General features: G+C 46.7%; 1 protein-coding gene across 1 annotated transcript; it reads left to right on the top strand.

Annotated features, from left to right (window-relative positions):
- The first annotated feature begins 28543 nt into the window (after positions 1-28543).
- On the top strand, positions 28544-64233 carry LOC129382852 (spastin-like). Its single transcript, XM_055067068.1, has 8 exons — positions 28544-28766; positions 37285-37371; positions 43214-43297; positions 44562-44746; positions 50753-50899; positions 55991-56070; positions 61740-61807; positions 64154-64233. Exons 1-8 carry the CDS (start codon positions 28544-28546, stop codon positions 64231-64233), a joined length of 954 nt encoding a protein of 317 aa, XP_054923043.1.
- Positions 64234-72089: the final 7856 nt, after the last annotated feature.

Genomic DNA, 72089 nt, shown 5'->3' with positions numbered 1-72089 from the left:
GATTCCTCTATGGCCAGGCACCCAGCATATTACTACGTGTCTGTGTGATAGATAAATATTGCATAAGAGCGAGTAAAGTTCTATGAAAACAGGATTTGTATGCTTTTGTAGAGAATTCAGCGCTTTTACAAGGCTTAACGAGGCTGTAAATACTATTGCTCTGTCGAGTTTTAATTTATTTATATGTTTTACTGCAGAAAGTACGGCATATGTTTCTGCAGTGAAGATACTCGTTAAGGGGTTCAGCACGTCAGATTCAGAAAGCGAGTGACCAACAGCAGCGTAGGATACGCCAGCATGGGATTTGGACGCGTCTGTGTAATATTCGTAGCAGGAGTACTTCAATTGAAGCTCCCGGAAATGCATGATAATTTCAAGCTCAGGAGCGTGCTTTGTGACCTTTAGAAACGATACGTCACATTCTATCACCTGCCACTGCCAGGGCGGTATTAGCTTAACAGCAGGCATTAGGCGATGTTCGAGAAATGGGACGTCCATTTCTTCGCCAAGTTCTCTTACACGTATTGAGAAAGGTAATCTCAAAGAGGGTCTATTATGAAAAAGTGTTTCACACGACAATTCGTTAACGGTTGTGAAACACGGATGTTCCTTATTAGAGCGCACTTTCAGGAAGTAGTTAAAGCTGATGTATGTTCTCCGAAAATGGAGTGACCACTCATCGGACTCGACATACAGACTTTCAACAGGGCTTGTTCTAAATGCGCCAGTGGCCAGGCGGATTCCCAGATGGTGAACGGGGTCTAACATCTTTAGTGCACTCGGGGCGGCAGAGTGATATACTACGGCACCATAATCTATTCGTGATCGAACTAGGCTCCTGTAAAGATTCAACAGGCATTTCCTGTCGCTACCCCATGTTGTGTGGGATAGGATTTTAAGTAAGTTCATTGTTTTTAGACATTTTGTTTTTAGATATTTTAGGTGTGGAATGAAGGTAAGTTTGGAGTCAAGTATAACACCTAGAAATTTGTGCTCTTTGTTAAAAGGAATTTGTTGTCCGCCCAGCTCTAGCAAAGGATCTGGGACTAGTCCTCTCTTTCTTGTGAAGAGAACGCAGGAACTTTTCTGGGGGTTGATTTTAAATCCATTTTGGTCTGCCCACATGGACACCTTGTTTAAGGCCTGCTGTACCTGTCTCTCGCAGACTGTGAGGTTGCAGGATTTGAAGCCTATTTGTATATCGTCTACATAGACGGAGTAAAAAATAGCTGGTGGTAATGATGCCCGAAGCGTGTTCATCTTTACGACAAAGAGCGTGCAGCTGAGTACGCCACCCTGGGGTACCCCAGTTTCCTGTATGAATGTACGCGACAGTGCAGGACCTATTTTCACCCGAAATGTACGGTTCTCTAGGTAGCTCTCTATGATAGTTAACATATTGCCACGGATGCCCAGCACCGAAAGGTCGCGCAGGATTCCGTACCGCCAGGTTGTGTCGTATGCTTTTTCCATATCCAGAAATACAGATAAGAAAGATTGTTTGTGTACGAAGGCATCGCGAATGCTCGCTTCGATGCGCACGAGATGGTCGGTTGTAGATCGCCCTTCCCTAAAACCGCATTGAAATGGGTCAAGCATTTTACTAGACTCTAGGAGATGTATCAGACGGCGATTGATCATTTTTTTCGAAAAGCTTACAGAGGCAGCTTGTAAGCGCTATGGGACGGTAGCTAGTGAGCAATGAAGTGTCTTTACCATGCTTCAATATAGGGATCACAATAGCCTCCTTCCACTTCGATGGGAGATAACCAGCAGCCCAGATAGCATTGAAAAGTAGCGTGATTTGTGCGTCGGATTGCAGGTGTTTAAGCATATCATACATGATTCTATCGGGGCCCGGTGCAGAGCTCCGACATACTGACAAGGAGGCTTTAAGTTCGGCAATCGTAAAAGAGCGATTATAAGGATCGTTTGGCGTGCATTTCCGATTCAGAGGCTTGAGTTCTTCTATTTCTTTATATTTAAGGAAGTTCTCTGAATAGTGACTGGAGCGAGACACGTGGTCGAAGTGTTCACCGAGAGCATCAGCCTGGTCTTGCAATGTATCGCTTTGTGTGTTTACCAAAGGGAGGGAGTATGTTTGTCGCCCTCTTATGCTATTTACCCTGTTCCAGACTTTGGCCTCATCTGTATACGTGTTTATACCCGTTAAAAACTTCTGCCAACTGTCTCTTCTGGCCTGTCGGCGGGTTCGCCTGCCTTGTGATTTTACTTTCTTAAAATTGATGAGATTCTCCGCAGTGGGGGAGGCGCGTAGCAACCCCCACGCTTTGTTTTGTTTTTTACGTGCGATCCTACAATCGTCGGTCCACCACGGGACGCGCCGTTTGCACGAGAGGCCATTTACTTGTGATATGCATTTAGATGCGGCATGTATTATGAAGGCTGTGAAAAACTCCACTGCAGCATCAATTTCTAACGAACACATGTCAGCCCATGAGATACTAGTAAGAGATCGAAATTTCTCCCAATCAGCCGTCTCAATCTTCCACCTAGGAGCGTGTGGTGGATATTCGTTTTCTTTAGGTGATCTTAGCAGTATAGGGAAGTGGTCGCTGCCGTAAGGATTGTTGGCAACTTCCCATTCGAGTTCAAGCAGTAGAGACGGGGAGACTATACTAAGATCTATTGACGAAAAGGATCGGTTTGCTAGAGAGTAATATGTGGGTTCCTTCTTATTCAAAAGGCACGCACCACAAGAAAAAAGGAACTGTTCAACAAGACGACCTCGCGCATCTATACGAGAGTCGCCCCACAGGGAGCTGTGCGCATTGAAGTCGCCAAGAACAACATAGGGTTCTGGCAGTTCATCTATAAAGGACTGAAATTCATGTTTAGTTAATTTGTAATGTGGGGGTATATAAAGCGAGCAAATAGTGATGAGTTTGTTTAGCAGAACAACTCGCACCGCCACTGCTTCAAGGGGCGTTCGAAGCTGTAAAGGTTGACATGCTATACTTTTATGAGTGAGAATCGCAACACCACCCGATGATGCGACGGCATCATCGCGATCTTTGCGAAACGTAACATACGTACGGAGAAAGTTTGCGTGTCTGGATTTTAAATGTGTTTCCTGTAAACACAGCACTTTTGGATTATGTTTGTGGATGAGTTCTTGCAAATCATCAAGGTTTGTAAGGAGACCTCTAATGTTCCATTGAATGATTTGTGTATCCATATTTAAAATAAATTGGTGCTGTGTTTACGGAAACGGACGGGATGCCTTAGATTACAGAACCCTTTCGAGGCCCTGCAATAGGGGTTTTGTTCTTTTTGGAGCGTTCGAGGGAGCCTCGCCGCTCCTTAGGCGCTTGGTGCGCCTTGAGGATGGGTGTAGTGTCCATTGCCTCTTGTGAGGCGCCGGACACGTGCTCTTGCGAGCGGGAAGCTTTCAGAGGGAGTCCCGCCTTGGAGGGCAAGACCCCTGCGCCCACCAGCCCGGAGGTCGATGGGGCTCCCAGAGGGATTTGGCTACGCCGGCCGTTGCCAGCGCAGGAAGGGACCTGGGAAGTTGAGGCAGCCTCGGCTGCGCCCACCTTCGGGGTCGATGGTTCCTTCTCCTCGGTTGACGGAGCAGCGCTAGCTGCAACCGTCGCGGGGGCAGATGGCGTGACTGCCGACTCACTGCTTGTGGGTCGGACAGCCGCCGGAGGCCGTTGTGACGCTGCCCCCTGGCGCGCCACTTCGGCAAAGCTTTTCTTTGGCAGGTATGCTACCCGCCTTCGTGCCTCTTTGAACGTTATATTCTCTTTTACTTTTATGGTTACAATTTCTTTTTCCTTCTTCCAGGAGGGGCACGATCGTGAGTACGCGGCGTGATCCCCATCACAGTTTACACAGTGTAGAGAGTTCTTACATTCTTCAGTTGCGTGTTCAAGGGCACTGCATTTCGCACATGTTTGGCGGCCTCGGCAGCTCTGAGAGCTGTGGCCAAAACGTTGGCATTTGAAACATCTCAAGGGATTTGGCACATACGGTCTTACACGGAGCTTGATGTACCCGGCCTCGATTGATTCGGGCAGGACACTTGAATTGAAGGTGAGAATTAGGTGCTTGGTCGCAATTTCTTTACCCTCGCGCCTTATCTTGATTCTTTTGACATTTATGACATTTTGTTCACTGAAGCCCTCCAAGAGTTCAGCCTCAGTGAGCTCCAGCAAATCATCGTCCGAGACAACGCCGCGGGTGGTATTCATCGTGCGGTGCGGGGTTACTACTACTTGGGTCTCCCCAAATGATACTAGTTTTGGCAGTTTCTCAAATTGTTTCAGATCGCGGAGCTCCAAGAGGAGGTCACCGCTAGCCATCCTTGACGCCTTATAACCTGGGCCACAAACTTCGGTAAGGGTCTTAGATACAAGGAAGGGGGAGATTGTTCGGACTTGTTTAGCTGGTTTTTCTGTGTGGATCACATGAAAACGAGGAAAATTGTGGACTTGGCGTCCGAAAAACTGAAATACTTCTTCGGTGCGCCCTCGTTTCTGAGGGCGATCAGGTAGTTTAGGAAACGCGTTTTCCATAGGTACAGTTGGGTTTTCGGCCGCGATGCCGACCACCCACCATGGAGCCCAACAGGGGGACGTGACAGAAGTTCCTGCTGGAGAAACCCTGCCAACGCCAGCCGTACATCGCTGCTATAACCAAATACAGCATAACCAAGGCTGGCTAGCTACACAAGGTTAACCCTTGCCGCCGGGAAACTAGGAAGTGAGGAGAAATGATGAGAAGACAGGAAAGATGAAAAAGGCGAGAGGGAAAGACGAAGATTGGAGAGGAGGACAGGAAAAGGCGACTGCCGATTTCCCCCGGGTGGGTCAGTCCGGGGGTGCCGTCTACGTGAAGCAGAGGCCAAAGAAGTGTGTTGCCTCCGCCGGGGGGCCTTAAAGGTCCAAACACCCGGCATCGGCTCAACCCCCAGGATCCCCCTTTCCCCGGACACGGCTAAGCCGCGCACGGCTACACGCGGGAAGGTCCAACCCTCGTGTGCTCGGGTCCGTGGTGTCGCAACACACGCAAACAAAAACTATCATAATCAATGGCTCATACCTTCGTAAGCATTCATGCTTCCGTAAGCAAGCAAAAAATGCAATGCCTCATAGCCCCTTAAGGCGGGGTCTAGAAGCACTCAGCAAAGTGAAGCGAACAGTGCTTAAATCCTTTCTTATCACGTATACAACATACAAAACAGCACGTCAAAAAACGTCATCATCAATGGCTCATACCCCAGTAAGCAAGGAAAACATGCAATGATTCATAGTCCCGTAAGGTTCATGGGTATTCAATGTGCGTAAATCAGCGGCGATGACACTACCTCTGTTGTCGTTGTCGGTGACTTCGATGTGTATGTGTCGGTACCGAAAAGGGAGCAGTTTACGCGTTCCGTGTTGCACACATATCCCTTGCTTTGCCACTCCAATTGGGCCCAACCGACCACCCAGCTGCGTACGTGCATTGATTTTACACTATAAAAGAATGTGATCTTGGATAGTAGCGCGAATTGACACGGACAGACACTAGAAGCAGACAGAACGAGCGCTGGTCTTGTCTGCTTCTAGTCTCTGTCCGTGTTACTTCGCGCTACAATCCAAGATCGTGTTACCGTACCAACTCGCCCAACTTTCTATCCTTTTGCAAAGCACGTGATCGCAGTTGCGAGTGAAATAATGACGACCCATCAAGACAATAAATGAGTTCGTACCTTTGTTCAAGGAAGGAAGGAAATCAACTTTATTCGAGGTCCTGCAGGCCACGAGAGCTTTGGGCGCTCATGGAGTGGGCGTCTCCCACGACGGAACCGGGAGCTTGAGTTTCCTGGCGGCGTCGTGGACCTGCTGGACGGCCCAAAGTTGGGGAGCGAGTTCTTCGCTCCGGAACCTTTGTTCAAAATTATGTGTCACCTACGTGTCATGTGCTAAACAGCCTCGCTCGTCAACCACCATCACAGAGTAAAATAGATGATGATTTTTCTTTCTTTCTTTCTTTTGTTCCTTCTTTCTTTCCTTCGTTCTTTTTTTTTCTCGTATTTCTTCATTCATCGTCAGCCATTACATTTTTGCTTGCTTACGGGGGTATGAGCCATTCATGATTATGTCATTTGTTTCGGGAATGAGCCATTGCTGCTAGTATTTTTTGTGCCATTCACCTACTTTTTTTATCACTCTCTTACTTTGTATCACTAGACTAGACACCGCTTTTTTTCCGATATGAACCATTGCTACGAGCCAGTTCAGGCCTTCGCTCTAACAAACCAATATTTCATGTGCCAATGTAGCCGTGCAGTTTGGGACTTCTTCCAACACGGGTACTAGGTCGGAACTCATTCACTTGACTGTATACGTATATCAGCACTAATTCTAAAAAAAACACGGTATTTCTTTCTTTATGTGTTAAAAGTAGGCAGTTAAAATATATTCCGCAAAGCGCTGATCCCAATACTTCTGTACGTTTTGTTCTAACACACACGTGCGCGCTACGCCATTTGATACAATGTACTAAAAAATTATCCATTGATTTCCGCCAGGCAGCTGTTGTTATTGTTAATGGCACCAGGAAACCGAGCTTGATGCCACCAATGCTCATGTATGTAATCGGGAGCGCGCACAATGTACTCGCACACCTTGTGTGGTATAATACCATAATGCTGATGTGCTTCTTGTACAACGTAAGAGAGTCCGTCGTAAAGGCAGAAGTGTACTGTTGGACGCATGTGCTTAAGTTTATGAACTTGAATTGCGCCAAGAAAACCCATCCAAGCATTCGCACCTGCTTTTCAGAAGCTTAGTGCACCATGAATATCCAGGCTGGTATTTTTTAACGGTGCCAGACTTTAATAGAGCAATGTAAATCTTGCAGACATTATTGTTATCATTCGAGGGTTCAAATTTGTAACTTCTAGCTAGGGAGTAAGTTCAGCAGTTGTCTGCGTAATAAACGAAGCTGCGATAATAAAATTTTCAATAATTGATATCAGGCGGCTAACAGAAATGAGTAATTTCAAGCCAGTCACCGAGATTATCTAGCTGAGTGAATAAATATTAAACATGCTTCTGTTCTGCCCAAATGTTTTGCAGATAAGCTCTTTTAAAGCATAACTAATGCTGAAAAAAACGTTTTTAAGGGCGACCTGACCAAGCCCAGCCTTTTGTAATATTACCGTCGATGACATCACTGCGCGAGCATATTCCTTGCAGTTAGTCCGCTTTCGACACGTATTTACTTTTTTTTTTTCGAAAGTAAACAATGCAAAGTTTTAATGTCAATGCAGCAGCGAACGTGTGCCGCCGAAAGCTTGCTTGGTCGCGGAAGGGATGCACGACGCAATGATGGTGCAGATTTAGCGTGTCAATGCGGTGAAGAGAATGGCCTGCCGCCTATTCAAGGAAGATAACGAACGCGAACCGCTAGCACCTCTTCGCGGGACAATGTCGATGGTGATGGTGCCATCGAAACAAAATAGAGGGTGGCAATACTGACTGCACAGGCGCTTTCACAGCAAAAGTGTGAACCTTTGCTCCACCCGCCGTGGTTGCTCAGTGGCTATGGGGTTGGGCTGCTGAGCACGAGGTCGCGGGATCGAATCCCGGCCACGGCGGCCGCATTTCGATGGGGGCGAAATGCGAAAACACCCGTGTACTTAGATTTAGGTGCACGTTAAAGAACCCCAGGTGGACAAAATTTCCGGAGTGCTCCACTACGGCGTGCCTCATAATCAGAAAGTGGTTTTGGCACGTAAAACCCCATAATTTAATTTAACCTCTGCTCCGATATGCATTTGTCGCGTCGGTGAGCAAAAATGTGGGCCGATCCCGGAGGTTGTGGTGTACCAGGCCGGTATGCGGCGGAGGTGAAGCAGGCTTCAAGTGCCGCACCCCTAATAATAATAATAATAATAATAATAATATGAAGAAGAAGAAGGAGGAAGATAAAATAAGTAAAGATGCATTGTTTCAAGGCGATGGGTATGCTGGAATAGTTTGTGAACAGCACATAGACTCACGAGCAGAAGGCATTGCCGTGCACGCAGAAGAGGAAATGTATGTACAACTTTACAACCTGGACCCGTAAAAGGGCCGGGGCACCGAATGTGGGGTTGTCTGCGCCGTAAGAACGAAACACGGAATTATATCCACTGCAAATAAATAAATAAATATATATATATATATATATATATATATATATATATATATATATATATATATATATATATATATATACGTCCAGGCCCACCCAAGTGTCATATCCAGAAGTTCATGACCACGCATTTTGCAATGGTTGACCACAATGAGACTACCCTTGTGATCAGCATTGCAGACTTCAATGTGGGCATTTCAAAACTAGAAAATAAATTGTTCACTGAGTTTCTGCGAGAAGAATTTGGTTAGTAGTGCAACACCAATCCAAGTAACTCAATTAAGTAACAACGGTCATGTATAGATTCTACTTTGGCCAAGATTTTGTCTGAGGTTGTAACCGCACGAACCCGCATATATCACAGTAATCACAAGGCTATCATTGCTACCATTACCAGATGACGAAAATAAATACATGCCCCCTTGTCTAATCCTCTGTGATGTACTACAGCTTAGCTGGTCATTCATCTTCACAGAGTGGAATGGCTCCTAATATTTCTTTTTCTTTTTGCGTCGGTTTCGCTTTCAGAAAGTGATAATGCTATAAAAGCAGTGTCGTTCGTTCTTGTCTCTGTGGATACAAATAAGGTTCAAGTAAACTCTATATCCGCGCCGTTTTTGCTTCGTGTCTGTAGTGTTGGGCTGCTAAGCACGAGATCGCGGCATTGAAACCCGGCCGCGGCGGTCGCATTTTGATGGGGGTGGAATGCGAAAACACCCGTGTATTAGATTTAGGTGCAAGTTAAAGAGCCCCAGGTGGTCGAAATTATTCCGGAGCCCCCACTACGGCGTGCCTCATAACCAGATTGCAATTTGACACGTAAAAACCCCATAATTTTGAAGTATATAATAGCCATTTGCATCTGAGATTAGGTGTAAGCAAGAAAATGCTCGCTCGCTCACACACACATACACACAAACAGACATTCACCACACATACACACACTCTCTCTCTCTATCACGCATACAGACGCACAGATAATAGGCACGTTTGCATCCATGCAAATTTACACGTGCCCACGCATGTACACATGCAGAAAAATGCGCACGAACACACACCAAAATGCACGCATACACAAACACGCGTATGCTCGCAGATGCATAAACGCACTCGTGCGCATGCAGATTTGAATAGGAAGACCCAAGCGCGTGCGAACACACAAACTCAAGTACACGGGCATGTACACTCAAGACGTGCACACGCATATACACTCTCTTCCCTCCCTGCTGCCTCTCAAAAAGCTAGTGCGTGCAGAGTGAATCACACTTGCTCTGCAATTACAGTTCCAACGCCAGCTCTAATTAATCGCCTTACAGTTTAAATTGTGTGCTTCTTGAAGTCAACAGGGCATTTTTGTTATCTACATTGGCTACACGAGTGTGTTATGTGCAGGAAGTCGTCATATTTTTACTTGGTGTAGAAAAGTTTACCTCCGCCTACCTACACGAAGCCATGTTTTGTAGATGTAGCATGAAAACTACACCTTCTGCACTGTAGTTTCAATGAATGCGGGCAGCGAACGTCAAACAATATTAGTCATATAGCGATGATAGTAAATATTAACTGAAGACGGTAGCGAAGTGCTTGCATGACCATGTGTCACAGAGGGAGGTGAGCTAATCTTCCATGAAGGTAAAATTGTCTTACTCATGGATGGTGCAGGCTGTTTCAGGCTCCACTCTGTCTTCGTGGACTGCGCATGCGCCGTGTATTTAGCTGCAGTTTGTCGACATTTGTTGAGAAAAAAAAATCGCACTCTGGAGTGTAGTTTCAGGGTAGCGTGATGTAGTTAATGCTACGGTCGTACGCGTCGTCGTTAGTCAGCGATTCCAGCCTGTGTGACGGCGATTCCCGCTCCTGAAAGGGGAAATGGCAAGAGGCTACGAGTAAGGCTATGTTCAGACTACGTTCCTAAGGCGCCAATTTTTCATAACATGCGTAAACGGAAGCGCAACAAGCGTATGCGTCTAGTTCAGACTGCGAACGTGAAGGTCCGAACGTGCGCAATTCCCGCATAAATCGTGGGTGAGAGTGCTCACAGGTTCTCATAGGTTCATAGGTTCCAAGCGCTACGTATATGATGAAGGTTCGCGGACGATTAAAGAAGTATAGCAACCACTTCGTAATGAAAAAATAAATCGACGCCCCCGAATAGCAGTTGTAGCACGCACTTCTATCTCAGTAATCATTCCTAACATACGAAGCTTCATTGCAAAACGCGAACACGTGTCTAACCTTGTACTAACGTCTAAAAGCAACGTGCTGGTACTCACGGAAACCTGGCTTAGTGATCTTATTCCAGACTCGGAGGTGCTGGCTGATTTACCGAACTTTAACGTGTTTCGGAAAGATCGCATGACAACACGAGCTGTCGGTCAACAATTATCGTGTTCTGTTGTTAACATCACATCCGACTTAGAAATCCTTTTCATTCATTGTCATGCCGCTCCACAATCAGTTCTTTTGGGCGTTTGCTATAGCCTCCTCGCAGTAGCCCAGATTTTGCCTCTCAACTTAGCAATGGACTCTGCAATCTAACTTTTCAGTACCCCAAAGCTGACCTCCTCCTCTTCGGAGACTTCAACTTTCCTGATGTCGATTGGCACAATATAGCTCCGTCTTTCGTAAATCAGACGGAAGCAAGAAATTTCCTTGATGTTTGTTTTAATTTTAACCTCGCTCAACTTGTATCTGAACCAACGCGCGTCACACCGGACACAGCTAACATATTAGACCTAATACTAACGAGTCGACCAGACAGTTTATCGTCAATTACCTATCTGAAGGAAATTAGCGACCATAAGGTTATTCATGCTTCCTTTCACTTTGCGCCAATTCCACGCCAGAAACTTCAAAAGAAAATATTTAACAAAGGCAACAACGAGGCTATACGCGATAATCTCTATTTCTTTATTTCATTCGAGGCATCCTTTAACAAACGCGATATCGATACCAACTGGCAAAGCTTCAAAGAAAAAATAAATGATCTAGCTGACAGGTTCATTCCAAAGATAACGTTTCGAGCGCAACTTCAGAAGCCATGTTTCACCAATTATTTGAAGAGGCTTGATAATAATAATAATAATAATAAAAACGTTTGTACCGTGCAGCAAGCGGCAGGACAAACACATGTGCCTGGGATAAATACTACGCAGCGGAACGCGCATACTTATCAGCTATTCGGGAGGCAAAACAGAGTCTTTATTTCACGAAGATCTACTAAAAAATGCTGGCCACTAATCCAAGAAAGTTCTGGCAGGGGATCAATTCTCGGCAAATAAGCAGTATTGCGTTAGTCAACGAGAACGGTGAAACGGTCGATGATGTTGAATGTGCTAATGTTTTTATTACAGCTTTTGTGTCAGTCTTCTCGTGTGAACCTAGCTTGTCATTTTCCTGTATAGTTAACAACTCAACTAGTGTCATGCCATCAGTAACCTTCTTTGCCGATGGTATTTTGTCTCTAATTGACAATCTTAAACTAACATTCTCAGCCGGAGTAGATAACATAAACTCAAAAGTGTTAGAAAATACTAAAGACATCAGTGCTGCTTATTTGTGCTTGCTGTTCTCGCAGTCACTCTCAACTGGCATCATACCATATGACTAGAAGGTGGGGAGAGTTGTTCCCATCTACAAATCAGATGACAAGAACTCTCCACTTAACTATCGCCCCATCTCACTAACACGCCTACCTTGCAAAATCATAGAGCATGCCATTTATACAGAAATTGCATGCCCCGATTCTTTTCTCGTTTTCTCTGCCCCCCTTCTCTCCGGAATAGTATTCTATTTCAATTCATGCTGTTCCTGTGCACAAGTTTGTTTGCCACGCTGAAGTGGAAAAGTTGTTTTCAGCAGCCTCAAAATGTCGTTCGACACTAAGTTTATTTTAAAAATATAATCGCGTCCATTTCAACGTCAGTTTAAATCAATATTTATGTTTGAGTAATTTTGAAATCCTTCAGATCCAAAAAAATTGCACATAATGCATAGCATCTTCTTATTTTCAGTGGACACCTAATGCTGGCGGTCACAGATGTTGCTCTCATTTCTTTTGACACAGCACTGTGTCCAACATGGAAAGAGGACCCAGCCATGTGACACCGGAAGTACAACGTCCGCGTACGTTTACTCCAAGCACTGATTCGAGCATGTCGGCATAGGCACAGTTTCATTCATTGCATGTGGACAGCAGCGAAGTTACCAATTTTATTGAAGGCGTTCCCATTGTCCAAGCTACAGACGTCACAGAAGTCGGCGACAAACTAGCTCTGTCAACCTCACTGTCCGACAATGATTTCGTTGAAGGTAATCATCAAGGACATCCTCCAAGCAGGGCCGGCTGAAGTCTGTGTCGCTGCACGCCCCACCCCACCTACAGGCCACAAATAAAGCACTCTCCCAGAAGAGGAAGCAAGCGAACGTTGATGAGCTAATGGTCACGGCCTTATAGAAAATAGGGAGCGGCTAAATGAACTAAAATCGTAATCGAATACCGACCAAGACGAACTTTTTTGCTCAGCATGAAGCCGCTTTCAGCGAGACTGGATGACCGCAAGAAAGAAATTAAAAAGCTCCGAGTTCATAAGTTGTTAATGGAAGCTGGTTTCCCATCTTGTGTGCCGGGAAGTGACAATAAAGGTATTTGAAAAAGACACAGGAAGTGCTGCAAACAAAGTATATTATTGCCATGTCTTTGTTTCATGGAAATTGTGATATGTTTTATGCTAGCTCAGCTGCGCTCTTCTGCAAAATACACACTGCTTCTTTCTTCTGCGGTTCTTTTGTTCTGAGCGAAATAAATAATTGTTTCTTGAACACATGAAAATAAATTACCATGCGTTCACAGTGAAAGTACCCCGCAGGGGCGTCTGCGTCAGCAGGCGTTTGGTGTGTTGCGACACCACGTACCCGAGCACACGAGGGTTGGACCCTCCCGCGTGTAGCCGTGCGCGGCTTAGCCGTGTCCGGGGAAAGCGGGATCCTGGGGGTTGAGCCGATGCCGGGTGTTTGGACCTTTAAGGCTCCCCGGCGGAGGCAACGCACCTCTTTGGCCTCTGCTTCACGTAGACGGCACCCCCGGAGTGACCCACCCGGGGGAAATCGGCAGTCGCCTTTTCCTGTCCTCCTCTCCAATCTTCGTCTTTCTCTCTCGCCTTTTTCATCTTTCCTGTCTTCTCATCACTTCTCCTCACTTCCTAGTTTCCCGGCGGCAAGGGTTAACCTTGTGTAGCTAGCCAGCCTTGGTTATGCTGTATTTGGTTATAGCAGCGATGTACGGCTGGCGTTGGCAGGGTTTCTCCAGCAAGAACTTCTGTCACGTCCCCCTGTTGGGCTCCATGGTGGGTGGTCGGCATCACGGCCGAAAACCCAACTGTACCTATGGAAAACGCGTTTCCTAAACTACCTGATCGCCCTCAGAAACGAGGGCGCACCGAAGAAGTATTTCAGTTTTTCGGACGCCAAGTCCACAATTTTCCTCGTTTTCACGTGATCCACACAGAAAAACCAGCTAAACAAGTCCGAACAATCTCCCCCTTCCTTGTATCTAAGACCCTCACGGAAGTTTTTGGCCCAGGTTATAAGGCGTCGAGGAATGCCAGCGGTGACCTCCTCTTGGAGCTCTGCGATCAGAAACAATTTGAGATACTGCCCAAACTAATATCATTTGGAGAGACCCAAGTAGTAGTAACCCCGCACCGCACGATGAATACCACCCGAGGCGTTGTCTCGGACGATGATTTGCTGGAGCTCACTAAGGTTGAACTCTTGGAGGGCTTCAGTGAACAAAATGTCATAAATGTCAAAAGAATCAAGATTAGGCGAGATGGAAAAGAAATCCAAACAAAACACCTGATACTCACTTTCAGCTCAAGTGTCCTCCCCGAGTCCATCGAGGCCGGTTACATCAAACTTCGTGTTAGGCCATACGTGCCCCATCCTCTCAGATGCTTTAAGTGCCAAAGGTTCGGCCACAGTTCACAGAACTGTCGAGGCCGGCTGACATGTGCCAAGTGTAGTGACACTGAACATTCCTCCGAAACATGCCAGAAGACTCCACATTGTGTCAACTGTGATGGCGAGCACGCCGCATACTCGCGCGCCTGCCCGTCCTGGAAAAGAGAAAAAGAGATTGTGACAATCAAAGTCAAAGAAAAGATATCTTTCAAGGAGCCACGCAGGCGGGTGTCGTACCTGCCCAAGAAAACCTTTGCCGATGTGGCGCGTCAGGGGGCAGCGTCACAACGCCCTCCGGCGGCTGTCCGACCCACAGGCAGTGAGTCGGCAGTTACGCCATCTGCCCCCGCGGCGGTTGCAGCTAGCGCTGCTCCGTCGACCCAGAATGAGGGACTGTCGACCCCGAAGGTGTCCGCCGCCGAGGCTGTCCCAACCTCCCCGGCCCCTTCCAGCGCTGGCAACAGCCGGTGCAGCCAAATCCCGCAGGGCGCCCCATTGACCTCTGGGCTGGTGGGCGCAGGGGTCTTGCCCTCCAAGGCAGGACTCTCTCTTGTAACTTCTCGCTCGCAAGAGCACGTGTCCGGAGCCTCACTAGAGGCAATAGGCACAACACCTATCCTCAAGGCGCACCAAGCGCCTAAGGAGCGGCGACGCTCCCTCGAACGCTTCAAAAAGGGCAGAACTCCGTTACAGGGCCTCAAAAGAGCTCTGTAACCTAAGACATCACCACCGTTTCCGTACACACAGCACTTATTTACTTCCAATATGGACACACAAATAATCCAATGGAACGTCAGAGGTCTTCTTTGGAATCTCGATGATCTACAAGAACTCATCTACCAACACAATCCAAAAGTGCTGTGTTTACAGGAAACACACTTAAAACCAAAACACACAAATTTTCTTCGACAACACGTTACTTTTCGCAAAGACCGCGATGATGCTCTCGCATCATCGGGGGGCGTTGCTATTGTAATTCAAAAAAGCATTGCGTGTCAACGTTTGCAGCTACGAACGGCCCTCGAAGCAGTGGTGGTTCGAGTTGTCCTGCTAAACAAACTCATGACTATTTGTTCACTTTACATACCCCCACATTACAAGCTAAACAAACCTGAATTTCAGTCATTCATAGATGAACTGCCAGAACCTCATGTTGTTCTTGGCGATTTCAATGCGCACAGCTCCCTGTGGGGCGACTCTCGTACAGACGCGCGAGGTCGTCTCGTTGAACAGTTCCTTTTTTCTTCAGGTGCGTGCCTTCTAAATAAGAAAGAACCCACATATTACTCTCTTGCAAGCAGAACCTTTTCGTCAATAGATCTTAGTATAGTTTCCGCGTCTATACTGCCCGAACTCGAATGGGAAGTTACGAGCAATCCTTACGGGAGCGATCACTTCCCCGTACTGCTAAGAACATCCAAAGAAAATGAATCTCCTCCACAAGCTCCTAGGTGGAAGATAGATACAGCCGACTGGGAGAAATTTCGAAATCTATCTAGCATCTCATGGGCTGATATGTCTTCTCTAGAAATTGATGCCGCTGTTGAGTATTTTACAGCGTTCATAATAGATGCCGCATCTAAATGCATATCTGAAGGAAGTGGTTTGGCATGCAGACGGCGTGTCCCGTGGTGGAACGACGAATGTAGGATTGCTCGTAAGAAACAGAACAAAGCGTGGGGGTTGCTACGCGCTTCCCCCACTGCAGAGAATCTTATTAACTTTAAGAAAGTAAAATCTCAAGGCAGGAGAACCCGCAGGCAGGCCAGAAGAGAAAGCTGGCAGAAGTATTTATCGAGTATTAACTCGTTTAGAGATGAGGCCAAAGCCTGGAACAGGGTGAATAGGTTTAGAGGGCGCCAAACATATTCACTCCCTCTGGTAAACACACAGGGCGATACACTGAAAGACCAGGCAGACTCACTTGGGGAGTATGTTGAGAGCGTGTCAAGTCCAACAAATTATTCGCAATCCTTTCTAAAATACAAACAAATAGAAGAATGTAAGCCACTCATAGGAAAATGTCGAAAGAATGAACCATACAACTGTCCATTTAGTATTGCCGAGTTCAGAGCTGCCTTGAGATCATGCAAGAGCTCCGCACCGGGTTCTGACAGAATTATGTATGAAATGATCAAAAACCTACACAATGACACCGAAGTTACACTACTCACAATTTTCAACACTATTTGGGCTGCGGGACACTTTCCAACTGCATAGAAAGAAGCAATTGTGGTCCCTGTTTTGAAGCAGGGGAAAGACCCATCCATGGCGGCAAGCTATCGCCCAATAGCCCTTACAAGCTGCCTGTGTAAGGTTTTTGAAAAAATGATTAATCGCAGACTCATACACTTCCTTGAACTCAATAATATACTTGATCCCTATCAGTGTGGCTTCAGAGAAGGGTGGTCGACAACAGATCACCTCGTACGCATTGAAGGATATATTCGGGACGCATTTGTACATAAGCAGTTTTTCATGTCAATATTCCTTGACATGTAGAAGGCATATGACACAACATGGCGCTACGGCATCTTGCGAGACCTGTCGGAAATGGGCATCTGTGGCAATATGCTCAAAATAATTGAAAGCTATTTGTTGAATCGAATCTTCCGACTGAAAATCGGCAACGTATTGTCGCGACCTTTCACACAAGAAACAGGTGTACCACAGGGAGGCGTGCTGAGTTGTACGCTCTTCATCGTGAAGATGAACTCGCTTCGTGCTTCGCTACCACCTGCCATTCTTTATTCTGTCTACGTTGACGACATTCAAATCGGCTTCAAATCCTGTAACCTCACAGTATGCGAGAGACAGGTGCAACAGGGCTTGAACAAGATTTCCAAGTGGGCAGACAAAAACGGATTTCAAATGAACCCCCACAAAAGCACTTGCGTTCTTTTTACAAGAAAGAGAGGCCTGTTTCCGGATCCTTCCTTAGAACTGTGTGGATACCAAATACCTGTCAACAAAGAGCACAAATTTCTGGGTATTATACTTGATTACAGACTCACTTTCATTGCACACATTAAATATCTGAAAGAAAAATGTCTAAAAACAATGAACCTAATGAAACTTCTATCTGAGACTACGTGGGGTAGTGACAGAAAGTGTCTAATGAATATCTACAAGAGCCTAATTCGGTCACGATTGGATTATGGTGCCGTAGTATTCAACTCTGCCGCCCCGAGCGCGCTAAGGATGCTGGATCCTGTCCACCATTTGGGCATCCGCTTAGCTACTGGCGCTTTCAGAACAAGCCCGATTCAAAGCTTATATGCCGAATCGAATGAATGGTCTCTCCGCCTACAGATATCATACATTAGCTTTACATATTTCCTTAAAGTACGCTCCAATCCTGAACATCCATGTTTTCATACCGTTACCGACATGACGTGCGCTACACTTTTCAGCAATCGCCCCTCTATAAGACAGCCTTTCTCGCTGCGTGTGAAGGAGCTCAGCAATGAAATGCATGTACCACTCCTCGAGCATCGCTTAATGCACACAATCAAGCTCTTACCTCCTTGGGAGTGGCAGGTGATAAAATGTGACATATCCTTTATAAAAGTTACAAAGCACGCTCCTGAGGACGAAATCAGAATGCATTGCCTAGAACTTCAGTACAAACACTCCTGCGCAGATTTCTACACAGACGCTTCAAAGTCAAATGCCGGGGTATCCTATGCAGCCGTCGGCCCATCCTTCTCGGAATCCGACGTACTACATCCGGAAACAAGCATCTTTACTGCCGAGGCCTACGCATTACTCTCTGCCGTGAAGCACATAAGAAGATCAAAACTTTCAAAAGCAGCGATCTATACAGACTCTCTAAGCGTCGTGAAGGCCTTAATGTCACTCTACAAACATGAAAATCCCGTATTCAACGATCTGTATTCGGTATTGTGTAAAGCGTACTCATCTAACCAGAACATCATAATATGCTGGGTCCCTGGCCATAGGGGAATCGAAGGTAACGTTCTCGCGGACGAGATGGCCACGTCAATCACATCGCAAGCTGTTAACCCTACCGCTGAGGTGCCTGTCACAGACGTGAGGCCTTTCTTACGAAATAAACTGCGACATCACTGGCAGTGCACGTGGGACGCGCAAACAAATAACAAACTGCACGTTATAAAGCCCCAGTTAGGTTTTTGGCCCTCCCCAACAAAATCTCGGCGAACAGATGTCCTATTCTGTCGCCTCAGAATAGGACACACATTTGGCACCCATAGTTACCTGCTTACTGAAAGTGAACCTCCAACCTGTGGCAGATGCGGTGAGAGGCTTACCGTCCTCCACGTGCTCCTGGAGTGTCGGGAAGCCGAAACGGAGAGAAAGAAACATTTTCCGCTTGCTTACCATTATAACATCCCTCTACACCCGGATATGTTTCTCGGCGAGGAACCGCTTTTTGACACCAAGGCAATCCTCAACTATTTAAATGATGTCCTACTACACGTTATATGCCCATTAAATTCGTAGAGCATCATCGCTCCAGAGGATGCCACTGCGATAACAGTTTTGCATAGCACATGCCTCCAGGCCCTTGTTCTTCAAGGGCTCTAAGGAGGCAGCAGTGCTCTAGCATATCTTATAACCATATATATATTTGACACATCGTATCATTCTTTTTAAATGCACCTTAAATGTTCATAGTACACGTCATAAGACATCGCCATAATCTTATTGTACAGATTTTGCGCACTTTAGCGCGAACATTTTTAAGGCCCCTCTACAGCCACGTCACACCAACTTCATCGAACTCATGATTTCATTGCAAACTCATTAACACGGACATAGCGCTCTTTGGCCATAACTGGCCCTTGCGCCATTAAAAACCACATATCATCATCATCACAGTGAAAGTAGACAGCACTTCTTCCTTAAAGTAAACTGCCATGGCAGGGCGCCAGGTCCATGGAAGTAGGTGGCAAAGCTGTCGCGCACGTCTGCTGCCCTCCTAGAGTAGGTATTAGAACCATGCGGTACGCTTGGGGGAGTTGTGGGGTGGATTTCCTCCAGTCACCTGAAATAAGCTCTCCTGAGCTTCCACTGGTGCCTGTAAACTGCAGAGGACAGTAGCCAGCAGCCTGTCTTCCCTCCTGTATTAGGAAATTGTGCAGGCAACAGCAGACAGCTACTACCAGGACGGCATTGTCTGGTAGAAGGCTCATCCGGTTCCTCAACTCCCTCCAGCGCGCACACATAACGCCGAAAGCATTCTCTATGCACCTACGAGCTCTTGAGAGCCTGTAGTTATAGATCCGCTTTGCACTGCTGGCCGCTTGCATCCCAGGGTACGCCTTCATCAAATTTGTCTTCACAGAGAAGGCGTCATCAGCCACGAACACATAAGGGAGCACTAGGCCTCCGTTTGGAAGTGCACAAGGGGCGGGCAAACTTCCCCAGCTCTGACGCCGCGAATACACCACCATCAGTTTCACGTCCGTAGCATCCTATTTAAAGAGAAGTGAACTTGTAACCTGCATCACAGGACGCCATCAAATTCACTAAAGCCTTGCTTATAATTGAAGTACAAGGTACCGTAGTTGGGCGGCGCATCTAAGTGAATATGTTTGCCGTCAATTGCACCCGCGCAGTTTGGAAAGTTCCACTTCCAGCAAAATTCTTCGGCAATGGCTTTTATGCTTTGCTCATTTACTGGTTTCAAAAATCTAGGCTGAAGGGCGATCCATACCGCCAGGCACACCTTCGGAACAAGTGTCAAAACTCTCGATTTTCCGACCTTGAAGATGTATGACAGAGACTGGTAGCTGTTTCCAGTGGCCAGGAACCTAAAAAGAGAAAGAGAAAGCATGTATGAAGGTGGGAAAAGTGGTAAAAGAAGGCAAACTTCAATATAGGTAACAACACACGCAAACGATTTAGCGAAACAGTGCTCTGTAGCGAAACGCATATGCAGTGCACAAACTCGTGAGCGGCTTGGTACTATGCCATAATGGAGGCTAGTGTGCCGACTACAGTGTGTCGACCGAGATGGATTTATGTGCGCCACAATATGATTCCTACACGCATCTCCTTTTGCTAGAGGAGTACTGCCTTTAAAGTAAAAAAGAAGGCTTTGCCTGAACTCCCACACCGCGGTGAGTTCTGTTTCCACAGGAATAGTTATCGTGATGGTACTCTACAATATTTTCGTACAAATGCCGCTGCTGATGAACGCCGACACCTATTATTTTCAGAAGTATGATAAGATGTCGGCAGAAAATATTGAGGAGCTCCATGCTCTCATTGAAGGGACGCTCACGAAGCCCTTCGTTGTATGGGAACCCATGCCGTCACGCGCAAGACTTGCAATGACTCTCAGGTAGTTCACCACTTTCCACTGATGAATCGCTGATCCGAGTAAGCCAAGCTGACATTACTTCGGCGCTGCCCCCCAGGTACATGGCAACAGGGATGCAAATTCAAGATGTCGCCCTGGCAATCTGTGTGGCCATCTCCACAGCTGATATTAGCAAGTGGCAAGTAAATAAACATCGTCCTATGCGCGGGCTTTGCCACGCTAGACGTCCATTGGTCACGTGGCGAGGCGGGCCGTCATTGGTTCGGAAACGGTGCTGCCGCCGCGATGCAATTCCAACTTGCCCAAACCTCGCCTCTCTAGCCGCTACTGTCGCCGCTGTTCCTCGAAACAGGTTTTTGTCTCGCAATGGCTGGAAGCGCGAGCATTTTCGCTTTCATGTGAAACAGGCTTTAGGCTCATCTTGCAGCAGTCTTCAATGGGAACGAACATTGTCGGATTTTGTGATGTCGTCTACGGGCACGGATGTAGCCTTGGCTCCTATTCTGGCAGGCAACGCTAACCGAAGTCTATACCTCTCCTACTAGCCGTAGTAAGTCCGGTGACGTGGATGTGAGCGCAGCGTCGACCAGCAGCGGCAGCGTTGCTTTCATAGTGTGTAGTACAGCGCGAAGCGAGACAGTGCACACGTACAGGAACAAAACGGGGAGAAGCGCCTACTGCCAACTGAAATATTATTGCCTCCTAGAAGGTGTTATATAGAAAAATGGTTTGATTGTTGTGTTCATATGGGAGGTTGTGGCCAAATACTGCACCAGGGTGGCCGATCCTGCTCTGGTGAGGGAGTGCGTTACCGGTTCTGGTCACCGGGATCAGGCCGCACTTCAGGCCTGTTTGTGCAATTTCATCAACATGCGGGTTTTTCTTTCTTTCATTTTTTTTAAATCCTGTGGAAAATTGCGCGGCACCGGGACTCGAACCACCGTCTTCTTGCACGCGAGGCGGATGCTCTACCTCTACACCATCACTGGAATCTGAACCTGGCAACGTTTAACGCTAGAACGTTATCTAGTGAGGGGAGTCTAGCAGTGCTATTGGAGGAATTAGAGGGCAGTAAATGGGATATAGTAGGGCTCAGTGAAGTTAGGACGACAAATGTAGCATATACAGTGCTAAAAAGCTGGCACGCCCTGTGGCACCGGCGCTTAGCGGAGAGACGAGAACTAGGAGTCGGATTCCTGATTAATAAGAATATAGCTGGTAACGTACAGGAGTTCTATAGCATTAACGAGAAGGTGGCAGGTGTTTTTGTGAACCTTAATAAGAGGTACAAATTGAAGGTCGTACAGGTGTTCGCCCCTACATCCAGTCATGATAACCAGGAAGTCGAAAGCTTCTATCAAGACGTGGAATCGGCGATGGGGAAGGTCAAAACAAAATACACTGTACTGATGGGCGACTTAAATGCCAAGGTAGGCAAGAAGCAGGCTGGTCAAAAGGCAGTGGGGGAATATGGCATAGGCACTAGGAATAGCAGGGGAGAGTTATTAGTAGACTTTGCTGAACAGAATAAGATGCGGATAATGAATACCTTCTTCCGCAAGCGGGATAGCCGAAAGTGGACGTGGAGGAGCCCGAATGACGAGACTAGAAATGAAATAGACCTTATACTCAGCGCTAACCCTGGCATCATACAAGATGTGGACGTGCTCGACAAGGTGCGCTGCAGTGAAGCAATGAGCGACAATATCATGGGCATCATTACGGAGTCTGCAATAGAAGTCGGTGGCAACTCCGTTAGACAGGATACCAGTAAGCTATCGTAGGAGACGAAAGATCTGATCAAGAAAGGCCAATGTATGAAAGCCTCTAACCCTACAGCTAGAGTAGAACTGGCAGAACTTTCCAAGTTAACCAACAAGCGTAAGAGAGCTAACATAAGGAAGTATAATATGGATAGAATTGAACATGCTCTCAGGAACGGAGGAAGCCTAAAAGCAGTGAAGAAGAAGCTAGGTATAAGCAAGAATCAGATGTATGGATTAAGAGAGAAAAGCGGCAATATCATTACTAATATGGATGAAATCGTTAAAGTGGCTGAAGAGATCTATAGAGATTTGTACAGTACTAGTGGCAACCACGAAGATAATGGAAAAGAGAATAGTGTAAAGGAATTCGAAATCCCACAAGTAACGCCGGAAGAAGTAAACAAAGCCTTGGGAGCTATGCAAAGAGGGGAGGCAGCTGGGGAGGATCAGGTAACAGCAGATTTGTTGAAGGATGGTAGGCAGATCGTCCTATAAACTGGCTACCCTGTATACGCAATGAGTCATGACATCGAGCGTACCGGAATCTTGGAAAAACGCTAACATAATCCTAATCCATAAGAAAGGGGACGCCAAATACTTCAAAACTAATAGACCGATCAGCTTATTGTCTGTTGCCTACAAAGTATTTACTAAGGTAATTTCAAATAGAATCAGGAACACCTTAGACTTCCGTTAACCAAAGGACCAGGCAGGATTCCGAAAAGGTTGCTCAACAATAGACCACATTCACACTATCAATCAGGTGATATATAAATGTGCCGAATATAACCAACCCCTATATATAGCTTTCATTGATTACGAGAAAGCGTTCGATTTAGTCGAAACCTCAGCAGTCATGGAGGCATGGCGGAATCAGTGTGTAGATGAGCCGTATGTAAAAATACTGAAAGATATTTATAGCGGTTCCGCAGCCACCGGAGTCCTCCATAAAGAAAGCAACAAAATCCCAATAAAGAAAGGCTTCAGGCAGGGAGATACGATATCTCCAATGCTATTCACAGCGCGTTTACAGGAGGTATTTAGAGACCTGGATTGGGAAGAATTGGGGATAAGAGTTAATGGAGAATACTTTAGTAACTGGCGATTCGCTGATGATATTGCCTTGCTTAGTAACTCAGGGGACCATGCTCACTGACCTAGAGAGGCAAAGCCGAAGGGTGAGTCTTTAATATAATCTGCAGAAAATTAAATTAATGTTTAACAGTCTCGGAAGAGAACAGCAGTTTACGATAGGTAGCGAGGCACTGGAAGTGGTAAGGGTATACATCTACTTAGGGCAGGTAGTGACGGCGGATCCGGATCATGAGACTAAAAGAATCAGAAGAATAAGAATGTACTGGGGTATGTTTGGCAGGCATTCTGACACCATGAACAGCAGGTTGCCATTAACCCTCAAGAGAAAAGCATATAACAGCTGTGTTTTACTAGCACTCACGTACGGGGCAGAAACCTGGAGGCTCACGAAAAGGGTTCTACTTAAATTGAGGACGACGCAACGAGCTATGGAAAGTAGAATGATAGGTGTAACGTTACGGGATAAGAAAAGAGCAGAGTGGGTGAGGGAACAAACGCGAGTTAATGATATCTTAGTTGAAATCAAGAAAAAGAAATGGGTATAAGCAGAACATGTATGAGGAGGGAAGATAACCCATGGTCATTAAGGGTTACGGACTGGATTCGAAGGGAAGGGAAGCGTATCAGGGGGCGGCAGAAAGTTAGGTGGGCGGATGAGATTAATAAGTTTGGAGGGGCAACATGGCCACAATTAGTACATGACCGGGGTAGTTGGAGAAGTATGGGAGAGGCCTTGGCCCTGCAGTGGGCGTAACAAGGCTGATGATGATGATGATGATGATGATGATATAGAAAAATGGAGGGAAAACGACATAAAAATATATACGTAAACATCAAACAATACGGATGAAAAAATAAAGAAGAAAAACACTATAACGGTGTCATCACCGCTCGCTGCTCGCGCTGCCATTTTATAAGAATTCGAACTCTCTTCGTGATAAGGCCTGGGATGGCTAACGTATGCACAGGTATTCTTCGCGCGCCATGCTAGCTGATTCGACAATGATGCGCGTTCGATCATCCCTGTACGTGAAAAGCCCATGTTTTTCTTCAAACAGATTGATGCATCCACACGCGCTGCAATGCAGGGCTAAGAACCCTTGCTTTCCATTCTTAACATTATTCGCATGTTCACGCAGACGATCGTTCAGACACCACCCTGTCGGATGTACGTAGCATGCGCCGCACTTGAACGGGATTCCGTACGCAACCCCCTGCATATACACAGTGGCGTAGCTAGGTCGTCTGGCACCCGGGGCCCATAGGTCGTCTGTCACCCCCCTCCCCGGGTGTAGCCGGCGGAAAGAGGGGTGTCTTCAGACGTATATGACACCCTCCAACCCCCCCACTGGGCCCTTGCACCCGGGGCCCACGGCCCCCCGGCCCCCCCTGTTGCTACGCCACTGCATATACAATCCACGTAACGGTTGCGGTGCCTAACTTAGCACTGTGCTTTTTGTTTCTTGATAGGGGTACACCTATCGTACACACGTACACCAACCCCAACCCGCTCACCGATTATTTTAATTCGATGGGCCATTTGATGCTTGTGTGGAATCACCGCGACCTTAGGGTCCTTTGCTGTGGGCTACTCTTCGGTAACCATGGTTTCGCCGTTAGGTTGTCTTCTTCTGTGGATTGCGTCAGCTACTGAGACAAGTAATCCGTCAGTATTGCACGAGGTTTTCAGGCGTGCAATATGAGCTTGGAAACTGCCATTTAGTCTGTGGTGGCAGGACCAGTCTAAAGAGTTAGAGAAACATGCCTGAAGAATAGCCATCTTTACTAGCTTGCTCTGTGCTGAGAAGCGCAGGAGACGTTTGTGCGCACGCGTTCATATTGCTACACGCGTGTGGCAGTTGATTGTTTGAACGAGGCACGTGGGCGACATCACCCGAGAAAAAAGAAGGAAGAACGAACTTAGCTCGCACGGTGAATCTAACCGGTCGGCGCTGCAACCGCTTTTGTGAATATGACCTGTAAATAGTTGCTCGCCTTACTGACTCGTCCGTCGCGTAACAATATGTCCAGCGAACTTGATCATTAGAAAACACAAGCTTTAGGTCGAGGAGACGCATGGAATCATCTTGTGGCCTTTCCTATGTTGAGACCAGGGGGGATAGACATCCTTAGAATATGCCGACAAGTTGTGACGAAGCGGGAAACAACTCCGAGACAGCACAGTGCAAAACTACCAAAAAGTCGTCCACGTATCTGAAGGTTCTAGGAACCTTAGCTTCTTCTAGTAGTTCCTCCAAGACTCTCGAATTTTGCCAAAAGCAGGTCCCTCAACAAAGGCGCAATACAAGACCCGATGGACAAACCTTTGTTCTGAAGATAGATTTCGTCATTGCATTTCCCGTATGTGGATTCAAGGTAAAACTGTACCAGGCTGAGAAAATTTTCCTAGCTCAACTCTGCTCGGTTTTCATAGTCAACCTCACCTAAATATGACAGGCAGTTCCATTTAAAGCAACACTGCCTCCCTGCGAAAACCTACTACACGACAGAATATAGACACACGTCGCATAAAGATATCAAATAAGCAGTTCAACAAAGGTGTTATTAGTGCTCATTAAAAGGAGTAAATATTTTCGGAACCTCTGTCCAGTTATCCCTTGAAGTTCGTATTTGCTATCAAATTCCAACGATTTGCACTGTAATAAATAAATGATACGGTTTAATCCGCTGGTACGTTGTTCAAATTATACCCGCCGTAGTTGCTCAGTGGCAATGGTGTTAGGCTGCTGAGCACGAGGTCGCGGGATCGAATGCCGGCCACGGCGGCCACATATCGAGGGGGGCGAAATCCGAAAACACCCGTGTACTTAGATTTAGGTGCACGTTAAAGAACCCCAGGTGATCGAAATTTCCGGAATCCTCCACTACGGCGTGCCTCATAATCAGAAAGTGGTTTTGGTACGTAAACCCCCATAATTTATTTTACGTTGTTCAAATTATGAATACTGTCTACGCGTGAAAACGTTGCTCACCGCCACCACAACCCGTGCATGAGCTATGGGCATATGTAAAAGGCGCGAAGCAGAAGCAGCCCTGCGGCTAGTAACGTATGCCGCCTACATAGTTGGTACATGGCTTTTAGAAACGGTTCTAGGTGCAGAATATAGGACACGGACAATGTACAGGCGCACACTCGCAAGTGATTTTTATTTTCCCCGGTGCTTCACCTATATACCCTAAGACATGCGCCCAAGAACATACGCAGTTGAGGTCACGTGAGATACAAACCCAACCTAATAATATCCTATCAGTCAGGAAACTAAACTCGTATCGTGAAATGACAATGGCTTTGCTGAAACAAACCTTTGTTGAAGAAATTTTGGCGTGAGCCTACCAATGCTTCGGAAGAATGCGAAAAGAAGCAGAAAACGCGCCTTGCTGCCGTTCCCTATGTGCACAAAGTTGCTCATTCGCCAAGGAAAGCCGCTTCTAGGTTCGATGTACGGGTAGTGTTTTCGGCGCCTCTGAAACTTTCGCACATTTGTGTGTACCGGTCGTCCGTAAATATGGTCGAGTGTGTAAAGAACCACGTAGAGTGTTTCTTGAAGAAATGCTCCACTGGCGTCGTGTATAAGATTCCTTTAGACTGCGGCAAGGTATACGTCAGCCAAACTGGGCGTTGTATAAATGATCGCCTGCAAGAGCGTGTGCTATCACTGGAGAATGGGACTGGCTCACATATTCCTTATCACTGATATGTGTGCAAGTGCGAACCTTTGGTTGAAAACACATGCATGTTACGAAAATTAAAGATACGATGGCACTGGAACTAGTAGAGGCGAAGTATATATGAGAAAGTGTCAAGACCAGTGTATCAGCATCGCGTCAGTGTATCTTAACGAAAGTGACTTTAGTTTCCTGGCTGACAGGATATGATTAGGTCCCGTTTCTATCTCATGTGACTTCAACTGTGTACGTTCTTCTGCGCATGCCTGAGGGTATATAAGGGAAGCATCGTGGAAAATAAAATTCTCTTGCGAGTGTGCGCCTGACCGTTTTCTGCTCGCATTTTTGAACGTAAAATCGTCGGAAGCTTTCATCCGCCGGCCGACCAGGACTATGATGCAGGTACGTGAATGAACCTACGAAACCACGTACACGTTCCTTCACGCAGTCAAAAGCTGAAACTAAAGTAATTACGCACTTGTTTGAGCACACCGTGTGTATGCGCCGTGTTTCAGCAACACGAAACCTCAACGTACGGGCGTTTGCGCCTTAAGAAGTACTCATTTTCTCTATATTTTTGCGGAATTCCAACGCGACATTATTAACGCCATTTACCGATTGACGCCGCAAAGTCTCTCCCAAGTGCTCCGCAGGGCTCGGACAAACTTTTCCGCCGATTTGCTCCGGTAACCAGGCAGTCGTCATGCACTACGGTAGGGACAACATAAGCGGCGCCATTGTCGAGGTCTCGCCAAGCGCGGGAGTGGAGCGGAGATGGAATGTGGTTGCCGCTAAAACCCCACAAACTTTGTAAACTAGCGACATCCTTCACTACCCCTCAGTTCTCCTCCCGTTCATGCTGCTTCCTCGACCACGGCGCCGCTTACGCCGCTTTAGCGTTGCACACTGCATTTCGCAGAGTAAATGCACCCGTGGCAAGGCGGTGCGCTTGAATTATTCGCGGTGGCTTTCTAGCTCTGAGTAACTTCGTGTACAGCATATATTTTCTAAACAGACGGTTATGCAAATTAAGTGACAGCTTTTTCTAATCATTTGATAGCTATTTTTCAAAAAAAAAAAGTTTCCGAACGAGCATTCACGCTATGCACCGAAGACTCTGAATGTATCGCGCGCGTTTCAATTCGGTAACTAACCTTTGTGATGTATTTCTCGCAAGATTTTGTTTGGAATAGTTGTGAATAACACAAGCACGATCGAATGCCAACATCCTGACCTACAGAAAGCCCTCGGCAGCCTAAATATTCCGCGCCATGCTTACCGCGCGAATTCACAGCGCGTATCAGCTATGACGTACAAAGGACGACAAAAGGCACGAACGAAAGCTACTCTGAAGGTTCGAAAGAGTATTACAAGCTACAGTGCCGCCAACGTGCGTGCTTGCCCATCTTCAGAGCTGCCAATGGCCATTGGCTCAGTGGCGCTACCCTACGAAGATAAACGGGTTTTAGTTGGCGCTACTTTTAGAGATCGAGGGGTTTTAACAAAACGCACGCACGAGCGCAGCAGACAAGTCGATTGTTATGGCGATGTGCAGATGGGCTACTTCGTTGCCATGGCGTTCGGGCTCCTGCGATGGCTTTTCGCCGCCGTGGTCGCTGCGCTGCGGTTCGCGTTGCGCTTCGCCCGCAGCGACCCCTTCAACGTGGCAGCCGAAGGCCAGCAGTCGGCGTCCACTGAGGAGCCCGACGTCGAGGATCTAAAAAGACTGAACAGGCACCACAAGAGAGCCCTGCACTACCTGCGATATGCCATCGCCTACGATGAGGAGAATGGCGGTGAGTCTGAAAATGCTGCCAGCGTGCTTTGTTTGTGCTGACCTGCGAGCAAGCTGCCCTTCGGAAGGCAAACGTGCGCGTCGGAGCGTAGGGCTAGTCTTTAGCGGGGCACTTTGCTCGCACGTTGATAAACGCTGTGGTATAAGTTGGCTGTCATATGCACGTCTCTTCCTGTTCGCTTACTCGCGGTCCTGTAGCCCGTCTCGGTTCTTTGCCTCAAGGGCTGAATCTGCGCATGGCTGCCATTGGCTGTTTTTAAGCAGACGCTCTTTCGATGCTAGTGCTAAGGCCCCCTTCAGTTACGGCCCTAGCAGGAGGGCGATACTTTGGTAAATTGGCGGCGCACAGGAGCCGCGAATCGCTTCTTCGCCCTAGCGCTGTTTTTTCTTTTTGCTTTATTATTACGGCCAGCTACGTTCCCTTTCCACCAATACCATGCCCCTCTCCTCATTACTTTTGCTTTCTTGCTGCCTCTCAGCGGCGCGTATTGTTTTATGTCACGTGCGCGCTCTACGCCCGGCACTGGCATGGTAAACTGGTGCGTGGTGCGCCACTAAATATGTTGTCGCACGCATGCAGCTTTGTCCATACTTCGAGTATGCCAGCATGTGCACCAACATTGATAAATTCCACTTCCAACACAACAGATCTTTGGCCTCATTTTATGGACTTCCGTTTCGGAGAACAATTTTTTTTTCGCATAACTTCGTATGATACACCCTCCGAAGTAGGAACAAAAGGGAAAATGCCTGACATGTACATTATAAACACGAAAGTTCAGACAGGAAAATAGGGAAGAAAATAACTCTAGCAAACGCGAAGACAAAAAGACAAAAAGTATAGAAGAGCTTCCGATGTACTCTCGATATGTTGCAGAAAACTGGACGAAGTTTAGGACAGTCATGACACCTTAGGAAAAAGAAATCACTTCTAATGGCGTAAACAATAACGCGCAAAATGCAAAGACTGTCTTACTGACAGCTAAAAAGAAAACAGGAACTTACATAGGTTGTCGCTCATAAATTGAGCCAATGTTCTAAAAATGACAGGCACTGCGGACGCGAATGGAACCGCATGCGTAATGATTGCACTGGCCTAGAGTTACTCTGTTTATTTTTTATTTTCCCTTTAATTAAAGCATTATAGTTTTGTTTAACTAGCAAGTTCAGTATTGACTGAAGACCCCAAGTGTGATAGCAAAGTTGTAGAGCACCTTGAGAAACATCTGCATAAATTGTTTGTATCGCAATATATATCACCTGGTCCTCTCTTCCGCGTTTCAAGGAAAGCCGAGAAATATGAACTTACCACGGGACGGGCGATTGTGCACTGTTGTGCTGCTCTCTTGCGTGTGATGGATGAACAAGGTCGGCTGCAGCGAGACTAGCCCGGGCCAGGGCGTTATGCCTGGCTTAGGAATCTGGACATGCAGCTTTTATCGCATGACGGCGCAAATGCGTGCTGCTGGTCCACTGGCAGCGTTGCCATGTTTGGTGATTTTTCTCCGAATTTCCTATTTGAGGGGCTCCTGGTGACTGAAAATCGTGATTGGCAAATTGGCTACTTCCTGGGAACATTGGAGGTGGTAATTGGTATAGGTAGAGCCCTAATCATACTCCCCTGACGAGCAACAGCCGCAAACACCACATCAGGAAGGTCGTGCCTTTGTTTATTGGAAGCGCCTGAAGCAAATTCAGGAGCTGAAGATATATCATAGCCGCCGTGTGGTCCGCCCTTGCTGGGCTGTCCACGACTGCCCGAGATGCGACATATGCAACACTCGTTGGCTGACATCAACGTTTCGTGCAGTCTGCAACTGTTGTGGACGCATGAATTGAACAGGCCCAAGCAGCCTTAAATAGTCTTCAACGAATTTCTTTTTCGTCCTTCGTAAGACTGAAGTAATAAATGGGGTACTAATATAACTCCCAGTGACTCTTACATCTATAGAGTACCTCGAAGACAATGGTTCTTAGTGCCAGAAGCGGCTGCAACCGGAAACGCGTCAAGGCAGCTATGCCGTTACAAATGTCGATCTCTTTGTGACTATGCGACTGTGTTCAAGGAATAGAAGCATGTGACGTCACACGCTTCACACGGTGACGATTGAAATCAAGTCGTAGGTGTCATCATTGAAGCAGGAAACTACAGATGTTTCTCGCTTTTTTCATTTTTCTATTGTGGCAAATTGGCAACTGTTGGTTTTTCGCTCCGCGCCTACTTCTTTGGCTACCAATTAATGCTTTACTGCAGTAGGCCACTTTTCTGGCTACTTTTCGTAATACTTCAGCACCTTTTTCTCCCGAAGACCTGGCAACCCTGCCGAGCAGTTCCTGCCTGGCAGTGCCAAAGCGATAAAGCGTCTAAGGAGGCTAAATAGAACAAGAACATAGCTTTATTTCTTGGTGGTTGAAATGGGCAATAGGTGGCCGCCTGCCGACGGAGTGTAATGAGGGTTGGGTGGGGAGGCGACGTTAGGGCTGGAAGGATTTTCCAGTGATCTTAAATCCGAAAATCGCCCTTTGATGACAATGTGTCTTCGAAGGGATTCCCATCTGCTGCAATGCACATTTGGCTTCTAGTAGGCACATTTTCCGAGGAGTCCGTGATCGTGGATGGAGTTGCAGACTTGTTTTATTTTCCTTTTACGTTCTGTGATGTGGTTGGCGTCTGGTACACTTGATACATGACGTAGCCCTAGAGAAAGAAATCGAATGGAATTAAATCTGGTGACCGTGCCGGCCAAGCAATGGGTCCATGCCTTTCAATCCACTGCTGTGGGAATACTTCATGCAGCCATTCGCAAGCTTTGCTGCTGCCATGCGCGGGAGCACCAACTTGCTGATGCAAAATATCCTCGAACCTAGCCAGTGGAACTTCACAAAGAAAATCTTAAAGCGCACCATCAAGGATGTGGTTGACGTATCTTTCGACCGTAAGCACGTTATCAAAAAAAGGAGGTGCCAGTGATAGTGCCACCGTAAGTTACCCAGCACTCGTTACCCGACCGTCGATATTGCTGATGTGACTTCGAAACCCCTTGAGGGTTTTCGTCGCTATAATAGAGAGCATTGTGGATGTTCACTTGGCCATTACAGGAGAAGCTAGCTTCATCGGTTCACACTATTTTGTTTACGAAGCCTGGGTACTCTTCCTTCTTGATTACGACTTGACTACGAACACTTGCACGTTGGTCTCAAGAAAACTCGCCTCGCCCAGTATTGAAGATTTGTTGTTTCTTCGTAAAACTCTCAGTCTGTCTCAGTGTTTCGTATGCACGCCCAATCGTAATTGACTTCCGACGCGTATCTGGATGCCAGCGTTGAAATAGCTCAAATGCACGCCTTCTATGTCGACTTCACGCACATAAAGCCAAAAATATATCTGCATTCTCCTCATTCAGCCTATCTGCTTATCAACGGTGGGCACGCCCAAATAGCGTTGCTGTGTGGGACACTCAGGGATACGGGCGCCTCAGGAGAAGTGAATGTGTTACAGTTCACTGGGATTTGTTTAAATAAGGAACATAAGGTATGGACTGCAACCGGTAAACTAGTACAGCCTGTGGGCGCACTCTGTCAGGGAATGACGCACCGGTTGCGGTGCACAAGTGTGAAGCCAGACGCGGCCATCCGATACTGCGACTGCGAAGCGATTCGGAGTGCTATATCAAAAAGAACGTCTGGTAGACAGTAAGTGTGGGAAGCAGAGCAGATGGTGCCAGTGCGAAATGAGTCATCGTGTGAAGGCATGCTTAACCTTCTTTGAATATGGCCAAGATTTTTTTTAGCATTAGTTAGTTTTGTCCCCGTGTTATTGTCCGCCATTATTGGAGTACTAAGGTTTAAAGTTGTAGCATCCTGGTTCAATTCAAAAACCACTACACGGTCATTTGTGTACAACGGCAAAATTGTAGCAGCCGTCATCGCCTTCCGTCGTTCTCACGCGCTTCGCAATTTCATTCTTTCAAGCAGAATCAAAATGCTGCTTTCGTCTTTCTTTTTCGTGGCCTTAGATGCCTAATCAGCTCGGCAACGCTTGGCTAGGAGCATGTGAGCACCAAAGCACCACGTGAGATATATCATGTTGGAAACAATTTATTGAGAGGTATCTCAAGGTGCTCTGGAACATTGCGTATCGCACTTGGCCACTGCAACCAATACCTACGAAGTTGACTAATTAAACATCACTACTCCATTATTTAAGGCAAAAAATAAAAGCAATGGCCTGAATAACTCTAGGCCAGTGCCAGCATTATGCATTTGGTTCACCTTGTGTCCAGAGTGCCTTCCATTCTTTAAAAGATGACTCAACTTATGTGGGACAACCTGTATACCTACACAAATGTACATGAAATACGTGACATGTTCATTACTTCTAAACAATAAGAAAAAGACATGGCAGAAATAAAATAACATTGTACTAAAATAATAAATACACATTATCACTTTATTTTGCAATGGTCCAGAACTGGAGTAACGGTGGCAAGGGGGAGCAGAAGGTAGTCGGCTTTTGCAGCAGCACATAGGTCTCATTAGGAGACAGACCTATTGCTCAATCAAATACCAGCGGAATAAGCCAATTGCGCGACTTTTCTTTCACCACGAATGCAATGTTTAGAAGTAAACTTGCGTCAATTAAGAAGAGCGAACTGCTGGGCTAGGTGGTTATCCGATAAAATAAACAAGGTTTGCGCCAAACCACACACAGAAAGCGCCCGGGTTGTCTCCTTTCTTCTGTGGGTGGTCGTGGTGAAAAACTCGTTTATTATGTCAGTTAAGGCACTAAGTGATACCCACTAGGTACTCCGTTGTGTAAAAACAGGAACTGCAAAAATCTGCATATAGGACACTTGCAATGCTCATGCTTTCAAGAAAAAGAAGAAGCGTATCGTGCCTTCGCATTTACGTTGTTTGCGCGGATTTCCCATCTGCAATTACTGAGCTAATACATAAACACGTGCATAAATTTTTCATCTGTTTGTACGTTGGTATAACGGTGACGCACGGAAAAAGCACTGAGAGCGGAATGAAAACCCGGGTGATGTACTGAAGTTCCAGAATGAGACTTGGACCCAATCGGATAAATCTAGACGATTCTACAGGTCCCTATCTTCTAAGGATTGGTGCTGGTTAGGTAATACTGGTTGATACAGTTGCTCAATTAAATCTCGGTAACGAAAAATATTGCTGGAAGCTACTCCACTAATAAAGGGGAAATCAGACATCCACCCGTTCGTAGCAATTGCTAGATAGGAAATCCAAAGCAGTCCCCTTTAATAATTATCGCCACTTGACGGGTTCCCGCAGAACTATTACTTCATCTACTCCACTGTACTGCAAGTATGGTATGGTATGGTATTCCTTATGCGATGGCGCACACCCACTGTGGGGGATTGGCCAAGATTTGGGTGAAATTAGGCCATCTTTATTAAAAGACTAAAATTGGTAAAAGCAATATGCACCTCGTTTTCTTCCAGTAACACATTTCTCCTCTTTTTATATCTTGGTGCGCGATTGTTAATTGGGACACCCTGTATATATTTGACAGTTGAATGCTACTGACGGCGTTTCCATCCCTAAGAAATGTTGTAAATTGTTAGAAATTTTTTCTTGAGTCGTTGGCATTGCTTACTGGAAAGTGAAGGAATACTGACTCGCAACGTTCACGTGCATTTCGCCCACTGCTGAACGGATTACTGAAGTCTGTGTTTTTCCATGGTAAAAAAAAAAGCACGCAAAGCAGTTCGAAGCATGGGGAACATACAGCAATACATTCTTTCTCTAGGCACATGCTACCGATATCTTTAGAAATAATTTTTATTGGCTGCATAAATCTCTTTAGAATATATATTGAACTTTGTCTTCTGCGTATATTTAAATATATGGCGTGTGTGTATGTTGTTTACAGTGGAAATTTAAAACCATATTGGAGTTAAAAATATACGGATGAGGCAGCCGCCGCTAGTGCTTCTAATACGCGTGTCCTCCGATAATGAAGAACCCTCAAATGATGTAGGCGACAAAGCAGTGGTAATGTCACTTTAGTTGTGACCAATGGGCTCAGCGCTCCCGGAAAACTCTGGAAGGGGATCGGGCCCCGCAGCCCCCCGTAGTCCCTGCCTATGGTCGTAACACTACACTTTGTGTAGTGTTATGCGAAACTCTAGGCCTGCTTGCGCGGGCAGCACTGACGGACCGTCCAGCTTCGCTATAGTTCTAGCATGGCGTAGGTCCGCTGATGAGCGGAGCGGAAGCGCGCATGCGCCCTTCGCATAGCCACAAACACGGTACGCTTGCAAGCTTCCTGAGCGGAGCGTGCTGCGCAGCCGTTCGCTAGCGTTGGCGCCAGAACGGATTGGGTGCAGAAAGCAGGATCGCTGGCTATCACGTGGCATTCCCCAAGACGGCGCTTTGTTTTCCACTAGATAAAATTGACCGGTACTGCACTAGATGCGCAAGTCTAGATACTTCTTGGACAAATAAGTCCGGACAAGTATTTGCGTGTATTGGCTACGTTTATACACACACACACACATATCTATGTATACATGTACGTGCATATCTGTATGTGTGTATGTATATAATGAACGAGAAGAAAGGAAACGGCCTGATATTTGTAGTCTCGTCTGTACGCCACGTAAACTGACATTTTATAACGTGCAGGGCTCTCCGCTATAGCTGCATATATGCCTTTAGGTGCTCGAACTTATAGGCGAGCGTGGGCTATTACGGGATAACGGTTGCACGCGCGCACTTCCTGGCGCAATTATGACTCAGGGGGTGGGCGAGGTCGGCGTCATTTGCATGGCCACGGCCGCTGCATAGGCGCGCGCGGGGGGCTCCGTCTGTTTTGCTCGCAGGCGCGCCCTCTCGCGTCGCCTCCTGTCACCACCGTTTTCCCGCGGTGTTCGCGACGGCTTTGGCTCGCTGTTGACGCCTTTGGTGGTTCTTACCGAATATTGCAAATTTACGTTTTTAAGAAAAAAATACAATGGAATGACCTTGAACTGCCAGAAAGCATGCTAAACGCACTGTGAACACGTTTGTATGTCAGTAAAGGCAGCTCTCCAGTGTCTGCTTTCAACCACGGACCGAATGTGCAATTGGTAGCGGACATGCGACTACTCCACCATTACGCAATCGACAAGGGACACATAATCTACTAGTGGATACCGGGTCACTGCGGAATTTCGGGAAATGACAGTGCGGATGACGCTGCCGGGTCGGCCCATGATGGTGTCCAGATTATACCCATACTGCTGTCAAGAACAGATGCAGCCACAAGTCTTCGCTCCCTCGCATGCGAGCTCGCGCGAACTCTGTGGTACACCAGTGAATTCACGAACACACGTCTTCACAGATTGGATCCAAGTTTGCAACTCCGTCTTCCACCAGTGTTACCACGAGCGGAAACACTTCTGTACCGCCTATGGCTCGGCGTGGCATTCAGGAACTCATATTACTTCCGCATTGGAAGGGCCGATAGTGCTGCTTGCGACACCTGCCGCTGCGAGGAGACGATCGCGCACCTCCTCTGTGACTGTCCACGTTACAATGTGCCAAGAAAAGTACTCGTGACCGCGCTCGAAAAACTGCACAATCACCCCTTCCCAGCAGAGAAAGTTCCAGGACACTTGTCCAGACGGGTTTCGGCACTCAAGGCCTTAAGGGCTTTGCTCAAGTTCTTAAGAACAAGTGGATTGTGCCACCGCCTTTGACTATTGTTGCGCGGAACATCGCGCTACTGTGTCCATTTTTCTTGTTTTTTTTCTCTTCTCCTTTTATTCCGTTTACCCCTTTCCCCAGCACAGTGTAGCCAGCCGGTATTTACACTGGCTAACCTCCCTGTCTTTCCTTCCCTTTTGTCTTTCTCTCTCTTGTATGTCAGAATAACACAGCGATATGTCCGAAACAGAATGTAATGAATGGTGCTGCACTTGTACTTCAATCCGCTTGGTCAAATTTTATGAACATGACTTGTACTTCCATTGTGCTCTGTGGTTGTGGAAGCTTCCTTTTGTAAAACGCGCCTTGGTACGTTAGCACTCTGCCTCAATTATGGCGTATATTAGTACACTCATGACACTTTGCTGCTAGGATCCAGAGCTTGAGGGATTTCTGCAGTGCCCAGTGCTTAGACTAATTATGCTAGCCTGCGCATTTCGCTGCACTACAATAGGCCCAAGTTCCTAGCTTACTGACATTCACAGCAGTTCACTGAGCTTGTACTTTCAGTTGCCTTGATATGATGTGCAGCTACTTCGACATGCAGCTTACGTAACCTGCATGGTTTGACAAGTTTGATTAAATTGCACATGCAAATAGGGCAGTTGCCGTAGCATTTTCAAATGCAACCTGAACTGTGCCAGCCGTGTGTTGTCAATGAATGGTGGATATTAAGGAACGAGTGTTGTGGCTTATGGTGGATTGAACTGAATCTGTCAAAGGTGTATATCGAACTATGAAAGCATTTACACAAGTTAGATGAAAGTCAAGTCTAACCTTCCTGCTTGCAGATCTCAAGGAACTGGCCATCGGGCTCTACCGCAACGGTAGTGAGCAGCTCCAGAAGGGTATTGCTATTGACTTCTCCCAAGGACAAGGTCTGGTTCCTTATTACTTACTCTTTTGTTGGCTTATAATCATTTTTCAGTCTTTTGGGAAATAAAACATGGGCGTTCTGCTTCAGATGTTGCAGTGGAACAGCAGAGCCGCTTTACTAGCTACCTGAACTGTACTGTCACCAGATGAACCATTAGCTTGGGATGCACTAATATTTCCGTATTCAAATACTGCATTTAAAATGTAGAAACGCTCGAAATTTGCAACTGTTCTAACAATTTCACTGAAATTTGTTGCTTTGACAAAAAACGTTTCTCTGCCAACTGTAGGAAGCAGAATCTTTTCTATCAAAATTTATGGGAACTGGCAAGCATAGAAAGAATAGACATCACATGGCAGCATGATCAAGCGAGTGATAGCGGTCAGGTGAGCATATGCATCTCCCTTGGTCCAGCCATGGCTGCGCATTGCAGCCTGTGCTGCCTAATGCACTTGCAGCGCATGTGCTGTATCTTGGAGGTTGTCCGCGGCAGCTGCAAGCGCTGGGGAGGCTGATATGGTGATCACTTCACGTGCACTATCTTTCCGAGCGCCTAGTCTTGTGTGTTATGTGATTTCAAGTTTTCAGAAGCGGAAAAGAGCTTGAATCGCTCGATTTCAAGACGAGACCGGCGCTCTTCATCATGTCAGCATTGTGACACTGAGTGTTTCTAGTCATAAAGTGATAGCTAAATGTGCCTGTGCGTCCGTGATGCCATGCCTCTTTAGTGTTACTTTAACAGCCAAAACTTTACTGCTACCGTATTTACTACAATCTAGGCCAGCCCCGATTCTAAGCCGACCCACGCATGTCCGAAGGTATGAAAAGTAAGCTTACCTTAAATGTAGGCCGCACAAAAAAAGGTGAGGACAGCGTCCGCAAAATCATAACAGCATTTACTTAACATGCCGAGGTCACTCTACGTCGTCGCCACCGTCAGCCTCGTCACTATAGACCAGACCACACGTACCCTTGCGGACACGCGCCATTGACGCGCCAATGCATGCGCAGACAGTGGGGCATCGGACGCGCGGAAACGTGGCGCGATCTGGGTTAACAGCTCCTTCCTGTTATTGCACGCTTATCTTCCTTATCCCTGTAATCTCCTTATTGCGGCACGGCAACGGGAGACTCAAAAGCGTCTCCCGTTGCCCCTTCCAACGACCGTCTTTTCGTTATCGGTGCTGAAGTCCTGCCTGGCTTGCTGTGCCTTTGCTGCTTGTAGTAGTTGTATTAAGAAAGGGAGTGGGGGAAAAGGGTTGAAAGAGCCATGGGTGGCTGCCTTAGTCCTGGGCTCCACTGGCTTTGTCGGCCCGGTGGTCTTGCTGGAGGAGCGTCCTCTGCACCCACAGGTCCGAGCTAACAAGCTGTACCTCCCACAGATCGGCTAATGATTGTTTGTTCATGTTAGGCCGAATAGCTAACTCGGGCCGCACTCTTTCACACGCCCGCGAAATGTGGGAAAGGGTTGGTCTACCGCCACACCACGGGCATCTAGCTTGATATTGTGTAGGGTAGAGCGCGTGAATTTTCGGATGTGCGGTAAACATCGTTCTGGATTTTTCTGAAGCTTGTGGCCTCTTCACCTTTAAGGTTTTGCATTTGATTTATATTTGTGAGCGTATTTTTCGTGTGTCAAACGCTGGTGTTCCGACATTTCGCGTGGGTGTTTCGGCACAAGCAAGGCGCGTGAGCTGGATTGCTCCACTTGGTTACGAAGGTCACGAGCTAGAGCATCAGCGTGATCGTTGCCTGCGGGTCCTGGGCACCATATTGCTGTGTGGTAGAGCTGTAGCTTACGGCCTAGCAACCTAAGGGTAGTAGAAGGTAAACGGCCTGTCATAAATAAGCGACACGCCTCTTGAGAGTTGGGTACGATGGTTGAAAGGGTGGCCTCTCCTCATTTTGGATATCTGGGACTAGGGCTGCAGTCTCCGCAAATGTTATGCAAGATGTGGTTAAGAATGCGATGTCAAGGGTCTAGTGTTTCTTGCCTACAACTACTGCTGTATAATGTCAGTTTGCGTGTGAAGCAGCATCTACATATATTAGACGTGGTTTGAGTGCCAAGTGGTGCGTAGCTATTTGACCCTGGCCAAACAACGAAATTTGTGGGTATCGTTATGCAGATACTTGCAAACGGTATGGTGCATATGGGATTGCGGTACTCTTTTGTCATATCCATATAGCATCTTATGTATTCATAGGGGGTGGGACTCCTATGCGGGCTAACATATTTCTCCCTGCAGCGGTAGTGCTGAGGTGGTGGTCTCTCTGCGAGACCAGTACCGCACATTAAAGCTCCGCAAAAGTGTTATGTAGGCCGAAGGCCTAAAGCCTCTTAGTCAGTTGGCATAGTCGCCCCTAAGGCAGATTTATAAGAGCTACGAATTATAGCTTTTACTTCGTATTGTTCGGACTTGCTCAGGTGGTGGTACGGAAGCCCGTACGATATTAGACTGAGGAAGAAGGCTTAGACTAGTCGTAGGGTGTCTTTTTAATTCCTTTATAGTGATACTTCCTGCGGCCTATCATCTTCGAGATTTGTTTAGTTGTGCTGCGTAAAGTTTTCATTGTGTGTAGCCTTGTCATTGCTTTTACTCAGAAACCCAGAATTTGGGCTTGGGTGACCAGCAATGGAGCGGCCGTCCACGCTGAGATTTATTTGTCCATTCGTTCTATATCGAGGATTGTGAACACTGATAACGTTTGATTTATCCGGGGCGCAGCTAAGTGCGTTGTTCCTAGCGAAACTAGACTATGTCGGCCGCCTCCTTAAGTTTCGGCGCTAGAGTCCTATGTAGCCCAAAGGGTTATATCGTCCGCCTATAAGGTGTAGCCCAATCGCGCGACTTCCTATAGGGCAAGAGCGAGTCTGCGCATAGCTATGTTAAATAGGAGTGAGCGATGTTATTCCTCCTTGAGGGGTTCCTTTGTTAGGCATGTCTATAGGATCTGACCGAGTCTGTCCCATGCCTATTGCTGCTGTTCGGCTAGAGAGGAAGAACTTGACATATGCAAATTCACTCGCCCCATCCTATGACATTGATTTATTTGAGTATAGCCTCATGTAAGACGTTATCGAAAGCCCCCTTGATGTCGAGGTCAAGAATTAGGTGCTCGCTCCCCGTAGGTATGCAGCATAAGACTTCTTTCAGAAGAAGAAAGGCGTCCTGTGTGGACAATCCTGACTTGAAGCGTAGCATCGTAGGTGGGAAAAGGTGATCGAATTCGATGTAATTTGTAAGGCGGTTCTGTATGACACTCATACAGTTTGCCAGTGCAAGGGGTGAGCGAGATGGGACGCAAGGCCTTGGTTGCTGGGGTTTTTTCTCGTTTAGGTATGCTTGTTGTATTTGCTTTCTTCCACTCCAGGGGTACGTGACCTTGTTCTCATCAGCGTTGGTTAAGGTAGTCGGTAATGTAATCCAAGATATCATCACTGAGGTTCCTAAGCATAGCCTTTGTAATTTTATCTGCCCCCAATGCCGTGTTTCTTTTTGCTGCTTGTGCAGCCACAAGAACTTTTGCTATTGTGGTTGCAGCATCCAGTTCTGTGTTGGGTGCCCCACTATACTAAGTGTTACAAGCGGGTGAGGTTGGTCTAGACTATAGCGCGCGACTAAGGCTTGAATCAACTCTTTGTAGCCGGGAACTCGTCCGCCATTCTTTGCAGCGTTCTACTCAGTTATTTTGCATTTGTCGCGTTCCAGCATGTTACGCAGAACGCTTGACCGTTGTGCAGTGCCTAAACTGTCCTGTAAAGAAATATATAATTTTAACCCATCCTTCGGTAACTAGCTGCGCTGCGTAGGCATTGGCTTCCACTGAGGGGGCCGCTAACCTGTGTTAAAAGGTGCGTTTGAGGCGTTGTTTTTTCCAGTCTGAGCAAGCTGTTGCGGCTCTTCCACAGATGGAGTTGGTGGTGGTCTATTGCTGGTGTTTGCAACGAGTGCGCGAGCTTTTTGAATGTTACTCGTGGGCCTCTTTCATGTGTGGAGCCCATTCCTGGATATTGTTCGGAATGTGGTCAGGCAGTGGGTGAGAGCGGAAGGGAACCCAGTCCGTTAGGATGGTGTCACCTATGGCTCTAGGGAGCGTGGGAGATGATGTGGATACACTCGGGATACGATGATAGCTTGACGAGTTCTCTTCTAGATTGGTCCAAGTTGCTCGTTTAATGTAAGTGAAGGTGAGATCTGGAATTTTGTCTCTACTTATACTGTTGCCTAAATATGTTGGTGTTGTCAGTAGGGTAAATAGTTGTAGTCTTAGCTTTTCCTCCAAGTTGAGGATGTTCTCTCCTTTAGGCCACGGGGTGTGGGGAGCGTTGTAATCTCCGACAACCACTACTTTGTCTTTGGTGCCCGTAATAATTTTACGAGGTTAGGAGGGTAGTAAATTCCCCGTGTCTTATCTTTTGGGGGACTGTACACGTTCAGAACGTCTGCATTGGTTTTGTCCCTTTTCTGGAGCGTAACCGCTATTGTTTGGTGATAAGTTTCGGTGCGGCGATAGGAATATCGGGCAGTGGCAGTTATAGTTCTGGATATCAGCGTAGCGACGCGAGGGTATATTGCATTGAATAGCGTATAATAGGTCCCAATAGCCCAATACTGTTACCGGGCGGTGGTCCGCCTGTTGTAAGCAGATTATTTCCGGTGGGCTTAGGGTACTTGATAAAAAGTATTGGAGGGCTGCTGCTCACTTTGTGGAATGCACTATAATTCCACTGCCATATCTCAAGTTCTGAAAAATTCGGCCTCCTGCAGTGCCCAGAGCCTCCCAGTGCAGCGGTAGGCTGGATTTCTGGAGTTGGACGAGGGGCCCGCATCTGTGCGCTTACGAGCTTCACGTTGTGCGGTCAAATAAGTGTCGTTAAGCTTGGATCTTTCCTGTTGTATTAATTGTTCCATTTGGTGCGTCTGTTGCATTATGCTTAGCAATATGCTTGCCGTGCCTGATGGGGGTCCTATGCCTTCTGGTGGTGTAGGATTATCTGGTCCCTTCTGCTTCCTAAGCGTAGCACTGAGAGCAGTATGTTGTTGATTGCAAGTGTTGGTAGTTCCTGTGAGCTGTCTATTCTCGGCTATGATTTTCTGATACTCGGGGATGTTCTATTATAGGAGTAGGGAGGGATACGACTCGAACCCAGCTCACCTGTTGGGTGTTGTGTGGCACTGGAGGCATCTTCTTATCTTGTATCTTCGGTTTCTTTGGCTGCTGCTGCGGCTCCAGGGCTCCAGTATTGGAAGAGGATGGCGACTCTGTCGAGGTCTCGCGTTCAGAGCTGAACCATCTAGGTCTTTGCTTTCGCCAGTGTGCTTGGTCTTTGCGACTTCGTCTTGGTTGTGCAGCAACCTTGGCTTTCTTGCTTATAGGCTTCTGGCGACGTTTACATTCCTTGGCACCTGTTGCGTGGCCTTCCAACTTTTCCTTTGAAACCGGCATGACACGCCGCTCGACGATACCATAGAACCAGCTCCGATACGACAAAGGTGAAAACGACGACATCGCTCATGTTATTTAGCTGGCTACGGCCGGGCTAGTAGCAGCTGCTTTTTAGTAGCGGCTGCTGATTTTTAAAATCCTCGAGTCTAATCCAAACCTAGAGTTCTATATATGATTATTTGGAAACACTATCGGCCTAGATTCCACTATATACGGTATATATACAGCTGACATATCTATGACCCGTATTTTGTGTATTTGGCTGCTGCTTTGCAATCACTATGAATGCTTCGCCAGACAAGCGAAACAAACTTTTTTTTTTCACATAGATCATGTGGAGGACGTCAGTGTTACAAAGTTCGCTTCTGACATATATATGTTGGCAAATGCAGGTCCTACATGGGAGTGGGCCAATACCCTGAAGGAGAAAATGATGGCCAACCTTGAGATCGCCAAGGACAGGCTCGAATTTCTAGGTTGGTCCTGCGGCTCTTCTGTTGGCCCTAGCTTGACTAGTCATCCTGCGACTGCCTCGAGGCACCTACAATTGCAGAGCTTCCTGGTGTGCCCATTTATCCAGTATGACAGATGTTTATTCTGTCGATGTTTAATCTGTTTAAGATGTAATCTTAATATATATTTTTGTTTTGGTACCTTTACTATAGATTTAAGTATTTTTGTGAAAATCAAGCAAACTACATTAGGACGAGTTGGACTTGGAAATTCGAAGAAATTAGAAAGAGAGTTATCATCATCAATTAGTTTCTCATCGTTCAGTTCGCCACACGACGACACCGCGCTGTCGACGTCTGCAAAGTCTTCAAATGCAACAGTGCCACACTGCAGCCTTTCAGGTCATCCATGGTATCCGCAAATGAGCACGTTGTGATAGGCGGGAGATTCAGGCTGTGGAGTCATTTTGGCTGCGGGTCACCGTTGTTACCATTTAACAAGGCCTTTCAATAAATTCACGAGAAGGACTTCCTGGAGCCAGCAGTGCGCAATCTAAAACAACTAAACAAGCGCAGTATAGCGGAACGCTGTTCCAAAGGGAAGCTCAAACAGAATGGCGAGAGCAGCCCATGGGCGGGTGTTATAGGATCTCATGATCGCGATGTTGATGTTCTGTAAATTCACGCAAAGCCTCAAATATAGGCATTTAAAGTTAAAACTTTAAAACGTAGTGCTGCGACCAAGGCAAGGCATCAGGAATTGCTGTCTAACGTGCAATATGAAGCCTTAATTGATGTCTCGGATATCAGAGGCGATACTTAGTGCCTTGTCGATGTTTCCAGAGGAGTTAATGGCAGTAACTCAGCGTATGCTCCAGCCACGGAGTCTGGATAATCAAATGTAAAGCTGGCGGCTGTCCCGAAAACCCGTAGTCTTTACAAATTACCTCTATGAGGTCATTTGTAGTTCCGCGAAGCTGTGTGAATTACTGTGTCGTGTCTCCCTCCTTGTCCCTTTGACAATGCGCGCTGTTCTGTTTTTAATGGTTTACCACCTCGTCCAAATGTCAGTTTGAACGAATTACCGATCACGTCCGGATTATCCGTGTCCGATTTATTTTTTCGGGACCTATGTTAGCAATGTCGATACGCACGCATAAATGTAAAAGCTGACAATTTGCTTGGCTGGCGTTTCGCATTCACATTTTAGTGAGCTTATTAGAGTGATGCTATCTTTCTTGCACTCTGTCTTGCTGCTACATCTGTGTTTTATTTACATGCTGCGCAGAAGATATGGTGCGGATAGAGCAGCTCAGCGATGAGGTGCCCTCGCATGCGGGCTTGGCCCGGCGCCCGGCCAAACCGAAGCGGCGTCAGTGGCAGAAGGTGGTCACCCCGAAAGCCGCAGAGCCGATCAGTGACGGCCCCTCGTGGCTGAAAAGGGCCATGAACGGCGTCGGGATGGCCACCCAGGTGAGGAGGACAGGCGGCGCATGTCGCCAGCGCACTTTCCCAAGACACAACTTGGTGGTTTACTGCCTTTGTTATGCAATCTGCACTGCCGGGCACCTGAAAGTAATTGGTCGCTTTATAGCAGCAAAACACATCTTCATTGAGAATGGTAAATGGGGCCTTGATAAGCAGTTGCCAGTGTTTGTGGTACATTGGGAATGGATAGAAATTAGTACATGTGACCAGTCGTAGGCGAGGTAATATGAAGATAAATGGCGGTTCATTTAGCATGTTTGCAGCGAGATTGCCAGGCTGTTTCAGCTTTTCGCACTCGCATGTAGTTCGGTAGATAGCTGCAGTTTTGAATGGTCACCATATGAATGCAAATTCGAAATGTGCTATATATTCATGATTGCTCTAATACTGCTTTTGTGGATAACTACCAAATTTCTCCGCATCACTAGCGTGTTAAGAGCCCAACGTGTTATCTGCCTATTGCTGCAGTGTCAAGTGTACTGTTTGACTATTCCGGTCTCTCGTGCTAGACTTTTTAATTTAGTGGCGACGTGCCAATGTTCAGCCATGTGGAGAGCACACATGCTCCCTCTCTGTCACCCCGAGTGGTTGCAGCTTTGGGCTGTACTATGCGCTGAGTGTACTTTGACTACACTTGAATCATGATTAGGTAAGTGCTGATCATGATTTGGTAAGTTAGTCCACGGACCAGCCATTTGACAGATAAAGGACGTTGCCACCACTCCTACCGAAGGCGCCGTTTGACGATGAGTGCCTTCTGATGGAGTCTGTTCTAAGGGTTGATGCTACTCGGAGAAAGATTATTTGTACTAGAAGTTTGAGAATTGTACAAGTTGCCGTTTATTCAAGAAGATTTCGAAATTGTCATTGGGTTTGGTTTAGCAGCTGTATTTATTAATTGCTACACGTCAGAATATATAAACAGCTTTGCAGACACTTTATTTTGCATTAAATTTTCACAAGACATTTCGCTGTACGTTCTTTAGGTCTCTGTAGACTGCAACGTGCCGATTTCTGTCCAAACAGCATGTACGATTAGTGGAACTATCCACTGATCACGCCTAGTCTTCCATCAATGTGGAAGGCGCAATGCAGCAGACCAAGGAAGAGAAAAATGAAGTAAGCGGGGCTTGACGACTTGGTTTGTTCCTCGGATCCTGTATGGGAGAATGCAGGGACGTAACACTACTTGGGTGCGCTCCTACAGCTAGAGGGATGACAGTGACTCGTGCCTAAAGATGGCAAGGAAAGAGGACATTTAATCTCTTATATTTCCTCCTCGAATAAGTCAATGTGAAAAATTATTTCGGAAAAACGCTACTTAAATAGGTTGCTCAACATCAAGGGTGCATAAAATATTTGTCTTCCGCGGTCTGTCGCAGTTTTAACTGTATATATGTGTATAATGCTATCTCGTATAAAGTGGCTGTAGGCAGGATTAAAGTCCTGCCTACAGAGATTTATGGGGGCACATATCTGATTCAATATACAAGCCTCCTATTGCTTATAAAGAACAAACATTCTCTTTATTAATAGTACCGTCATTACATTATAAAATTTCTTTGTAGGTACTTAGGCGCTCCCTTTAACAGTGGGCCATACTTGGACACTGCAAGCGAGTCCACTATATTGCAGAGCTGTAGTAGTACTGTAATGTGAGACGGGCATTCTCAGTATGGTGAATTCACATGCACTTGTGCACGCAAACAAGGCCCATTTTCGTTAGACAGCCTACGCTCGTTACAACGGACCCACGTACACAAGAATTTCGGATAGAACGCACCATATTTCCACATTTGTCTGCTCTACCTATCTTATTAATGCCACGAAGATCGCTTTTAACGATCCGACCTACAACTAACTATCGGCTACAACCGAAGAAATTAGCGGATCTGTTCTTCCGAATCGGCGGTATAAAGCGGACTTTGCCGTGTCGATACGGCTGAATATTGTGCGAGCGAGGGGTAGTGAAGCAGGAGAGAAGTACGCAGTCTGTCGTGCGATAGGCACGGGGTTGAGGCGCGAGGTGGTTCTGCTCTGGTGGCTGCTGTTAACGGTACGGACGCCGTATCTTGAAAACGACCTGCGATGTGGATAAAGTGCGCCAGCGCTCGGCCGCCGTATCTTCAAAGCGAGCTGTGATGTGGAGAAAGTGTACCTAGTGTCGGCAGCTTCGTATGCGCTGCGCATTCGGCGTTTAGTTTGCGTTGAAGGGAAAGGCAGCACGAAGGTGAATTCACTCACTGTTTCTTCCGCGTTTCCTCGCTCCAACGTTTCGACCATGACCTTCCGCGGTTATCGAGCGTGATGTGTTCTTTACATGTGCACACGTGAGAGCGTGCTTGGTTATATAGCTGATAGGCTAATCTTTACAACTTCGTACGGTCGAGAAAACTACTACACTTAATGCGCATGGCTGTCTGCGAATTTATTAATGCAATTTCATGCCTCGCCTTTTGGGCGAATCTGTTACTTCAGTTGTTTTTTTTTTTACTTTGGACGGGCGTCACTATCTTTTTACCGTTGTTACACATCGCGACCAAAAGTACGAAATTGAGGCGCTTTGTGTATTACGTGCTCGGGATAAAACACACTTTTTGCTGGAGTGTAGGGGTCCATTTTAATGAGAGCCGAATGTAGTTACGGTTAATATCTTCGATATGTGATGTGTAGCCCGTTCAGCCACATCCTTCGAAGCAAAGGGAAATCTAACCTTCGCATGAAATGCTTGCTTCATTTCCCAGGGTCACCTGCCACCGTCCCGCATTCCACGACCCATAGGCAGGCACGTGTCAAGGGCCTAACAATGTGTTCAATCTAACTTTTCTATGTTCAATCTAACTTTTCTATGTTCAATCTAACTTTTCGGTGTTCAATCTAACTTTTCGGTGTTCAATCTAACTTTTCGGTGTTCAATCTAACTTTTCGGTGTTCAATCTAACTTTTCGGTGTTCAATCTAACTTTTCGGTGTTCAATCTAACTTTTCGGTGTTCAATCTAACTTTTCGGCGTTCAATCTAACTTTTCGGCGTTCAATCTAACTTTTCGGCGTTCAATCTAACTTTTCGGCGTTCAATCTAACTTTTCGGCGTTCAATCTAACTTTTCGGCGTTCAATCTAACTTTTCGGCGTTCAATCTAACTTTTCGGCGTTCAATCTAACTTTTCGGCGTTCAATCTAACTTTTCGGCGTTCAATCTAACTTTTCGGCGTTCAATCTAACTTTTCGGCGTTCAATCTAACTTTTCGGCGTTCAATCTAACCTTTCGGCGTTCAATCTAACCTTTCGGCGTTCAATCTAACCTTTCGGCGTTCAATCTAACCTTTCGGCGTTCAATCTAACCTTTCGGCGTTCAATCTAACCTTTCGGCGTTCAATCTAACCTTTCGGCGTTCAATCTAACCTTTCGGCGTTCAATCTAACCTTTCGGCGTTAGTTTTCAATCTAACCTTTCGGCGTTAGTTTTCTGCGCTTATGTGGGGGAGGGGTCTAAACAGGTTGAACTAGCGGAGCAACAGTGTTGGGCGTGACCGTTGGAATAGATGGTGACAACTGAACGCATTTCGAGTTAATCGCGCGGGCACCTAATCGATGTGAAAACTTGCATTCACGCCCGTTGGAGATGCCGATAACTACCACAATCCAAAAGGAGGGATAACGGCAGCATAATGTTGAGCGCCCAATAGCTGTCGAGTCTCACGAATGATTTGGCGGTGCTTTAATGTTTGTGAGGAGTACTTGAACAGTTAGGAGGGGTATGCTTCATAGTTTCGGGAAGGGTGCCGGGCACCCTCGCTCCCTCTCCCCCCCGCTTGGTACGTGCCTGCCCGGCGGAGGCTCCTTCCGTGGCGAGGGAGGCAAGTGTCAACATTGAAGGGTGCCGAGTCTCGTTTGGCGCACATCATCCTGGACGAGATCGCCGATGGCGGCTCCGAGGTGCTGTTCAGCGACATTACTTCCGAGAAAGTGGCCAAGCAGGCACTCGACGATATGGTCATACTACCTGCAGATCAGCCATAGGTGAGTTGTCAGTGGTTATGTTACTAGGGATGTGGACGACGGAGGTTTTACAGAATTCTTCTTCACCTGTTTGGTCGAACGTACCGGTATAAGTATCTACTATATCACCCACGCAAAAAATGCGGAAGATAACCTGCATAAGCCCCACATAGGGGTGGCAGAATTGAATAGGCTGATCTCATGTGAGAGTGCTGTCCGCCGCTTTTAGTTATTGAATATAACGACTACAATTAGGGAATTTTCGTAAGTCCTGCATGATATCAAAAGGCTCTCGGTATGAAATTCAGTATTTTATTATTGTGCTTATCACATCATAGTGCAATATGGATTGGTAGGATTGTATTTTTTGTATTTTTTTAAAGGTCACGGAGAAAAATTATTTGCCACTACAAACAACATTCCAGCACATTATGCAGCCTGTCAAATTGTACAAAACGAAGCTTTCTTTCCGATATGTTCAAAGGAAAAAAATTATTGGTTAACATATACCAATTTAAGAAATCGCCATTTTTGAGGCCAGCTGATAAATTTAATACAGGAGGCACACCTGCGAAAGCAATCATAGCATAGGAAATTCAGAATATACATTTGATAAATATATGACCTAGGAATAATGTCCGAAAGAATGCTTGGTACACTCTATTTATCGGATACAAAAAAAAAAGCAATCCACCAACAGCTTCATTGCTCCTGCCATTCGTTGAAGCAGTTTCTGAGTTTTTGACGAATAGCTGCACTCCGCAATTTTCCCACAATACGTTCTTTCTCAACACATTTTGCACTTTCACCTTTTCGGCATCTCGTGATGCAAGTCCCATGAGAAGTTCAATAAACCTCCCCAATTCATCTGAAGTTGCCTATTTCCAGGACGCAGCTCTCTCAGCGTCGCTGTGCAGCTCCAGAATATGCCTCGCACCATATTTGTTTATATTTATTGAAGCGGTTTTGTCGCCTCTGTAGTGAAGAGCAGAAACAAATCCCGCGCCATTGTAAATTGTTCTGCGTTGGACAGTAGTGCGGGGCCAAGTTATGCCTGGGGCGGCACTCTTCGCGTGAACTCAATTTGCTGCTGGTGGCAGCGCATCCTGACGAATCGAGGTACGCACCTTGCAGAAAATCCTTCCAACTCTCAGGTGTCGCACAAGGATTCCCAAATAAGCGCGCTCAATAAAGACTACTCAATGCCATAAACGAAAATCGCCGAGTGAATAGCTGCGGATGTACCGGGCTAACATAAGGAACTGTGACCATTGAAGCTTGAATCTGGTTTGCTGTTATCTAGACTCGTTATTCGAGTCATCACTAAATTAAAGTGGGCGTGTTGCGTAGTTCCGTGTGGGACGCTTCTGTCGCTGCATGGTTGTGCCAGAAGCCGACGCCATCACAGCCAAATTTGATACACGCATAGTAACAACGGCAGCACCTGGATTTTACAGAAGAAGCGAAATAGAAACTCTTTGAAACAAACCGAAAATGCCAGTTCCACATGTTCGAGCTCCATAAGAAATGCCTCCAACATGTAGAGATCTGGAAATTCAGTCGCTGCAATCAATGTGAAAGGGTGTAATGAAATTGTTAAGTAGAACGCAAGAGGCATGAATGGGACAGCACTAACACTATCAACAGATCAATTGTCATTAGTGCAAAAGGAGGCAGTAGCAAAAAGTGTTCCTCCTCATGGGAAGGCATCTCCAACCTACTAGTATTCATGAACTTGCATGTTCATATTATCGAGCGATATCTGTTTCAATGTGCCTATTATTCTATATGTATGATAATCCAAAGCTGTTCTATGCTCATACTAATGCACTTACTGAAATTCATTCTTGTACCCAAATAAATTTCACTATAGATTCTTGCCAACATGCTTAGCTTTCTGTTCTGAAACCGTTGGGTATAAATTACTGAACATTAATCTTGTTTCACCTGGTCGTGCTACATGTTTGAAGTTGCTTTTTTTCATCTGCAAGAGCTGTTCCCAGATCTGAGGGTACCAGCCAAGGGCCTGTTGCTCACTGGGCCAACAGGCAATGGCAAGCCAATTCTGGCCAAGGCAGTGGCCCACGAGTCTCACTGCACGTGCCTCAACATCGGTGCAGCTTCGTTCACTTCTAAATGCGTGCGTACCTCTTCATGGCGAAACTTGTAGATGCACTTCAATCGGTCGCAATATTTGGACTAGGTATAAGTGCCACAGGAGTTTCAAGGAGCATAGCACAAAGCTGCGCAGTCAGCTCCAATTTAATGAAAGGGGCTTTTTCATAGGAAAGCCTCTGCTGTGCCTTTTGTTCATACACCCTTTTGATCGTCCCATTTATCGACCATGCCAGCGAACGTTTATCAGCCCAAGTGACCATTCCCCCCACCGTCTCTTAATATCTCTTCTTCTTCTTCATCACTAAAATTTTCATTTTCCTCTAAATGGCAGCACCCACCGAACAACAGCTGCCTAAAAAAGCCCTTCTCCACATTACCTGTCATTGAACTGGGAAATGTAGCTAGGCCCCAATCTTAAAGCTTTATTTTAGATTATTCTCCTTGGCAGCATGCTCTTTGAAATAGCCAGGGATTGTGCTGTTCGTTGTTGATGAACATCTTTTCTTTATCTATGAAGGTTCGCCATGGTCAGAAGCTGGTGCGAGCCCTATTTGCAGTTGGACGTGAACTGCAACCTACCGTAATCTTTATTGGTAAGTGATGAACACAGCCTTCTGTATGCTGCTCAAAAGCTTGCCCGGACGCACGCATTCTTCGGATCTCGCGCCGCCCGCATGCATACAATGGCATGCACACATTCACCCGCAAACACACTTGCGCATATTTGTCTATGTGAACGTGGGCGTGTGCGCCCACATGGTGTCATTGTTTGTTTACATCTAACGCTCAGACTGAAAATTAGCCCCTCGGTTTGCTTTCTTTTTATCGAGTAAATATGCATATACAGGTAAACCTGGATAATGCGTAACTTCCGACGCAAGCATTAGGCGGTCACCTGCAGGGATTGCCTGAAAAATACCAATCAAATGCTCTCCTAGTTCATAGGAGGTCACTTTTGTTTGCTTGAAAAACGAATAACATTGCCTCCACTGAGTGGCTTGTGAGCGGCTTGTGTTAACCGCATTGAATATCAATAACCGGATGAAGAGGTTGGTGCCAGCGTCTGCGATTGGTCCGCGTTCTTTCACTTAGGATAACGGAAGCTTAAGAATAACGCTAAAACGGATGATCAGCAAAGAAGGGTTGCCAGAACGGGGTCGTAAACGTGCCGAAAGTTGTCGAAAACGTTACACGGCCACGCAAAAAGCCAGTGCTGCAGCGATCGGCGGCAGCCGGCTTTTATTCCTTTCGGAACGGAGCAGCCGGCGGCAGTTTGTTCGGCATATGAATGCATCATTAATGCGTACACGTCACTTTGACGCGGTAAGTTTCTGCGGTTTTGTGACGTCGCGTGAGAGGCAGGTGAAAAGGATGCAGCCCGAAAACGTTTGACCAAGAGCGGAGGGCTAATGGCGAAAATGCAGCATCAATGTGTACGCGTCATAGAAGGGGAGCTATCGCGGTTTCCCTGACGTCGCGGGATAGAGAGGTGAAGTGGGGGTGGTCCACAAAAGTTTTTGACCCGTCGCAGTGGGCTGATTGCATAATTGGAAGAGAAAAGTTTGTAATAGTTTTACGTTATAGCGCCCAGTAACTGGGATCACGAAGAGGTGAGCAGTGTGAAGACGACGGCGATTAGACATTAGCGCGGGCTGTTGCCTTTTGACCAAGTGCGGCGTATTTCCTTGTAAATATACTTGTATATATCTTATAATAAGAAGCAGATGGGGTGCGTTTGGGAGGCATTCTCAGATCATGAACAGCAGGTTGCCATTATCCCTCAAGAGAAGTGTATAATAGCTGTGTCTTACCAGTACTCACCTACGGGGCAGTAACCTGGAGGCTTACGAAAAGGGTTCTACTCAAATTGAGGACGGCGCAACGAGCTATGGAAAGAAGAATGATAGGTGTAACGTTAAGGGATAAGAAAAGAGCAGATTGGGTGAGGGAACAAACGCGAGTTAAGGACATCTTAGTTGAAATCAAGAAAAAGAAATGGGCATGGGCAGGACATTTAATGAGGAGGGAAGATAAGCGTTGGTCATTAAGGGTTACGGACTGGATTCCAAGGGAAGGGAGGCGTCGCACGGGGCGGCAGAAAATTTGGTGGGCGGATGAGATTAAGAAGTTTGCAGGGACGACATGACAGGGACGACAAGCAGGGACGACTTGAGTGGTAATGACACGACGTTCTGCGGCAGGGACGCGGTACGGTCCTTGACGTAATGGCTGATGTGAACCGGTGACAATGTAGTGCTGCACTTGCGACGTGCGGCCCAGTTGAGGTTGCGAAACGCCGAATGAAATTCTAAAGTGGCGCAGGAGATTAAGAAGTATACTTTAAAAGAGTTAACTGCTGGGCTAGTTGGTGATCTTGCATACTACTCTGATAATGCATTTATTCTATGATGCCTAGTGCGCGCGCGTGGTGTCGTCGTCTTTCTTATGTGTGTTGATTTGGCGCAAGATCTTTTTAGTATGCGGGATCAAGAAGGTCGGCGCGTTCGGCAGGTGGGAGAGTATCGGCGATGGCATTCGAGAGCGTATCCCTGGGCGTCTCCTCAAGCACTGAAATCGAAGATGGTTGGCCGGAGTCGATATCAAGTCTCCAGGGACGTCAATCAAAGACGAAGAGTCGAGGAATTCCAAGAAGCCAAGGCATTCACCAACTAGGAACGTAAAAGTTGCACAGACGGGTTTGTAGAAGTATATGTTGCTGCAGCTGCAGGCCGATGTAAAGCGTTGCGAAGGCTAGTGCGAGAGATTTAGGACTCGTGAAGACGTGGGAAGGTGTGAAGAGGACCGTTGCATCAGTGAGGGCATCGCAAGAGAGCGGTACGAGGGCGATAGAGCCAGGCGGAATATCTGTGTCCTCGCGCGTGGTAAGTTTAGAAGGGCGATCTTCGGGCAATGGTGCGTCACACAGAGGGCAAAATTCAACTTCGGCGCGTGCACAGTCGATCACGACTTTATGACGAAAGAAGTCCCATCCGAGCGTGGCCTCATGCGAGCAGGCGGGAAAAACAATAAAATTGCCGATATAAGCAATGCCGTGAACAAGCGCATGTACAGGCTGCGTACGGAGCGACGCGCTGCGCACTTCACGTACGAAGCGACTGTCCAGAAAGCGGCATGGTCTCCTTGCGCAGTGACCGGCGCAGTTTGGCGGCTATCACAGAAACGGCTGCGCCGGTATCCATAGGAGCCATTGCAGGAACACCTACACAAATTTCGACCACGTTAGCAGGACACGCCCGAGGACTTACACAGTTCGAATGGGCCTCTTTAACGGCGACGTTCAGTTTTCCTGGTCAGGTGGTGCAAGTTGCTGACGCATTGGGCATAGCGAGCGTCGGCGAGCGGATGGCGAGCGACGCGAAGGAAATTCTGGGAGGTCAGAACGAGCAAATGATTGGGGGGAAGGTGCGGCGTATTGGCGAAAGGCTGGCTGTCGAACTGGAAGGGCCGAGAGGCGTCGCCGAGCGCTTGAGGGCGACGGCGGCAATATCGGCCGATGTGTCCATGAGTGCAGCAAGAATAACAGATGAAACGATTGCCAAGCGTCCACCAAGGATTGGGTCTCGGTGCGGTCCAAGATGCAGCATGGGCTTCCGGTGGCACCGGTTGCGACTGGGTTGAGAAAGACGCCGGCGTAGGCCTGTGCACTGCCTGCCCGTTCGTAAGAGGCGCGACCACAAGTAGGACTAGGTGCGCATAGGTGAGAGGCGCGGCGACAGGCTGTACTGCCAGCGCAGAGTCGAGATTCGCGGGTGCAGGCGGCTGATGGTGAGCGGAAGGGACAACTTGAGCGACCTCTTCGGGAATGAGGTTGCGGAGCGTGTTTGGAAGACGGGAGGTGGGCTCCTGATTGAAGGTGACTAAAGAAAGTTGGCGGGCAGCTTCGTCACGCACAAAATCCATGACCCGCTGAAAGAATGAGGATGGGTCGTACATGCTGTGAAGCCTCGCCAACGAGTCGTCGCTTCCCGGAGCGGGCCGAGTCGAAGCGCGTTGCTTTCCTTAAGTCCTCATAGCTTTGGCATAAGCTCGCCAATTTGGAGACGGTGCGTGGATTCTTGGCTAGGAGCATCTGAAATATGCCGTCATCGATGCCTTTCAGTATATGGTGAATTCGCTTAGCTTCGGGTATGGCGGCGTTGACTCGTTTACAAAGGTCCACGACGTCTTCAGTGTTGCTCTTGAAAGTTTGCGCCTTGTGCTGTGCTCGGGCAGTAATAAGGCCGTAATTTTAATGAGCTAGCCCATGTGTTGCGTCGAGTAGATTGGAAACTGTGCTACTTCAACATAGTGGTGGCACTGGAATTAAAGCCCCACAGGTATGGGGCTGCAAACACCAGCTTACTACAGTCAGGTAACAGAAGACGCAGCCCCATTGGTTAACACGCAGTAAACTATTTCTCAGCGCTTCTCGTCGCCTTGGCCAATAAGCTGTTAGGGCTGCTGGTTTTGGCCAGCGACCGTCAATGGTTATACAAACACTCCTATCGGCATTTATGTGACGATTTAGAAAGCAAGGTGTTCCAGTACTGTGCCGTTTCTTGTCAGTGTTTTGACTCTGCCCCTCTTTACTCGTTTCTTGTACACTGTAACATGTCTTATGAACTGTGTTCCAATACTGACAGTAAATGGCTAAGTAGACAGCTAAGCAAAGAGCTCCGCAAAAACAGCCTCAAAGTCTCAAACGACACAGGCTATATTCCTGTGTAACCAAGATGGTGTCGCACTAGAAGGTTTAGAAACATAATGACAAGATTGTCAGCTCACAGGGAAACATTGACACTTTTCACGCGGTTTATGTGTGTAACATTGTTTAGTAGGTTTGCGCGCTCAGCGTTAAAGCAATTACAATATGTGCATTTCTCAGCTTCTCCTTTTTATCACGAGGGGATGTCGTGTTACAGAGACGCCCTCCAGACAGTTCCAGGCGTGTTACATTGCTGCGGCTCACAGTGGTCTTAGCTGTCAACGTAAACTGCCTACAGTACTGGCAAAAATTGGAGCATACCGATTGTATCCACGCAGTCATTGTAGCTTGCTCATGAAGACACTCAATCCACTTGAGTTTGGCTGAGTGTAATGCTCTCTTGTGCAGCTCCACACAAGGAGTGAAGAGTGGATTCTCGTGATGGCTGTCACAAACAGGCCTCAAGAGTTGGACGCTGCTGCACTAAGGTGAGTACATTAATGTCTTATCAGCGACATCAGCAAAGGCTATTTGAGCAATGATGGTCTCCAGTTATGTTCAGTACTTAAAACCAGGTGGATTCAAAACGATGATTCCTGCTGGCCAAGACCATAGGAGTGGTGAAGATTTCCAGCAAGCAGCGGGGCATATTCACATTTCTAGTCAGTCCACATAACAAGACTGACTTGGAGAGCTTAAGAACCTCCGTTTTTGCTTTGGTTACCTTGTCAGGTGATAACAGTTGTAGTGAAAAATTCTTCTGTACGCTTATTATTGAATCTAACACCGCGATTGTTGTAAAGTTGTTTTTCTTCTATACTTCAGATTGTCTCGCAGCAGTAAATAGGATCGAAACCAAGCGCCACCAAGCAACACAATGCAATACCAAAAAGCATTTTACCAGAAGCAAGCCTGTGTTTTCTTCTTTAAAGCAACACAGCCAGTGAACTGCGGTTGAACTAGATTACCATCTTTACTATATCACATACATTATTATGGATAAGGTTGGCATGGGTAGCTGCAAAAAAACATGTAACCTTTTGTTTCTCTTCAGAGTTACTTACACGGTGCTGGTGTAAAGCATGGTCCAACTTGATATTTCAGCTGCTCTTAAATATGATATGTAGCAATATAGAGCTTGTGTTTCTGAAATGCTGCTGGTGCGGTACCTTCTCTGCATCTGTGCATGAAAGGCGATACAATAGGCTTCTATTAATGCGACCCTCATGACATCAAGAAAATTGGTGAAATTAGCCATGAGGTCAAATTGAACAAGGTGCAGAAATAGTGCCGTTTCATTTGGCAATATTTTCCCAATTCTAACATGCCCTTGAATCAGACGTGCACGCCGTTTCTGTGTGTTGTAAAATGGCATGTAACATAGAAATGACCATGAAGATTCTATACAATGTACAAATCTAACACACACCCGATTTCTTTCACAAGAAAAATGGACAAGGCTTTAATGTGTGTTGCAACGAAGCTGATCTTAGAAAACTGGTCACATCGTACAATACTTTCTTGTTTCGAGGTAAAACATACAAAATGGTAGGTTTGGTTTGATGGTCAATAGCACTGCGCTGGCAATTTCCAACCCAATATATAAAAAGGGACACATATTATAACTGGTAAGTACGGCAAACAGTCATTGTGACCTATGGTTACCGTTCCAAAAGTTTGCTAGGGCAGACCCTAGAAAAATACGTGTTTATAATGACAGGTGACCTGAGTTGAAAGCACTCACCTGCCCCTAGGCTCCACCAAGACAGATGCTGCCTCTAAAGGGGTCGTTATTGGCTTAACTACAAGGAGTCATGCAAGTATACGCTGTCTAGTCCGGCCAAGGCAAGTTTCAGGATATAAAGAGCAAAAGTTTGGGGCCCATAATAATTCATGGACACTGCCTAGGACCTTTGGCCGAGATCAAATTACCGAAGCATCGAATATACCGGTGTAATGCCTGTAATGCCTGTATATACCTGTAATGGTTTAGCGATGCAATACCTCTGCTTCAATTCAAGGTGGAATATAAACTGCGTGCTCCCTCTCGGAGGGGAATCTGTGTTGTGAGCTGCAAGTAGCTAAGCGAGATCATTCATACACAAATCTTTGCAGGCGTTCTACGAAGCGGTTTTATGTCGCCCTACTTGGCCGAACCCGCGGGTCATTATCCCTGAAAAGCTCCTCAGGATGCAGAACAGCCAGCTGTCTCCAGACAACCTCAAGTATTCGGCCAGGTATGCGCTGTGCGGTCATGCTTCTTTTCTTTTCGTAGTATTGCATCAGTTTACAAGGGGTGTCCAAGTATTGTGAGATTTCTAATAACAAATTGAATAATGCCTTATTCGATTCGTATTTCCCCTGAATAGCGACTATATCGAAATGAGATTATTTGTTGGAATCCTCATGTGTGCTACATGAAACTTAAATTTGGAACAAAAGTACAATAGGTTTCCTGTCCGTGGGCTGAGACTACTATAGTACACTATAGAACACTATACGCATAAAGCACGAGAACCTGCATAGTGTCGTGAGCTATGCTTTACCACTATATGGCGATCATTCACGTGAATCATTGGATATATTTGTTGAAAAGAATTTCGTGAGCGAAAATAGGAACACGATGAGAACAATATAAAGTTCCCATTATCCCTGTATCAGCTTTGTATGATTGAAGTTCATAAGAAAACGTTATATAATTTCGTAAACTCATTGATTATGTATACTCGGGTTGTGTTGGGTGGAGTACATTTCTCTTGAAGTGAAATGCGAAAATGCTTGTGTACTGGGATTTAGGTGCACGTTAAAAAGCCCCATGTGGTCATAATTGAGTTCCCTACTACAACATGCCTCAGGCAGGTCTCGTACAACTACCATGTGAAGAAAGTCGACAGGTCCTTAACACTGCGAGTGCTAATTGCTAATGGGATGATGTTAATTGCAGCTTCCGTGCTTAAATTTACTCAGTAAACAATGTCATTTTGACGTCAATGGTGGCTTGGACCACTAGCCCTTTGATGCCAAATAGTCGACTGTCGTGCTTGAACCGTGATATACACATGAACTGAAGGCGTGGCGCAACTAAGATCTGCTGCAAGGAATTAAACTGTGGCATATGTGGAGTCACGAGCAGTACACGTAATTTCTTGTGCCAAACTCAGTCGCGTTATCTTTATCAGCATCTAATTGCACTTGCCGCATACTCGAAACTCGCCAATGTTCTTGCCAGGCAAAGCAGCGCACTTGCACTATCACCACCTTGTGCCGTCACTTTTCAGACCGTATGCCGTTGATTTCCGAGCGGTCGTTGTCGAACCATGATCGATCACATAGCCGGCAGCTTGATCTGAAGTTCTGATCCAGGAAATATCTCTAGAACCTTGTGTATGCGCCGGCGAATCCCGGTTTATTGAACGTCACGTGAGGAGGGGATTACATATGGAGAAAGGTATACGACAAAAGACGCCTCAGTCTGAACATTGCATTGGGACCTCTTGTTAAAATATACATAAATGTAATGCAAAATAACAGAAGCAATTAGCAAAGTGCAGGTATGCAATACAAGGAAATATAATCAATTATCAAATACAAGAAAATAGTGCAGACGCATACAGGGAGTTGGCGATAGGAAGTAACGAATGGAATTAATCAAAATTGAGTAATATATGCAAGCAGGTGAGTAAATAGGCGAAGGGATAACGAAGTGTCACATATGCAATCAATAAAATTAACACAAGAAATCGCCTGACATGACGTAACTGAACGAACATAAACGAGAATACACGAAGTGGACTGGATAGAAGGAAGTAAAGACAGCGATCGTCATATAAATCAACTGCTCATGAACAGGCAAACTGAACGTTCGAAAATAATTAATGAGGATGAGGGATTATCCTTCAAGGCTAGCCTATTCCACGCTTGAAGGCAGTTAGCGGACCCTCTCCTCGTGGAGTCGCTGAGGTTTAGCTGCGTTACCTCTTTTATCAATCGTGGCGTTGCCTTCATTGTGCAAGTCGGTCGTCAGTCTGGTTTATGGACCTTATCGTTACCCTGCCGAAACTATTTGCACACACCAAGGGGTCATTGCATGGACCTACGTGGGAAAGGCCAATGACGCTGAACAACCTTGATCCACGGTAAAACCTGCCCTGCGCATTTACACGAAGTCTCCTTCACTGAACATAGCCACTCAACTCCAATGTCTAATGGCTTCCTGGAACTCCTTTTGCGCGATCTGCTCCACAGCAGAGGGCATGACCAGGTCCAGCGTAGTTCTGAGGCATCTCCACCAGAGCAAAAACAGAGGGTGCCTCTGCAGTAGTTGCTTGCGAAGTGCTGCCGTACAACACAAGGAAGCCTTAAAAGTGTGTGGGTGATGTGGATCGGCAGGACTTGAGAAGCGGGGCCTTGATCATCTGGACAAACCATTCTGCCAGACAATTGCTTCTTGGATGGTACGGATCCATTCGGACGTTCTTGGTTCCGACTCGCGGCAGGTACCCCTAGAAATCATTAGAGGTGAATTGCGTGCTGTTGCCAGACACTAAGATGTGTGGAAATTTTAATGTGCAAAACAGCTTGTGCAGGCATGAAATGGTTGTTTCGGTTGCGGTTTTTCCTAATGGAAATGCTTCTGGTCACTTCGAACGTACATCGACCACCGCAAAGTACGTTACACCATTTACAGGGCAATCGAAATTGACATGTAATTGTTAACAAGGATGCATAGGCCGTACCCAAGTATGCAAAGGTACTTCAGTGCTAATTAGCGGTTAGATGCACTAGTTGTACTAGAGGTGAAGTGCTGAATGTTAGTGTCGATGTTAGGCCACCACATGTAGCTCCTTGCTAGTTTCTTGGTGCAAACTGCCCCTGGATGCGCTTGATAAACTTTGTCCTGAAATATTTTAGGAAATTGTATTTAGGAAATTTTAGGAAAGTGTATCCTCGGGGTATGGGCAGTTCTAGTCCCCTGCGAACAAAAGATTTATCTCATCAGGGACGCTGTGTCGCCAGCATGGCAGAATACCCTAAGTCACTGAACACCAATGTCTATCACGTAAGGTCCCTTGAGCAATATCATAGTTTTTATTGGCATCGTACCGAAACATAGACCATCAAAAAAACTATTCCTCCTCCTCGTCGACAGCCGGCTTACTTAATAGAAGCTGGAACTAGCAGTTCGCGTTAGCATTACGCGCTGGTTATAAGAAGTTTAATGAAAACGAAAAGGATGACGATCCAACTGCCTAACAGTGGAATGTTGCAGCGGAAATCGCCACGATCCCAGTTTTCGGATATAAGATTGTAGACAAAGGCTTGTGATCCTTGAGCAAAACAAAATGTCTTGCGTTAAGACAATGGGACTTTTAGAGTTCCGAAAGCGAGAGCTAAGGTTTCTTTTGCTACTGGCCGTACCGTTTCTCAGCATGACAATATGGGTGAACCAATGCATGACAATGTGCGTGAAATAACTCCACAGGCAGACGCATTGCAAGACAGTTGCAGCGACAGGCTTTGGTCGCCAGAATTGGGGCTGAAGAAAGCAGTTGCTTAATGTGCTGAGAGGCATTGTCGCAAGCTGCAACACACTCGCGCAAGATGCTTCCGTAGGAGCGTGTTAAAAGGAGAATGAACAGTGGACAAGTTTGAAGCAAGCTTTCCGTCGTAGTCAAGACATGACTGAAGCAGGTGCCTGTGGATTGGCTATCGCGGCCAGTTTTTCAACCGTTGGGTGAATGGCGTACCGGTTAATTACATGGCCAAATGCTGAAGCTTCTTGTGAAAACATTCGCATTCGGACTGCTCTGTGCGAATCCCATGTTGGAGTCTTCTGAATACCGCGTCAAGGTTGTACAAATGCTCTGGCCTTGAATCTGTCAATCACGATGTCATCGATATACCAAAGCCGAACTTTCAGGTCCTTCAGAACATTGTCCTATATTTTTTTTAAAGTATTGTGCACACTGAAGGAATGCTGTCGGGCAGACGACTCACATCGTAAAGGCACTTGTGAACGTTTAGCGTAAGGCACTGCTGCAGCTCACGGTGTAATTGTTTTGTTGTTGTTCCCCATTGAGGTCGATTTCCAGAAAGTACTGTCCGCCAGCAAAGGCCCTAAGGAGCTATGTCGTGTCTGACGGTAACTTGTCGGCAGCCTGCGACCCCGGGGATTTCTTAGCCAGCAAGACATTTATGGCTACGTTTCGATGCTGAACGCCACTTGTGAGCAGCGGGAGCAGAACGCAGACACTTGATAACTGCTTATGCAATCTGAAGCATTGCTGTAGGCAGCTTCATTTGTCACCCCAGCCCGACAAGACTGGCAATTGAAGTTAATAACGTAGTCGCCTTGAGCCGTGCCATTCGTCGCTAAACTGGCAGAAGCAGCGCTGTCTCGGTCGGTTTAGCTGGCCTTGGAATGAAGTCGCTCCAGGTTTGATGTACTCGCGAAGTTAAAAAAATGATAGTCCCAAAAGGGCAAACTAAGAGTGGAGCGCAGTGACACAGTTCAGGGGCCACTTTGAAACTTCCGCGTCGACGAGGCCAGCGAGTAAATAAAACCGGCAGTGGCATGAGCGGTCTTGAGTGAGAAGCCAAGTATACGCCAAGACTTGTCTATACACGAGAATGAACACTCAGGGTCTTCGCCAAGACACAAGTCAGCTGTTACCCAGTTTGCTCTACTCCTAATGCATGGCCTCTTCCTATCTTTTATTCCCGTTTTTTGTTGGAGAGGGGACGACTGCGTCGACTTTGGGAGGGTGGAAGCAATAGCTTACTGGGGCAAGCGGGAACGGTGGGAGACGGCATGGCTTAGGTAGGTACCTCTGTTTTGCAGTCGCATAACTGCCTATATTTATTCCCTGTGTAAGAACGTAGGTGAAGCACGCTATGTTACACCACTACCATAATGGACCAAGAATACAGGGGAGGAACATTCGCGGCTGCCCTTTGTGACAATACCGTTTCCACGCATAATTAAAAATGTTTGCTATCCCAAACTGCCTAATAATTTTAGAATGTGCTACTGCACAGCGGTAGAGTATAGAACATTTCCTGAGGGCACCGCACCATTCGCGTTCAGTCCTGGGAGACTACGCGTTGGCGATAATGCGTGGACAGAATGTTCCCTCTCCGGCAAACCACCGTTGTACCTAATACTGCTCACAAGTGCTGTGGCTTGGCCTACAGCGTCTGCTGCTACTGCGGCATCGGCACTTGCTGGCAGTGTTAGGTGTCTCTTTTTCGCGCTGCTCCACGATTCCTTGCTGGCATGTCATCCAGCCTTTACTGAAAGCTTGGTTCACCGCCACAATGTCTTGACAGTTACATTTGCCACATTCCTGTCCTGTTCCTATCCAGTGAAGGACTGCACGAGTTAGTGCTTATTCTGTGTGTAGGAAATGGCCTGCAAAAGTTTACAATCCGGTGATATTTCATTAAAATGCACCAAGGCTGCACTGTGTGGTCTCTTAACCATCGGGCATCTTTTTTGGCCTTTTGTATGGTGGCCCTTGGATGCATTCTTCAGTTGCTGTCGGTGCTTTTCATCAGCCTTCTGGAGGACAATATCAAGGTCTACAACAGTGTAACATGCATTAGAGTGGCCTTACAGGTTCTCTGAATGTGGCTTTTTCAGAACATGGTGGCGCATGATCCTTGCCGCACCAGTTCAGTTGTAAAATTTTGTGTTGGGGTCTCTGCGACAAGCGCTATTCCCCCTTCCCCTAAAAGAAGAGGAAGCGCACGGATGCACATTGCAGCGATTACTTGTGCCATGCATCATGCTGCAATTCCACCAGTAGTTCGATGCCAGTGGAATGCTGAGAAAATGTACATAACATACGAATGCAACTTCATGTTTAAAACGGAAACAGACCCGTGCTTTCTCCCGACTTTACCGTCAACCACATACAGCTGACTTTCATTGATGGCTAGCAAATTTATTGAACAAAAAATCTGCATTGCAATACGGCGACACCTCAAAACCGCCAGGAACTTCATTGCGCATGCGCTGCTATCCAGGAATTAGTAGAAAGAATTTTATTTTTTTCTAATAAGAAGTCTCCTGACCACGGGCCATACATCACTACATCAATAACAGCTTGTGTGGGCGATCGCAAGAACGGCATCTGCAGATTGCCTGACAGAAATAATTCAAAAAAATCTTTGGTGGAGGTTACAGAAGAGGGGTGCGTAGAAATGTCATCCGAGGGCGATGATCGTAATTTTATTTCAATCAGATGCACTGGCGGGGCACTAATACATATTGTTTAAAATGCGCGGTAACACTGGGTCGGTAGAAGAGGTCGAGGCAAGGGACTGTTCGCCTATGCAGCACAGTGTGTCGCTCAGAACATTTCATCATACCTAAATGACCCCATACCAGGAGCGCAAATGAAGTTTAAGCAGGTTTTGGTCATGTTTAGCGAAGGTTACGCCTAGAAGAGTCGTCTAGTTCGTGCACCTGCTACCAACAGAACTGAACTGGACTATAAACGTAAACAGTTACGACGAAGGTAACTGCTGTTATAGTTCAGGTGTGGCCTTTGTGATTTTTCACGGCAGGCAAGAAGGAGGAGACGACGATACAGTGCTGTGCCAAGATCTCTATGCCGCCATTCCAGAAGGCTGGCCAGACGCATTAACTACTTAGATGGGTGGATCTCTACGTACTCTCATACTAAGACATTTCTTTAATTCCTGAAATGCTTTTCTTTACCTCTATGTCCATCGGGGAGTAAGTGATGGTGCATTCTGAAAGGCAGCCTTAACAACCGCCTCGGTCAGTTAGCCGTGGGGTCAGCGATGGCATCCGCATTTTCAAGACAACTACACGGCCTGCAGAACTACGTGGCTTTATTCAGCGTGCAGTCTGTCGCACGAATAGCACTCTGCTTAGTCTGCAATGCTTTATTATTGTAACGATGTCGAGGAACACAGGTTAAGAAAACGATATTTATTAAGTGCGAAGCCGTGCCCGCAACTAAAAGGCTCTGCTGCCCTTTAGGAATCTCTGGCAGTCGCGCTCTAAAACTTGCCTCGAACAGTCCCGTTCTGTCCTCTCATGTGATACCTCGTGCACGTGGCCTAGTCCAACCGGCTGCCCGTGCCACGAAGCTCTCTGCCTGTTGCTGAACAACACCAGTGTCGAATACGAATGTGACCAAGCTGTCGTGTCAATATAATTATTTCCTGATAGATTCTCAGTCCCTCATTTCGTCCACGTGCTCAGATGGTTGAAGTGCCCCAGGGGCTGACTGGAGTGCGAGACCTCAGGCGACCCTGGTGAGCGGACGCCCACACGAGCAGCAGTCGTTCCTTGGGTCCCCTCGCGCTTTCTATTATTGCGGCGGATGCCGTAACTCGTCCTGATTCCCACTTTTTAATCGCAGTTTTGGAATTGCTGACCACCTCTACCCTAGGTTGTCTAGCTTCAAGGGCTATGGACATATCTTCGGCCTCTATGGTTGTGACCCCGCTGAGCGTACAGCAAATTAGAGATCAATCTTCGTTGAGTGCTACCGCCACGTGCGCAGTCCTGTCTTTATTCCACGGAGTCCGCGTAAGCGTTGTCGTCCCTGCCTTGGGTTTGTCCATTAAGGCCTCTACTTTATCCTTCCTTATACTTTTGTGCAAGGCTGTATTTGTGTTCTGGGTAGTGGAAAATCATTAAGTTTGTCCCAGACGTGCTGATCTGTATCCCGCGGACATCGTTGTTCTTGGGCTGAAATCCCAGTCTCTCCAGTAAGACACCTGTCTTACATTGTCAAAAGCTTTGGCAACATGCGATCCCAGGATCACTTTTGTCTCCCTTGTGTTTTTTTCTTATAGTTGCAGTATTAGATCGCAGGCCGACAACCTCGACCTTTCCATCTGTGTACCGTGTAGTCAGTGATGATGGGCCGTGATTGCCGTCTCAACACGCACCTCGACTGTGCCAGATACGAGTCTAGCCCCCGTTCGTTAGTCTCTTTGCTATCTCCGAGGAAATCTGACATAGTCGTACACTTTCTTGCCCACATGAAAGAAACTAAGGTTCACATATACAGACACGTGCCTTACATTGTCAAAAGCTTTGGCAACATCCAATCCGAGGATCACTCTCGTGTCCGTTGAGTTTTTCTTTTAGTTGCAGTATTAGATCGGAGCCGACACCCTTGACCTAAAGCGAAACATGATGTAAGTTAGAAACAGCTGTTCCCCACAGGCGCGTCTGTGTCAGCAGGAGTTTGGTGTGTTGCGACACCACGTACCTAAGCACGCGAGGGTCGCCCCCCCCCCCCCCCCCCCCCCCCCGCGTGTATGCATGCGCGGCTTTGCGCGTGTCCAGCGCCTAGCAAGGGGCCATGTTCACAACCACCAGTAAGATGGCGCCACCAGCACCTAAGAAGCGGCGAGGCTCTCTAGAGCGCTTCAAAAAAGACAAAACTGGCATCGCGACATCTCCAAAGGTCCCGTGAACTAATCATAATCTCTTAAACACACAGCACCCAACACATTTACAAGAATGGACACAAATACTACAATGGACTTTTAGAGGTGTTCTTCATAAACTTGACGACATGAGAGACTTCCTACACAAACATAATCCAAGGTTGCTATGTGTTCAAGAGACACATCTAAAACCCAAATACACAAATTTTCTTCGTCAGTACGTAATCTATCGGAAAGAATGCATGGAGGCTAAAGCCTCCGGCGGTTTTGCAATAGTGTTGAACTAGTCTGTAGCATGTCAACAGATCACCCCCCTAGACGTCCCTTGAGGCAGTGTCAGTTCGCGCAATCCTTCTTAACAGGTTACTGTGTGCTCTATATACAAACCTCCTAACTATCATCTGAGAAAAACCGGTTTCTATAACCTGATTATTCAGCTTCCTCACCCCTACATACTTGTGAGCGATTTTAATGCCCACAACATGTGGGGAGATTCGCGATGCGACGCGCAAGGTCGATTACATAAAAATTTTCTTTTGACATATAGTGCCTCCCTGCTTAAAAAGGAGCCGACCTATTATAGCATACAACACAGTTCACATTCATTCATAGATCTGGTAATATTCTGTTTCTCTTCTGCCTCATCTGCAAAGGAATGTGATCAATAATCCTTTTGGAAGTGACCACTTCCCTATAATATTAAATTTAATAACGCAGCATGACAACCGCCCCCGTGTTCCCATTTGCAGATTAGCACCGGCTGACTGGGAGCATCTTAAAGTATCAACAAATTTATCACCCGCTTTCACAAACAACTTTAGTATAGATGACGGTGCCCCATATTTTCCCGCTTATATTTCTGATCGTGCTGAAAAGTTTATCGCGCAAACGAATGGTGGTTAATTTAATAGACATGTTCCCTAGTGGAATGAAGACTATAGAGATGCGCGAAAGAGGCAGAATAAGACATGGAGCATATTACGCAGACCGCCGAATACAAGAAATGTCACTGAACTTAAAAAAAAACACGAAATCGCAGGGGAGGCGGATACGAGCTCAAGCGAAGAGATAAAGCTGGGAGAGGTTCCTCTCAGGTATAAGTTCAAACACACGGGAGGCCAAAGTTTGTAATGGTGTAAAGAGGCTAAAAGGGCAGCAAATTAATGGGTTGCCTCTGGTGAACGATCAAGGGAATACCTTAAGAGTGCAGGCAGACTTTCTTCGAGAGCACTGAGCTCCAGCCTAGTCCACTATTCTCAATCCTTTCTTAAACACAAAGAATAAAGGAACGTAAGCCAATCATGCGTAAATGCTGACAGAATGAACCGTATAACCGGCCATTGAGTATTGCCGAGTTGAGAGTTGCCTCGATCTCATGCAAGAGCACTGCACTGGAACATGACCGAGTCATGTATGACATGATAAAAAAACCCACACAATGACTCAAGTTGCATTACTAGCAGTCTTCAACACTATTTCGGCTGCCGGATACCTTCCACACGCATGGAAAGAAGCGATTGTGGTCCTTGTTCTGAAGCAGGGTAAAGACCTTTCCTTTCGGCGAGCTACCGTCCGATAGCTCTTACAAATTGTTTGTGTCAGCTTTTTGAAAAAATGATTGGTCGCAGACTCATACATTTCCTTGAACCCAACAATATGCTCGATCTCTATCAGTGTGGCATCAGAGAAGGGCGGTCGATAACCGATCATCTTGTGCGCAATCAAAGATATATCCGCGAAACATTTGTACATAAACAGATTTTCTATGGATATTCCTCGACATGGAGAAGGCGTACGAGACATGGGGTTTCGAGATCTTGCGAGACTTGTCGGGAATGGGTATCAGCCGAAATATTCTGCAAATCCTTGAAAGCTATTCGTCAAATCCTATCTTCCGCGTGAAAATCTGCAACGTATTATCGCGCCTTTTTATACAAGAAATTAGTGTACCCCAGGAAGGGGTACCAAGTTGCACTCTTTATCGTTAAGATTAACACACTTCGTGGTTCTATACCACGTGCCCGAGCACACGAGGCTTGGCCTCTCCCGCGTCTACTTGTTCGTGGCTCAGCCGTGTCTGGGGAAAGGGGGATCCTGAAGGCTTAGCCGGTGCCGGGTGTTCAGACACTTAAGGTGGAGGCAACAAAACTATCCCCGCAGGGGCGTCTGCGTAAGCGACACGAGGGTTGGAGCCTCCCGCGTGTAGCCGTGCGCGGCTTAGCCGTGTCTGGGGAAAAGGGGATCCTATAGGTTGAGCCGATGCTGGGTGCTTGGACCTTTAAGGCCCCCCGGCGGAGGCAACACACCTCTTCGGCCTCGGCTTCACATAGACGGCACCTCCAGGCTGACCCACCTGGAGGACATCGGCAGTCGCCTTTTCCTGTCTCTCCCTCCTCGAATCTTCGTCTTTATCTCTCACTTTTTCACCTTTCCTGTCTCCTTCTCTCTTCTTTTTACTTGCTTTCTCCTGGCGGCAAGGGTTAACCCTGTTTGGCTATCCAACCTTGGGTACACCATATTCGGTTATAGTGACGGCGTACGACTGGCGTCGTGCAAACTTGTACGGAAGCTATGCCGCGTCCCCTCGTTGGACTCTGTGGTGGGTGGTCGGCGCTGTTGCCGAATTTTTATATATTCTCATGGAAACTCCTTTCCCTAAACTTCCTGATCGCCCTCAGAAACGAGGGCGCACCGAAGATGTCTTTAAGTTTTTTGGCAACAGACTACAAGGCTTTCCCCGATTCCACGTCATCCATTCCGACAAACCAGAAAAGACGATGAGAATGATTTCAGCTTTCCTTGTGTCAAAATGTCTTACCGAAGCACTTGGTGCAGGTTACAAGGCATCAAAGATGGCTAGTGGAGATCTCCTTCTGGAACTCCGCGATGCGAAGCAACATGAAAGCCTTCCTAATCTAGTTAAATTTGGAGAAATTCCAGTCACTATATCACCGCACCGAACTATGAATACGAGCCGTGGTGTTGTCTCTGATGATGATCTAATGGAGCTGACAGAAGCCGAACTGATGGAAGGCTGGACCGAACAGAATGTTATCAATGTCAAGCGAATTATGCTAAGGCGTGACGGTAAGAAAATCAAGACAAAGCCTCTTATACTCACTTTTGGCTCAAGCAACCTGCCCGAGACAATCGAGGCAGGCTATGTAAAGCTACGTGTCAGACCCTATGTCCCAAATCCTCTTCGATGCTTTAAATGCCAGCGTTTCGGACACAGTTCCCAGAACTGCCGAGGCCGGCAGACATGTGCTAAATGTAGTGGCGGAGACCATACTTCTGAAAATTGCGAAAGCGCTCTACACTGTGTCAACTGTGATGGCGAGCACGCTGCATACTCGCGCTCGTGCCCATCATGGAAAAAAGAAAAAGAAATCGTGACGATAAAAGTTAGAGAATATTTTATTTAAAGAAGCGCGCAGGCGGGTTTCCTACCTGCCCAAGAGCAGCTTTGCCGATGTGGCGCGTCAGGGGGCAGCGCCACAACGGCCTCCGGCGACTGTCCGACCCACACCCAGTGAGGCGGCAGTGACGCCTCCCGCCCCCCCGGCGGCTGCAGCTAGCGCTGCTACGCCAACCCAGCAGAAGGGGCCATCTACCTTCTAGCAGGTGGCCTCAAAGGTCTCTTCCACAGGGACGAGGCCTTCTCGAACGCAGCGCTCGCAAGAGCGCCTGTCCAGCACCTCTTCCGAGGTGATGGACACAACCAGCCAAACGGCGCCGCCAGCGCCTAAGGAGCGGCGAGATTCTCGCAATAGCTCCCAAAAAGAAAAGCACCGTATCTTGGTGCCCTCAAAGGGCTCCGTGAGGTAACTCGTCTTTCTTAAACACACAGCACATAAACCACATTCAATATGGATACGCAAATAATACACTGGAATGTCAGAGGTCTGCTGCACAATCTTGATATCAAAGAACTCCTATACAAGTATACTCCGAAAGTGCTGTGTGTTCAGGAAACACACCCCAAACATACGCAAACAAATTTCCTTCGACAATATGCTATATTTCGTGAAGACCGCGATGACACCCTCGTCTCATCCGGCGGTGTTGCAATCATTGTAGACAGAGGTGTTGCTTGCCGGGAAGTAGAACTTCGTACGCCCCTAGAGGCAGTTGCTATCCGAGGGGTGTTGTTTGATAAGCTGGTCACTATCAGCTCCGTATACATTCCTCCAAATTATCAACTTAATAAAAGCGAATTTCAAAACTACATAGATGAACTTCCCGCGCCGTACATAGTTGTCGGAGATTTAAACGCACACAACAGTTTGTGGGGAGACTCTCGTTGCGATGCGAGAGGTCGTCTAATCGAAAACTTTGAGGAGCATGTTTGAGGAGCATGTTTACTTAATAAAAAGGAGCCGACGTACCACAGTGTGGCACATAATACATACTCCTCGATAGATTTAAGCATAGTGTCGAGTACACTAATGCCGTACCTTGAGTGGTCAGTTTTGAAGAACCCCTTTGGAAGCGACCACTTTCCAGTTATATTAAACTTGACCAAACAAGATGAATCCGTGCCACATGCTTCCGGGTGGAAGATCGAGTCGGCTAACTGGGAACTTTTCCGCGAACTAACATATACCATTCTTGATGAAATCGATTCTTTCAATATGGACGATGCTGTGGCGTATATCACATGCCTTATAATTGAGGCTGCGAGAAAATGCATTCGCGAAACTAATGGAATGTCGAATAAGCGTCGTATTCCATGGTGGAACGAAGAATGTAAAAAAGCACGGGAAAACCAGAACAAAGCTTGGGGACGACTTCGCGACTTTCCAACCGCCGAAAACTTGAATAACTTTAAACAAATAAAGGCAGGGTAGAAGAACACGTCGACGTGCTAAAAGGGAGAGCTGGGAGAAATACATCTCTGGCATAAATTCCTACACGGACGAGGCGAAAGTCTGGACAAGAGTGAAGAAATTAATAGGCCGGCAGGCGCATCCTCTACCCTTGGTTAGCACCCACGGTGATAGCCTGGAGGCTCAGGCGGATTGTCTAGGTGAACACTATGAATATGTTTCAAGTGCATCGCACTACACAGAATCTTTACTGAGGTTAAAAGAATGTGCAGAGAGACAGCCTCTTAATCACAAAGACTCCTCGAATGAAGCTTACAATCGTCCATTTAACTTAGCGGAACTAAAGGAGTCTCTCGCTTGTTGCAAAAACTCGGCGCCAGGCGGCGACCGCATTATCTATGAAATGATTAAATACCTCCACCCTGAAGCACTGAAAACGCTCCTATCTCTTTTCAATGCCATGTGGGCGGCTGGGTGTATTCCGTCCTCATGGAAAGAAGCCATAGTCATCCCGATACTTAAACAAGGCAAAGACCCGTCCTTAGCAAGCAGCTACAGGCCAATAGCGCTAACAAGCTGTCTGTGCAAGCTGTATGAAAAAATGATTAACCGGCGCTTAATCTTTCCCAGAAAATAACAAAACACTAGACCCCTTCCAGTGTGGGTTCCGAGAAGGTAGATCGACAATAGATCACCTCGTCCGCATCGAGGCGAACATCATAGATGCGTTTATACATAAGCAGTTCTTACTCGGTATTCTTAAACTTAGAGAAAGCATACGATACGACATGTCGCTTCGGTATATTGCGAGATCTTTCCGCGATGGGGGTCCGAGGAAATATGTTAAACACAGTCAAAAGCTACTTATCCAACCGCACGTTTCGTGTGAGAGTGGGCAACACTTTATCTAGAACATTCACTCAGGAGACTGGGGTGCCGCAAGGGGGTGTGCTAAGTTGCACACTGTTTATTGTAAAGATGAACTCCCTGTATACAGTCATACCACGCACAATGTTTTATTCTGTATATGTCGATGACATACAGATAGGTTTTAAATCATGTAACATTGCGATCTGCGAGCGACAGATACAGCTCACATTAAACAAATAATGTAAATGGGCGGATGCAAATGGCTTTAACATAAATTGCCGCAAAAGTACGTGTATACTCTTTTCAAGCAGAAGAGGCATAACACTAGTGCCGAAACTCACCATCAATCAACAGCAACTATCTGTGAG

This window comes from Dermacentor andersoni, chromosome 3 (genome assembly GCF_023375885.2).
Source record: "Dermacentor andersoni chromosome 3, qqDerAnde1_hic_scaffold, whole genome shotgun sequence".
Taxonomy (NCBI): Eukaryota; Metazoa; Arthropoda; class Arachnida; order Ixodida; family Ixodidae; genus Dermacentor; species Dermacentor andersoni.
Note: the sequence above shows the minus strand (reverse complement) of the source record. Positions and strands in the feature narration are given on the sequence as shown.

Excerpts from the sequence above, each read along its gene's own strand:
- LOC129382852 (XM_055067068.1), top strand. The coding sequence starts at position 28,544 with ATGGCGTTCGGGCTCCTGCGATGGCTTTTCGCCGCCGTGGTCGCTGCG. Across the intron at positions 28,767-37,284 it reads CTACGATGAGGAGAATGGCG|ATCTCAAGGAACTGGCCATC; the intron begins GTGAGTCTGAAA and ends TCCTGCTTGCAG. Across the intron at positions 43,298-44,561 it reads GGACAGGCTCGAATTTCTAG|AAGATATGGTGCGGATAGAG; the intron begins GTTGGTCCTGCG and ends CATGCTGCGCAG.